Source organism: Trematomus bernacchii, unplaced genomic scaffold (assembly GCF_902827165.1).
Source record: "Trematomus bernacchii unplaced genomic scaffold, fTreBer1.1, whole genome shotgun sequence".
NCBI lineage: Eukaryota > Metazoa > Chordata > Actinopteri > Perciformes > Nototheniidae > Trematomus > Trematomus bernacchii.
The window spans coordinates 344,528-416,616 of NW_022987787.1; the positions used below are offsets into that span (position 1 = coordinate 344,528).

Sequence of the window (72,089 nt, forward strand, 5' to 3'; positions counted from 1 at the left end):
TTGTAATACATGTAACTTGCCTTGAAGAAGAAACAAATCCTAACAAGATTGCTGTGTCTTTTTATTTTCGAGGACGGGGAGGTGATCGGCATCAACACCTTGAAGGTTGCAGCAGGAATCTCGTTTGCCATTCCCTCCGACAGGATCACTCGCTTCCTCAATGAGTCTCTAGAGAAGCACAACAAAGGTGAGCCATGCTAGGATTAAACACCTGTGAGAGTCCTGCTGAAGATGTAGAAACTAACTGGAGTCTCTTACAGATGTGAGGTCAGTAAAGAAGCGGTTCATTGGGATCAGGATGCTGACCATCACACGAGCGTAAGTCTGAACTGACTAATATGATTGTTTAGTTGGCAAATATGGAAAATAAAGAAGGAAGCGAAGGTGTCCCACAGGGATCTATTTTGGGTCCTCTTCTATTCACATTTACTGATTAGAAAACACCCTAAATTGTAACCCTTACAAACTGTATTTATCTGCTAGAAATGTTCTTTTTATTCTAACTGAATTGGCTGCTTGTCAGCTTGAACTTTATTTTTACAGTGTTTGAAAATACTTTCTTTCTGGTAAAACTAAAGTTAGGTTATTTACACATTCTAATAAGATGCTACTATTGGACCAGAAACGTTATCTAACAAGCCAAACTATTAGGTATGTTTCTTCTTACATATGTTCAGGATATGTTCTCAACAACTCTTTCATATAAACACAATATTTAGTGGCTTGTGAGAAAACTGAAGAGTTTCTAAAGAAGGCCTATCTTAGCCTAATACAAGGTTGGTTTCCCCTATTTGGGATAATAATGTTTACCTAGATGGACTTTCTTTAAGAGACTGTATATATGCTTTTTCCAGGTTAATCGAAGAGCTAAAACTGCAGAACCCAGACTTCCCTAATGTCACCAGTGGGATTTATGTCCATGAGGTTGTTCCTCACTCACCTGCAGAGAAGTAGGTCTACATTATTTATGTGTTCCTCAAATAAAAGCAGTGTTACTCATTTCTGAAGTGAAATTAATGCTTTGCCTTTTTACAATACTTTCTTTATCATTGTCCTTGTCTCCAGAGGCGGGATCAAAGATGGTGACATCATTGTGAAGCTGAATGGCAAGCCTCTGATGGCCACAGCTGACCTGCAGGGGGCGCTGCAGGAAGAGACGGCGCTGCTGCTGGAGGTCAGGAGGGACAATGATGACCTGCTCTTTAACATCGAACCTGATGTCATCATGCAGTAGACAACGAAAGCACTGCTCTCTCGCAGAGTTAGAACTACATGTAAGGCCCTATTTTTGCGAATGACATTGGATAGTGGAAGCACTGCAACACTGCAGCTGGACTTCTGTCAAGCAAGTACATCTTTGAATACTGGCTGTGGACTGTACCAAATACAAGGATCCCATGGACGATATGGTGCAATGCTGTTTAGGTATCAAGGATTTACAACTGTGCCTTCCACATGTTTAAACCAGGGTCAACGTGCAACAGGGGCACATATACAGGAATTCATCAACCGGATCCCATATTTTTTTTTCACTTTGATCACCAGTAAACACATTTGCTTTACAAGTACCTCAAAGTATGTTATTATGAGGCTATAACATATGGTGCACATCACAAAAAAGCAACGTTGATGAATGTACTGTGGAATTGAAACATTTCAATTAGATTACAATGATGATAGGGACATTTCTCTTAAGCATTTCCTCGACAAAAGCATTATCCAAGTCCACAAAACTCAGATGAAATCCAACAAAGGTTTAGCCTGCACTTGACCCTTGTGTCCTGGTGTTGTCAGCACTTTTATCCCTTTTATCCCAAGATCATATTCTTAAAAGAAAACCAAAGCGTCAATGTACTGTTTGTGCCTTGTACTACACTGCGCACCATTTAATAAATATATAAAATTAGGGTTAGGCCTTAAGACAAGAGACAGAATGTTCCACTGCGGGTGATGGACAGTCTTTCCTGACCTAAACTAGTGAGTGTTATGTTTAGTTTTTAATACTTGTACTGTATGTCAGTTGTGTGAGTTAAGGACACCGGAGTGTTGCTGAAGGATATTCCTTAACGGTTTGAGTCTGTAAAACCTGCAATTGAAGCGTACTTGCTTTCCGCATGAAAATGGTTCTATTTAAAATAATGAATATAGGTCAGTCAGCTTTTTCCAAAAAGGCAGACCACCTTTTAAAGAGCCTCTAGAATAAACAGAATGAGGTCAACATTCAGCTAACTGAACTTCTGATTGGCCAATCGCAACTTTTGCTTTTATCATGTGGGCATTTGCCAAATTACTTTTGTATTTTTAAGCATTGAGTTTCCAGTGTTTGTTTTGAAATGTTAAACATTGTCATGTTATATTGGTTTATGGTTGGCATATTTCTTTATTGCTGTATGTTGTCTTACCATAAACAAATGTGAAACACGTGTGTTTATTACATTTACATGATGATGGAATGAAGAGCACTAAATGTGAGCAGATTTGTTGTCTCACTACTGCTTCTGCTCTGGTTCCTAACTGTTTGTACTTTTATCCTATCGACAAAAACAAAATGTTTACATGTAAGTTGCCAACAAAGCAATCCTCTGAAACAGCCTTTGGAAGCAGCTTTTTCCACCAAATAAAGTTTGCACACAATCACTGTTTTATTTATGTATGTATTTATAATGGTGTGGAAATGCAAAGTCTTCATCATGCTGTCAACATTTCCCCACCTCAATTTCACATGCAATGACTCGGGGGACATAATTGCGGGAAACATTTATTCAGCACAATCGTACAAACCACCAGTCTGTAAGAAACAAAACTGAGCTCTCCTTATGGCAAGTCATCAACATTCCTGCGTGGAAAAGTCTCCAATACTTAAATGAAGAGGAAAAACTCAGAGGAAACTGTTTTTAGGGTTCAGCAATAGAGTCACAGCAGACAGATGTTTATCGTTCTCAGACATAATCACTCTTTCCTTCCCAGCTCACGACAGGTCAAGAGTTTATTTTTAACTCAGTGGGTAGTCTCCCTCAGGGCCATGGTCAATATTGTGGTTACTCACAAGAAGTAAAAAAAAACCAGATAGGACTTGAGCAGCTCTCAGGGGGTGTCCTTACACAATTTGACTATCAAATATACTGTAGTAACAAATCTGTATATATATACCATGTATACCATTGTTGAGGGAATGATGAGGAAAATACAGAACAAAGTTTTGTTTCCCGCTTTTATTCTTAAACGTGGCCTGGTACTGGTCTGCAGCCGTTTGTGGGAAATATTGCTTTATATAGGCCGGTGTTCAACCCCATTGCTTTTATGATATCAATAAGAAGTATCAAAAGGTGTCAAGTATTAAAAGTGGGATTGAATGCCAAACAAAATAAATGATCCATTTAAAACATTCACAAAGGAAACGCAAAGAAAAACATACATAACAGTTCAAGTAGACAAAGGAAGACCATTCCAAATAACCAACTGCATTTCTTGAGAACTCTTTTTTTCCCTTTCCTTTAGTGTGTCCTGCAGAATGTCTTAAAGCTGGGAGAAATTCACATTATGATTTATTATAGTGGAGCAACACTGATATATATCCTAGACACACATATGTTGTAGAAAACTGGCACCAAGCCACGATACAAGAGCAGCAATATGTCGAGGCAGTGAAGGCTGGATTACCAACAGTGACTTTTCACAGAGTGTTAAGATAAATCTCACTGCTTCGACCAACTTCATCTAGTTTGTCCCATTACATGTTTATATTAAGTGTTGTGTGTGAGCCAAACTTGAGGCCCAGAAACCTCATACTGAGTTTTACAGAGCAAGACAGTTGTGTGTTTGTGTGTGCTGGCAGGCAAGACATTAAGATGTTTCAAAACCACTTGCAAGAGTTGAGACACTTTTAAATCAAGCCAAAGCAAAGAGAAAGGCTTTCCGGAGTCACACTGATCTGAACAGTGGGCAAGTTCTCTGAAGTTTTAGAAAAGGGTCCCTAATTATGGGATTTTCACGTTTCAGTTCTATACCAGTGCGTTGAAGATTTGCATGAATAAGGGTAGCCTGAGCCAATGATTCCAGTTGTTTGTTTACAATAGTGAAAAGCATTGTGGGTGTTGGAGTTGGTTTCTTGTCACCAATTATATGTACAGAATCCCCAAAGTCTGGTTGGGGTAAATGTCAGCCTCTTAAAGTCTAGGCCATGGAACTATGCCGGTGGAAGGTGGAGGTAAAGGGTTAGGAGCAAAATGCTGATCCAAGTGAAACTGCACTCCAGTTCTTATGGTGCGTTCCAGTTGTAATTTGAAGTGGGAGTATCTGAGTTCCCAGTCGGGAATTTCAACTGGAGGTCGGACTTCCTACTTGGAATCTCGGAGGTACTACGCCATCCCGCTTCAGTAATAGACACTTACTGATAATATAACATGTTTAGCTCTTCTGTATTGTTTGTGTCACATTAAACCAACTGTACATGTGGCACTGCTCGTCTTGGATCTGTGGATATCTTGGTACGATGTTTGTATTAACAAAATGCAAAATAAAGTGTGGTTATCAACCGGTATTGCTAACAGTGGCTAACCCGAGGTGACTGCTAAAGATGTAAACAAGAGGAACTAGTTTCCTGCCGAGGTCCAACTTTTTCTGACTTGTGCTACTGGAACGCAGTCAACTCGATGTGACGTCACTCCCAGTTCCCACCTCCGACTTCCAAAGAAAATGGAACGCAGCATTATACCAGACATTTGTGTCGGAGGAAGAAATGAGTCTGAAGGGTAAGCTGTTCACAAGTTGATCAACCTGCAACTGTAAGCATGAGCCCTGAGTAGTGATCGAAATAATAAGTTAATAGGTACAAAAATGATAATACGTTTATATTGTTTCTAGCTTACCCTTTAGAGACCGAGCTCAGACATCCGGAAGAAGCCCAGAGCATTGCCACAACTCCAATAAACAGTTCAATAAACAGTTCAGTTGGTTTCTGATCAAGCTTCTTCATAGACACTCCCAATAGAGATATTCCTGACTTCTAACTTCCATTTCCATTTTTGAACAAACATCCATGCCTTTCTTTGGAAATATCCAGGGAATATCCAACTAGGAGTAAACCCAGAACAGGCAGTAGATATATTTCCCCATCTGGCCCAGGATCTAAGGATACCCCAGAAAAAGCTGGAGGACTTGGCTTGGAAGAGCGACTTTTTGGGCTACCATGCTTAGCTTGTGGCAGAAAGTTTAGACGGACATGTCTTCAAAAATCTATTTCTGTTAAGAGCATCTTTGTTCCTATGAGCCACCGTCCTTAAATTAGAGACCACATTATTCCTTTGGGTCTTAAAACCCAGTTTCAAACATCGACAATAACCTCAGCAACCTCAACGTGGGGAGAGCAGACATGGTAGTACTGAGTGGTTATGTGGTAGGTTCAAACATCATGCATTATGTGGGGTTACAGTGGCTATAAATGTACCATGCCAGAGAAATGAATGAGTGCTGGTCTATGAGACCATGATGACAGGCTTTCTCATTGGCTGCCAGTTGGTCTTGGCCTGCTTTCAAGTGAGATCAGCTTCAAAAACAGCTGATGTTGCACTAAAGATATTCTAATAACTGTTGTTGATACCAATTATTCCACTTTGAAATGTCCAGTTGCAGATATACCAGTGGAAAAAAGTGAAAACTAAAGAACTAAAAGCAGAGAGGGAAAATGTTTGATTGTGGAGTTTTTGTAACGTGACATATCTTAAAATGCAGCTAACCACTCTGACTGAGTTAATGTTAATAAAGACATACCATTGTTCTGCTATCTGGTGTTAAAACTAAGTTGTGTTACATTTTCGGTTTCCGTTGACCCAAGTGTAAAATAACTGGAATCCTTTGTATGACTTATGTTGAAGTACGTTTTGGACAGCTGTTCAACTCCATCCTCAAAGTGCTGGAAACTAAAACGAACCGGTATGTTTAAGGAATATTTTTACAGCATACTTTTTTTTGTATTGCTTCGATACCAACATCTTTAGTGTTGGTGGAGAACATTTTTAGAGCTTTTTTAGAGCTCTCCCTGCTTCTATGTTGTCAGAGCCACAAAACCATCTAGTCGAAATTATTAATGATATTGCTTCCCAATAAAATTAGGGTTACGGTTGTCACGGTACAAAGAGAACTGAAAGTGTGTGCTGGTGAGGAAAATGACTGTGGAGAGACATATTTAGACAACACACTAAATAATCTGATATGAATCACATTGTTGGCTGTGACTCTTACAACAAATCATTAATTGTTCACATGTATTCATGATACTGTTGAGCTGGAAAACACATAAACCTAGATTTTAGGGTAAATAAACATTTTTGGTGAACTTTAATTTCCTTTTTATAAACTGTGTCAAATCCTTGAATGAGTAATCTCTCATTTGGCAATTACCTCCTTCTATTGCCCCATCCTTTATCCTTCTTTCCCAACTATCTTCCCTCCTCTTATTTCAACATCTTCATTTTGCCAACTGTCACAAGCCGACCTGTAATTGAGAGTTTTGGTTTTCCTGCAGACGGCTGATACTATAAATGGTCTTCGTCTTTAAATCTGGTTCTGACTAATGAGTCGGGCTCCGTGAGTTATCTGTGTCTCACAAAACATACTTCTGAGTGGTGGATGATAAGAAATCCACATTGTTAAGAGTCACATTTCATGCATGTATGTAGCTCCTTTTCAGTGAGTTACTTAGGAGTGTAGCTGAACGGCTTAAAAATGACTAAAACAAGTTTTCTGACCAATTAGAGGGGGATAGAGGGGGGAGTGCCTCCTTTAGGATTAGCAGGAGAGATCTGCTTGTTGCATTGGAAGATTCTATGCTTGACAAGTTCAAGTGTCCTTGCATTGAAGAGTTATTTTCTACTTTTGTATTTACTAAGATGTGGGTCTTCCAGCTCTTATCGTCCATCTGAGTTTCATATAGAAGAATGGTGCGTTTATGTGCCGCCACATGTCTCCACAAGTGAACTATTTTTGCATATTTACTTTTTGCCGTTTGCTTTTAACTCGGTTGCATGCAAGCCGACCGCACCAACTCTGCTATACAATATAGCAGAGAGGAACTTCTTCACATCAGAAACTTTGTGGACAATAACAATGGAGATTCGCCATGGCTGCCTTCTGCCGTCCTACCTGAGAGACGCAGGAGGAAGACAAAGCGGGGGTCCCGGGCTGCTGGTCAGACTGAGGAAACGAGAGAATCGACCCCCTCTTCCGAGTATTCTTCTGGCTAATGTTCAATCGATTGAAAATAAGCTAGATGAACTCAGAAGTTGGATTGCTTTTCAACGGGACATTAACCTGTTAACCCTTCTCTTGCGTTAGGTCATACCCCCCTTCCCATGCTATTTTCGGTCAAAATTGACCGGTGTGTTTTGCACAGTGATATCTCTGGAACCCCTTATCCAATTTTGATGGTTGACATCTCATTTGAACAGTCAAAGCAAGTAGAATCAAGGGGTGACAGACAGAATGACACCAGGGCTGAATTTCATATTATTTTTGGCAGTAAGTTCAAAGATAGTGCTTATTTTACATTACTGTATATTATAAAAATGCTTGCCATGTAGGCTGTGTTTACTGGAGATGGAAATACTTTAGTTAGTGTTGTAGCTGAGATTCTTCCCGTTCCAATGATGTATGGGATGTATTGATTTGATACAAGCAAGCCAGTGTTTCATGTCATGGTCCGGACCCACCGTTGGGCCCATCAAGTTCAGCATTCACTGTGATGAATATAAAATAAGACACTGATACTGTTTTTCTCAATGAACATTTATTGAAAGAGAAATATACCATAACAGAACATGTGTGTGTGTGTGTGTGCGTGTGTGTTCATGTGTGTTCACGCACATAGTTGGCAATGCAAAATTGTGGAATGTCACCTCAGGCTCCTCTCCCTCAGGGGCTTCTATCTCAGGGGCCTCTCCCTCAGGGGCCTCTATCTCAGGGGCCTCTCCCTCCTCTCCCTCAGGGGCCTCTCCCTCAGGTGCCTCTTCCTGGTCTGTTGGCTCATAGTCTGGATCGCTGTTGTCTTCCATTTCTGAGACATCTTCCTCTATCTCCTCTTCATCTGGTTCAATCTCCTCTTCATCTGGTTCAAAAAATGTGCCATGTCCCATTCATTTTCTATGGCGGTCAATTCTGACCGAAAACATCATGGGTGTTTCACTGTTGAATAAATCACTCAAAATTCAATGCAAGTGGTGATCATCAAGTGTATATGTTCAGAGGCCTTGTGTGGAGGATAACATAAGGTATTGAGGCAATTGGATGAAAAACACAATATTTATGATTAAAACAAAAGTCATTCGGTCACTTTTGACCAGAAACGCAAGAGAAGGGTTAAGCACCTTCCCCCCGATACCGGGGGGGAAAACGCGTCATCTGCAGGAAACAGTGTCTGAGGGCATCTTAATATTTAATAAACTATGAATGTTTTATATCCATGCAACGGGAAGAAACTCAGCTAAATTATCATTTTTTTTTTTTTTTCAAAAAAAAACGCACAATGCTAACGCTCAGCCTCTGAATTAGCAACGAGCGAAAAATGCTAACGCCTTACTGCACAGAAACCCCGATACCTCTGATGACATGGTGCAAACAGTGGTCGCAGTACTTTATGTTACGTTAGAAAGCTAACTTTTGGTGAATTTAGGAGAAATCTACAGACGCAAATAGACAAACTATAGTAAATAAACACCTAAATGTGTATTTTGTTCATTTTCATGGGACTACGGTGGAGAGAGTCAGCAGCTTCAGGTTCCTCGGTGTCCACATCACTGAGGACCTGACATGGACTCTTCACACAAACACCATCACCAAAACAGCTCGACAGCGGCTCTTCTTCCTCCGCAGGCTGAGGAGGTTCAACATGGACTCCAGGATACTCTGCAACTTCTACAGGTGCACCATAGAGAGTATCCTGACTGGCTGCATCACGGCCTGGTACGGCAGCTGCACCGCCCTCAACCGTAAGGCTTTACAGAGGGTGGTGAAAACTGCACAGCACATCACCAGGATGGAGCTGCCATCCATGGAGGACCTTTACTCCCAGCGGCTCAGGAAGAAAGCCCTCCGGATTATAAAAGACCCCCATCACCCCAGCCACTTATGGCGCATTTCCACTACACAGCCTCGCTCGGCCTCGCTCGTTATGGTTAGGCCTTGTTAGGATTGGCTCACTTTATGGCGCATTTCCATTACAGTTTAGGAACTGGGGTAGTATCTATAGTAACGCAGTGTAGGCGGAGCCGTGACGTCATCTTCAATGAGAACCCCAGAAAAACAACATCAGCCGTTAGCTGTTAGCACTCAAGCTCACAGCGTCTCATATCTGTTCAGAAACTAGACAAAAGTTAAACAAGTACAAACCACAGAGTGTCTGTGTCATGGTGAATACAGTCGCTGGTTTATTTATGTCTGTATAGGCCGTTGTTGTGAGTGTGGACGGTCGGAGCATATATTGCGTTAGCTTAGCCGATCTCCATTTAGACAACGCGCATTTTAAAAGGTTTTTCGCCTGCCGTCTGTCTGCAGACTTGTCAAAGCATTAATTCATGGTTTTTACTAACCGGTATCAGTATGTTGTTACTTCGGCATCATTTTGAAACGTGTATTATAATTAAATCACGGTCAAATATGTTCACCTTGTTGTAGTTGTAGCCCCCTTGCCAGCGATTCTCTCTCTAGTTTAGCATACTCAGTCCGACTCAGCCTGGTTGTTCGTGGCCCGAGAACCACAATTTTATGGGGCCAGAAAAACTGTGAATTAGGACCCGCTAGCCGGTAGGCCTACTAGGCCAAGTGGAAACGCAACCAAAAACGGGCCGCTGACGTCACAGCTCTCTTAAACGGGGCTCCGCGCTGCAGTGGAAACGCGCCAATACTGTTCTGTCTGCTGCCATCTGGCAGGCGTTACCGCAGCATCCGGACTAAAACCACCAGATTCAGAGACAGTTTCATACCACAGGCAGTGGTGACTGGTCATTAGGGGCACAGCCCCACCTAGTGTCAACAGAAAGTATTAAAATAATAATTACAAAAAAATGCAAAAAAATGCAAAGAAAATACATCTTAAAATATATTTTACAATCATGTTTAATCATCTGATTCGTCTGTACATTGCTGTTTTAGTCTGTGTTCTTCTAATTAGTGTCTACAGTGTGCCTATTGAGCCGTTTTGAGCGACGTGGGTCAAGCCCCGATCAAGCCCCTGTCTCTCACTGTCTAATGGCGCATTTCCACTGCAGCGCGTAGCACGTGCCAAACCCGGCCCGATTTTTGTTGCGTTTCCACTAGGGGTAGTTCCAGCTAACGGGTACTGTTTCACAGTTTTTCTGGCTCTCCAAAATCCAGGTTCTTTCCGGGCCAACAACCGGGCTGAATATGTTAAACTAGTGAGAGAATCGCTGGCAACTACAACAAAATGAACATATTTGACCGTGATTTAATTGTAATACACGTTTCAAAATGATGCCGAAGTAACAACATACTGATACCGGTTAGTAAAAGCCATGAATTAATGCTTTGACAAGTCTGCAAACAGACGGCAGGCGAAAAACCTTTTAAAATGCATGTTTTCTGAATGGAGATCGGCTAAGCTAACGTTGTATATGCTCCGACCATCCACACTCACAACAACGGCCTACAGACATAAATAAACCAGCGACTGTACTCACCATGACACAGACAGTCTGTGGTTTGTACTTGTTTAACTTTTGTCTAGTTTCTGAACAGATATGAGGAGCTGTGAGCTCTGAGTGCTAACAGCTAACGGCTGATGTTGGTTTTGTGTTTCGCACTGAAGATGACGTTACGGCTCCGCCTACACTGCGTTTCTATAGTTACTACCCCAGTTCCTAAACTGTAATGGAAACGCAGCATAAAGTGAGCCTGGCCTACCAAGGCCTAACTATACCGTACTAAGCCATGCGAGGCCCTGCAGTGGAAATGCGCCATTAGTGAATGGGTGCTGTAAAAACGACACTGCGCATGCTCAGAGTCTTTTTCTATTCAATGTGTGTGGCAACAAAAATAATCACCATAGGGGCACTGTGCTGACATACCCACCAAACGTCATCTCACATAATTCAGAGCTGATTGGCTGTAAGTACGTGTGCCGCGAAAAGTGTAGTGTGTGAAGAGGAGACGAGAGAGCTGCAGTGACGCGTCCTAAAATCCGGAAGTAAGCTGCGCATGGCTTCCCTCGACAAAAAAGCAATGAGATTTCTCCATAGGATTTTAGAAAATAGCTCGAAATAAGATCTGTGGGAAACGTACCTGTTAGATAAATGCACGTTTTGTTCAGCCGGATAATATCCACATGTCTACCCTACTTTTATAATTTTCGAATCATAAATCTATCGATCATAAATCTATCGATTACATTTATGATTCGACTTTTGAAACTTCAAGAAGATAAGGACGACTTTTACAAAAAAGTAATAGAGATTTTTGTCCAGAAGGATAGGCAAATGGACTTCATCTTCAAGTCAAGGTAAGACCACAATTGTATTGAAAATGGGATCTTACTAAGAGAGAACAATTCAATATTTAAATGATAAAATTACATTTTTTGGGTATCTTTTTGTTGAACTGTCTGTTTAAAATTAATCGAAGCATCAGACAAAAAAAGCTTTTGAAAATAATATTATATTTTGGTTTAGGTCAAAATATAATATTTGTAAACCTGAAGAGTCAGAGCCAGTGCCTCACCAGCCATGAACCTCACTGCAGAAGCTTATATATAAACATCTACGTTTTTTGTGCCCCACCACTTTTGTACATATAAAAACGCCACTGACCACAGGCAATAAGACTGCTAAACACCTGAACTGTTGAAACAACATCCATAACATTCATCTGCTACTTAATAATTATGTATCTATTTCTCTAATATATCATTCAAATAACTTGCATATAGACTCTTATTGCACTATTTCACTTTTTAAACTATTTTTCTTTTTGTATTTACTATTTACTTGCACTATATTTTTCTGTTTATCTGTGTTTTGTGTTGCACTGTTGGAGAAGCCTGTGACCTCAGATTTTCATCGGCATAACTACACTGTAGCTATGTTCGTATGACAAAATAAAGAACCTTGAACCTTGACTATTCAATACATCTGTGTTAAGTTAATAACAAGTTTTACGACAGTCATGACTGATAATTATTCGTATTCCCTGTTAGTAATGCAAGTTCTAAGAACAATGGGATTATTGGGCTGCAAACACCAGTACAGTCCTTTTGAAATCGTGCATTGTACGATTCCCTGGAAACAACAATTACACTGTACAGATCTTAAATGTCCTGAAAGAATGGAATACATATTATTTGTATTAGTAATATAATTTATTCTGCATTATTTTTACAACAAAACACAGTATTGCAAACATTTAAATCATCCTTTACATAAAGAATTGTACATCATCTACAAAAAAACACAATTATTTCATAATTACATAATATTACATCAAGTATGAAATCACACTTAGAATCAGTTTAGAGGTCACTTATTCGTTGTAATAAGAGACACTTTTATAGGATAAGGGTCAGTAAGATTTTTGAATATGATGTTCAGAAATAATCATTTAAAACATAGAAAACATTGAGAATGTAATCAAATGCAATAAAACTCTTGCAGAAATGATATCAAACATAAGGTATTGCAGGGAATATAAGTACAGAATCACATGTTTACCAAATACAATTTCTATACATTTCACACGTGCAAATCTTACTGACACTTAATCGGCACCATAGATTAAAGAAAAAATGCTCTTGTGGTAAAACTTGTACTGAAACTTGGTATGGCCATAACGATGGTTTTGAAATGTACCTAACACACTGGAATATTGTTATTTAAAAATGTTTAACATTGGTTATTCTGTTGTGCCGATGATAGAGTTCACATGTCTGATTCACACTTAAATGTAGAACAAATGATAGGGATGGCAAGTCATTACATTTGTTTGACACACAAATGTAAGCATATATATGTCAATAATATTTTTAATCAATGTATCATTGTTTCCATCAAGTGTTATCTTCAACTGGAACCCAGAAGGATATCTTCTTGCATATCTTTTCCTCAATAATAATTTAAAAAATATACCATTAATAATGTATTAGTAGGAAAATAATGCTGTAAAATACTCTGTATATGAGAATTACGTCAATGAATCATAATTTCATCTTAACTGAGGTGCAGTGTTGCACTGTAGGGTTCTGGCAAAACATTAGTCCACAGGGACATTACATTTCAAAGTGCACAGTTGGAATTATTTTAAGGCACACACACTGTATTTCAGCTTTCGGACACGTTGTGTAGTCGTGATTGTTTCTGGGTTCTAGAGTTTTGGACGGAGGGACCCGACCACCGGCTTGTCGGAGCAGAACTCCTTCCACCATGAAGGCCGCTCCATCACCTGGTTGCCCTGCATCACTGTGGACCACAGGTTCTTGTAGAGCTACGTGAAGGAGAACAAGGAGAAGAGGTCACTGACCGCTCTGATCCACGATCTTTAGTTTGTTGTAACCTTTTATTTTCTTAGACATCATACTGCTAATGCACCGTTCTATTGTGATATCGTAATGTGAGTTTATGTGGTTGGGAATCAAGGATCCTGTAGAGTCCGATACATCCAACACCTCCGACACCTCCAACACCCCTCACTCAAATTGTCTGTCTTTTCATTGGTCTAAAGATCACAAGACCTTTATGGTTCTGTGATCGTAGAAAAAAAGACTGGCTATCCGTGACTGCATCACTGTTTATAGTCTTTTTTAATTTTCTTATCAAATGGTCGGCCTCCATTTTCCATTTTCACATCTATCTGGTTTTTACCAGTTGCTGATTTTTGGAACATGGGCTGTTGTTGTTCTAACGGTGGAACGTTTGGTAACATATCGCCCAACCACAATGACAATACTCAAGTAATTCATGACAATATACTGTATATTATTCTTGTGAATCCTCCATTGACTGTTGAACCTATCCTTTTTGGGTGTTCATTTGATGTTAGCTGCTAATGTTAGCATGCTTTGTCAATTAGCTTACTGTGTTGGGTTACAGTTTGGAAACATTTAGGAAAACAAAGCTTTTCTTCAGGATTTCAAGATCCAGTCTGTTGGAATCACATAAGACCAGTCACAGATGAAAGTATAGCGAGCTAGCTTACTTGCTGTACATTAGCCCAGCACATCAGAACATGCTCAGTGTTTCTCATATAACAGAGGAACATCCTGTTTGTATTGACCTTTTGGTTGGGACTTGGTTAGACATCTTTATACAATTTTTTGATATGGTAGAGTAGCCTTTCTGTATATTCTGAGCTGTCATCAACACTTCCTGTCCAAACAAAAACAATGCAATCAAACTGCCTTTTGGAAACGAACCAACGACAAGAAGAGACAAAGCTGTCATCTTGAGAATAATATAAACATACTGCTGGCCTTCCAAATGTCACAACTTAAACGGATTTGATTAAAAAAAACAGCTCACAACCTCAATATGTATGTGTTACGACCACAGCTGAAGAGGAAGTTTGTTTATGTGGGTTAATGAAGATTCCGGAAAGTTACAGACTTGCTGAGAAACTTGGCAGGGTTAGGTTGTGGTCGAATTGTACTTTGTTTTGAACACTACATTAACCAAAAGGCCACATATGAGCGTTCCTTTCTATAAAGGTAGAGACCTGAACATCAGCAGGAGAGGACTCTTTAAAGTAGAGACACTACATACTGATATACACCTGAACATCAGCAAGAGAGGACTCTTTAAAGTAGAGACACTACATACTGATATACACCTGAACATCAGCAGGAGAGGACTCTTTAAAGTAGAGACACTACATACTGATATACACCTGAACATCAGCAGGAGAGGACTCTTTAAAATAGAGACACTACATACTGATATACACCTGAACATCAGCAGGAGAGGACTCTTTAAAGTAGAGACACTACATACTGATATACACCTGAACATCAGCAGGAGAGGACTCTTTAAAGTAGAGACACTACATACTGATATACACCTGAACATCAGCAGGAGAGGACTCTTTAAAGTAGAGACACTACATACTGATATACACCTGAACATCAGCAGGAGAGGACTCTTTAAAGTAGAGACAACTACATACTGATATACACCTGAACATCAGCAGGAGATGACTCTTTAAAGTAGAGACACTACATACTGATATACACCTGAACATCAGCAGGAGAGGACTCTTTAAAGTAGAGACACTACATACTGATATACACCTGAACATCAGCAGGAGAGGACTCTTTAAAGTAGAGACACTACATACTGATATACACCTGATCATCAGCAGGAGAGGACTCTTTAAAGTAGAGACACTACATACTGATATACACCTGAACATCAGCAGGAGAGGACTCTTTAAAGTAGAGACACTACATACTGATATACACCTGAACATCAGCAGGAGAGGACTCTTTAAAGTAGAGACACTACATACTGATATACACCTGAACATCAGCAGGAGAGGACTCTTTAAAGTAGAGACACTACATACTGATATACACCTGAACATCAGCAGGAGAGGACTCTTTAAAGTAGAGACACTACATACTGATATACACCTGAACATCAGCAGGAGAGGACTCTTTAAAGTAGAGACACTACATACTGATATACACCTGAACATCAGCAGGAGAGGACTCTTTAAAGTAGAGACACTACATACTGATATACACCTGAACATCAGCAGGAGAGGACTCTTTAAAGTAGAGACACTACATACTGATATACACCTGAACATCAGCAGGAGAGGACTCTTTAAAGTAGAGACACTACATACTGATATACACCTGAACATCAGCAGGAGAGGACTCTTTAAAGTAGAGACACTACATACTGATATACACCTGAACATCAGCAGGAGAGGACTCTTTAAAGTAGAGACACTACATACTGATATACACCTGAACATCAGCAGGAGAGGACTCTTTAAAGTAGAGACACTACATACTGATATACACCTGAACATCAGCAGGAGAGGACTCTTTAAAGTAGAGACACTACATACTGATATACACCTGAACATCAGCAGGAGAGGACTCTTTAAAGTAGAGACACTACATACTGATATACACCTGAACATCAGCAGGAGAGGACTCTTTAAAGTAGAGACACTACATACTGATATACACCTGAACATCAGCAGGAGAGGACTCTTTAAAGTAGAGACACTACAGACTGATATACACCTGAACATCAGCAGGAGAGGACTCTTTAAAGTAGAGACACTACATACTGATATACACCTGAACATCAGCAGGAGAGGACTCTTTAAAGTAGAGACACTACATACTGATATACACCTGAACATCAGCAGGAGAGGACTCTTTAAAGTAGAGACACTACATACTGATATACACCTGAACATCAGCAAGAGAGGACTCTTTAAAGTAGAGACACTACATACTGATATACACCTGAACATCAGCAGGAGAGGACTCTTTAAAGTAGAGACACTACATACTGATATACACCTGAACATCAGCAGGAGAGGACTCTTTAAAGTAGAGACACTACATACTGATATACACCTGAACATCAGCAGGAGAGGACTCTTTAAAGTAGAGACACTACATACTGATATACACCTGAACATCAGCAGGAGAGGACTCTTTAAAGTAGAGACACTACATACTGATATACACCTGAACATCAGCAGGAGAGGACTCTTTAAAGTAGAGACACTACATACTGATATACACCTGAACATCAGCAGGAGAGGACTCTTTAAAGTAGAGACACTACATACTGATATACACTGAACATCAGCAGGAGAGGACTCTTTAAAGTAGAGACACTACATACTGATATACACCTGAACATCAGCAGGAGAGGACTCTTTAAAGTAGAGACACTACATACTGATATACACCTGAACATCAGCAGGAGAGGACTCTTTAAAGTAGAGACACTACATACTGATATACACCTGAACATCAGCAGGAGAGGACTCTTTAAAGTAGAGACACTACATACTGATATACACCTGAACATCAGCAGGAGAGGACTCTTTAAAGTAGAGACACTACATACTGATATACACCTGAACATCAGCAGGAGAGGACTCTTTAAAGTAGAGACACTACATACTGATATACACCTGAACATCAGCAGGAGAGGACTCTTTAAAGTAGAGACACTACATACTGATATACACCTGAACATCAGCAGGAGAGGACTCTTTAAAGTAGAGACACTACATACTGATATACACCTGAACATCAGCAGGAGAGGACTCTTTAAAGTAGAGACACTACATACTGATATACACCTGAACATCAGCAGGAGAGGACTCTTTAAGTAGAGACACTACATACTGATATACACCTGAACATCAGCAGGAGAGGACTCTTTAAAGTAGAGACACTACATACTGATATACACCTGAACATCAGCAGGAGAGGACTCTTTAAAGTAGAGACACTACATACTGATATACAGCTGAACATCAGCAGGATGGGACTCTTTAAAGTAGAGACACTACATACTGATATACACCTGAACATCAGCAGGAGAGGACTCTTTAAAGTAGAGACACTACATACTGATATACACCTGAACATCAGCAGGAGTGGACTCTTTAAAGTAGAGACACTACATACTGATATACACTGAACATCAGCAGGAGAGGACTCTTTAAAGTAGAGACACTACATACTGATAGACACCTGAACATCAGCAGGAGAGGACTCTTTAAAGTAGAGACACTACATACTGATATACACCTGAACATCAGCAGGAGAGGACTCTTTAAAGTAGAGACACTACATACTGATATACACCTGAACATCAGCAGGAGAGGACTCTTTAAAGTAGAGACACTACATACTGATATAACACCTGAACATCAGCAGGAGAGGACTCTTTAAAGTAGAGACACTACATACTGATATACACCTGAACATCAGCAGGAGAGGACTCTTTAAAGTAGAGACACTACATACTGATATACACCTGAACATCAGCAGGAGAGGACTCTTTAAAGTAGAGACACTACATACTGATATACACCTGAACATCAGCAGGAGAGGACTCTTTAAAGTAGAGACACTACATACTGATATACACCTGAACATCAGCAGGAGAGGACTCTTTAAAGTAGAGACACTACATACTGATATACACCTGAACATCAGCAGGAGAGGACTCTTTAAAGTAGAGACACTACATACTGATATACACCTGAACATCAGCAGGAGAGGACTCTTTAAAGTAGAGACACTACATACTGATATACACCTGAACATCAGCAGGAGAGGACTCTTTAAAGTAGAGACACTACATACTGATATACACCTGAACATCAGCAGGAGAGGACTCTTTAAAGTAGAGACACTACATACTGATATACACCTGAACATCAGCAGGAGAGGACTCTTTAAAGTAGAGACACTACATACTGATATACACCTGAACATCAGCAGGAGAGGACTCTTTAAAGTAGAGACACTACATACTGATATACAGCTGAACATCAGCAGAGGACTCTTTAAAGTAGAGACACTACATACTGATATACACCTGAACATCAGTAGGAGAGGACTCTTTAAAGTAGAGACACTACATACTGATATACACCTGAACATCAGCAGGAGTGGACTCTTTAAAGTAGAGACACTACATACTGATATACACTTGAACATCAGCAGGAGAGGACTCTTTAAAGTAGAGACACTACATACTGATAGACACCTGAACATCAGCAGGAGAGGACTCTTTAAAGTAGAGACACTACATACTGATATACACCTGAACATCAGCAGGAGAGGACTCTTTAAAGTAGAGACACTACATACTGATATACACCTGAACATCAGCAGGAGAGGACTCTTTAAAGTAGAGACACTACATACTGATATACACCTGAACATCAGCAGGAGAGGACTCTTTAAAGTAGAGACACTACATACTGATATACACCTGAACATCAGCAGGAGAGGACTCTTTAAAGTAGAGACACTACATACTGATATACACCTGAACATCAGCAAGAGAGGACTCTTTAAAGTAGAGACACTACATACTGATATACACCTGAACATCAGCAGGAGAGGACTCTTTAAAGTAGAGACACTACATACTGATATACACCTGAACATCAGCAGGAGAGGACTCTTTAAAGTAGAGACACTACATACTGATATACACCTGAACATGAGCCTTAATGGGCCCCTTTAACACGTTGGGTTGATGTCCTGTTTTTATCCTTTTCTTTGTTTCACTGGAACTTTTTTTTCATTTAATCGTTTATTTGAAGAGGGACAGTGCACATTGATGAACATTTAAAACAAATAATGCTTTAAAAACGTAAACATGCCGGATTTGAGCTTTGAGCTAGTTTCCATCCGTAGTCCCTCAAACTACTTGTTATTGAACTCAGATCCAAAGGAAAAACATTATTTATTTTTGTATTGGCTGACAATAGACTGTCATGGTGATGTATACTAATCCTATTTCACTCAATCCTGCTGTTAAAACAATTCTAATTAATAAAAAATGTCTCCAACACAGCAAGCCCAAACCTTATATTGCCTGGTAATTTATTTTCTATTTAGTTTGGCTCATTATTCCTACGACCTTGTTTTTATCTGATGTATCCATAATTAAGACCCACAGAAAGACTTGAACAGCCAAGACTGAGTAGAAGTTAGCCGTATTAGCATTGTTGTACTATACATGTTATTAAACTTGCAATATCTTGCAGTCAAGGACCAATTTAGCATCTAAAATAAACTGGGTGAACCGTGGGGCTGACACAGAGACACAGAATACACTGCGGGTCCGCATGACGTGCTCTTCTCAGGCAAAACAAACATTAGTTAAGCCTTCTTATGACACAGGAAGTTCTCAGACAGTGCAGAGAGGGTCATTGTCAACAACTGTCAAAGGGGATTTATAACCAAAGAGCACACTGGATGTGTTTTCCTGGAAGAGGGAGAGACAGCAGCCAAAGCTCTGCAGTGTTTTTCCTGAAATCTGACTGAACCTGACTAAAGGTCCCACAGGCAGACTGCATGATGGGAATGGGGAGTGAGAGGGAAACAACTGTGGGGCCCGTTAGTGAGTCACTGACATGGGTGTCGCTGTGTTCACAGCTACCATGCATTTAAATATTTTACAAATCTATGCTTGTACAATTTATTTAATTCATGTATTTAATAATATTAATATCATTTTGAGTGCCCACTGGACTTAGTCATCATTTGTAATCATTTGCCGATAGCTGAAAGTGTATACAGTATGGGGTCTGGAGAGTGCAACTAAATTATTTTATAGATTTAATGTTACATTTAAAATAACTGATAGAAATATTGTTTTAATTTGAACAAAGAATATAAATCGAAGCTAATTCATAATATTTATTTTAGTTATAAATATCTGTTGGTTGTGGCCAATTACAAAACAATTACCGCTAATATTACAAATGCAAAAATATGAAGACAACGGTTAATAAACATTTTAACATAAGTTTCTTTTCTAAAACAAAAATCATTTTTCAAAATGTTTTTTATTAGTTATTAATTTTACTTGCACCGCCTCACTATTTGTTTTTTACAATATATATGTTTTTCTTGAAATCAATGATCTGAAAACAAAATAGAAAGCAAGTTTTAAAAGTGCTTTACATTACTTCTGTAATGTGCCTGCAGTATAGTATCCGGAATTTGTATTATTGAATTATTAAAATATATATACATTATTCCAGTGGCATGCTTTACGCTCCACAGGGTCAAGTTCAAGAAGAAAAATCACATTCAAAGTTTCATAAAAGACTATTTCATATTCAAATGAAATCAATGACACAAATACACTGATACTGTGATTAGAGAATAAAAAAAGGGAAAACTGTTTCCTTTTTTGATTTATTGTATCATTTATTGCCCTAAAGGCTAATCTAGCTGTGACTGATAAAATTGAATAAAAAGAAGCCTGTTAAAAGCATTCAAAATATGATGGTCTGACATGTCTAGAAATATACTAAACATGCTTAAATAAAGTTACACTTAATGTATACTGTATGTATTGGTTTACCTGTCCGTCAGCGTAGCCAATAGGTGAGTTGAGAATGAAATCAGTGGGGGCGAAAACATCCACCAACGATACTGCATCATCCTTCAGCTGCAGGGGACACACAAAGCAGATTAGTCATCATTTAGAATTTACAATAACACTTTAAAATGGTATAAACAGAGAGATTTAACCATGCAGAGGATGTAGTGTTGGTGTACCTGGGAGCAGAGAGTGAGAATGGCCGTTTGGACCAACTCTGCGGGCTTCCTTCCACTCAGATAGTTACCTGTACAGAAACAAAACTATGTTACAGAAACCACAAATATACTATATGCTTTCTACATTGATGTTTGCAGTTTAAAGAGTGCAGTCACACCCTGGTAAAGTATGGCCATGTGGGTGCTGAGACTCCACAGCCCGTACAGAGCACATAGTTTGCTGAGAACAGGTCTGAGATCAGCCGGTGTGTCCTCATCAACGGTCAGGTCATGGAACCTCTGCAGGCAGTTGTGTTCTATGTAGGCCATCGCCAGGGTACGAGAGGAGTACACCTAAACACACACAAGGTGGAACATTAAAACAGTACATTTTAAATACAAAAACAGCAACTACAATGCATGATTGTATAATGTTTATAGCCTCCTATACTTATATTGTATGAGCAGTATGTTGGAATATCTATTATATTTTATTTTGTGCATTTTATATTTTATATTATCATTCTAGTGTGGATATGTATTTACTTGTATTGTTTATTTTATTTATTGTGTCTACTTTACAAATTGGGATTGATAAATTAGTATTGTACTTTTTATTTTTGCTGTACACTCAAGCAAGAAAGATATTAAGCTTAACATTGCCTTCTGCAGGAAATAGGATGAATGCTAAGCTAGCCTTATTAGCACACCAGAGACTCCAGATTTAATTTCGCAAAAGTAAAAATTACTAAAAATCTAGACTTCAAATATAATATTGTGGTATGTTTGGATGTTCATAACATTTTCCTAAACGGGGATTGCAATAGAAGAATTAGGCAGGATTCACAAAAAATGGGATTGTTAAAAAATGTAAATCATTCAATGTAATGCAAATAAATGCACAATTTTCCTGGAGCATGAATAGTGTAAATACAGTAAAAAATAATGTTGTGGTAGGAAATCATTTTTCCGCAGGTTTGGATGAAAATGATTATTAAAGCTTCCGATATCCCAACTATATATTCAGCTTTGCAAACGAGCAAGCTACTAGCTAGCCTGCTCGTTAGCAATGAATGTGAATGACATGATATGAACAAGAAATAAACTATGTTAACAAATCCGTTTAAAATCATTTAAAAATTGGGTTTAATTTGTTTAGTACAAATGTAATCCAACTGAACCTTCTTGGACTAAAAACAATACATGTGCGTTTGTCATATTAATGGCCAAAACAACTCAATTAAAATGAGTAAATCCAGTGATACACACATTTCCCAGAACTACAACACCCATCTGACACTGTAACCTCCAGCATGCATCTGTGGTACAATAACTCAAACCAGATGATGGCAGCCCGGCTCTGTAAAGACGGTCCAAAACTCCACTTAGCTAAACTCCATTTATTGCCGTTTCTAATGAACCTGGAGACACAACACAACGCAGAGCGTCTTCTTCTCTGGAATGAGTTTCTGATAAGACACCACTAATCCTGCTTTGGTTTGGCAAGGGTTTACTTAAGAAGTGGGAGTTATTGGCTCAGAATGTGTAATAATATACCAACATCTCATTAGCTCCAGACAAATATCTTAAGAATCGGCTGTATTTCAGTGCTGGAAGTAGTGTTCAGATCTGCTTTGAGAAGGATTCTTAAAGGTAGGGTAGGTAAGTTTGAGAAACCGGCTCGAGATTGCTAGAATTTGAAAATACACAACCGGAGAAAATCTGCCATTTCCTTAGAGAGCCCCTCCTCCAACACACACGAACGCGCACATGACCAATGAGGGCACGAGATAAGTTTGTGCACAGATGGAAGGCTGACAGGCAGGTAGGCCATCCAGTTATTTTAGCCGGGCCGGCTAAAATGATTGGTCGTGCTTTTTACAGTACTACAGCTTCCACAGATGACATTTTTTTATGGATTTTTTGTCAAAGCACTTCAGATATTCATTGCTATCGGGATGTTAAGAGCATTCCATGGAATATAACAAAAAGTGTATCTCGAGCCGGTTTCTCAAACTTACCTACCCCACCTTTAAGTCAAAGTCTTTAACTATGAACAGGAAAGTGTACTTAGAGTATTACGAGTAACTGTACTCATTGGAAAAAACTTGAAATAAATTAAAAATATTTAAAAGTAAAAGCAGCTAATTTGAGATACTGTGAAATGTTTTTACACACAAAAATGTACTGAAATGATTATCTAAACTGCAGACAAATCTATACAGAAACGTAGTTTAAGTTGTAAAATAAATGTAGTAAAGTAAAAGGTACAATATTTCCCTCTGAATTTCAGCAAAGTAAAAATCTAAATTGCCAAAAAAAGTAGTACAAGAAAATGTGTATGTATGTTGTACTTGAGAAAATGTACTTAGTTACTTTCCACAACTGCTGTTTTTAGCTTGAGTTGTGGGAATAGCTGTGAGTGAGCATAAAGGGTCCTCACAGTGGTGTGTGTGTGTGTGTGTGTGTGTGTGTGTGTGCGTGCGTGTGCGTGTGCGTGTGTGTGTGTGTGTGTGTGTGTGTGTGTGTGTGTGTGTGTGTGTGTGTGTGTGTGCGTGTGTGTGTGTGTGTGTGTGTGTGTTACCTGGCTGTTGTTACGGGCCTCGAAATCATCTTTTCCCATGGCCCTCTGCTGCTCCAGCTTCTTCTGGCTCTCCTCCAACAGGAAACACACCAGCCACTTATAGGCAGCCAATGGCACTGATATTATGAACAAGATAAGAAATCACATTCAGTAAATGAGTAATGCTGATATTAAGAGGCTAAACCTATACTGAGATTTTCTTAAAATAAGATTTTCCAGTGAAGGGAATGATCCCTTCTGAGTACCTGCAGAGTCCATGCACTCCTCCATGGTCCTTGCTGTGAACTTGGTTAGCAGGATGTTTTGGAGATCATCCAGGAAATCCACAGTGTGAAGAGGAGACTCAATACGCACACCATCTGAAAACACACAACAGCGGAAACGTTAGAGATCAATCCTGTGCTCACAATTTATGTTATCATAGTCTGAGTTTGCTAAAGATTTTTTGTATCTCTTATGAATCCATATATTCACGTAGAAATTCAGATTTCAAAAAACACGAAAAAACTGTAATATGTGCACATTTAGGGAAAACTTTGTCAAGAGGGAGAATAAAGCTGTATGTTGAATTAGACTGCTTAATGCATGTCAGGATATGTCGAACACAACAAAACAATTATAAAAATAATAATCTTTACTTTCCTTACAACCCGTAATATGAATTCACAGTGGAATGCCGTACAAAAATAGAAAGCAGACATCTTTCTGATAAAAATGTTCAAAATATATAGCAGTCTAAAGGGCTGAAGAGGCACAAATATATAAAATGTTTTGAAATAAAATGAGTGAATTCCTGCATCAAAACGTCACAATAACTGATGTAAAAGATCATCCGTGATTTGACAAGCCGATAACATGGATTTTGTTGTGAAATCTCGCACTTTACAAACCTTGTGACTGGTCATCAGAGATGGGGTCGTTACTAAAAAAAAGTAATATATTACATATTACATATTACTTTAAAAAAAAAGTAATATATTACACTACTTCGTTACTCTCTACATAAAGTAACTCGTTACTTTACTCGCAGGGCCGGCCCGCCCCTCCCTGCAGGCAGATCACGCAGACTGCTAAAGTTTCAAATGTTCTCTTTAGTTCAGTTTCCATTGTCACATAAGACTGATCCAGATAGCTCTGACCATGGCTGTCCTCTGTCTCCTGCTATCTGTATTTTGCGCAGTATATCTCTGAACGATGCGATGGTGATTCCACTGTGCAAATTCCACTGTCCATCTCTGCTTTGGTTACCGGTCCTCCAAATTCTTGCGGCGGCGCACTCACAACATCCTCACTCTGGGTTCGGGGGTCCTTAGCTATTAGCTTCACCTTAGCATGTGTTCTTTGCAGGTGTTTGTTGAGGTTTGACGTGGTGTTTACAGCAGTGGATAACAGCTTCTGGCCTTTACACAGTTTGCACCTCACCGTCACATTCCTGTCTATTCTTCGGACGAACTCAAAATAATGGGCATACCTCCACCCCTCGAAAGTTATCGCTGACTCTGCCATGTTTATGCAGCACTGCACGCGGAGATGTGGACGTGCAAATCGCGCAGATTACGTACATATAAACCTGCGGCGGAAACCCCTCTTGTCTGTCAGTGTGATTATGACTGATTTTATAAAAGTAACGAAGTAACGCGTGTCGGGGCAATGTTAGTAACTGTAGTGTGATTACTGAATTATAAAAGTAACGCGTTACACTACTCCGTTACCGACAAAAGTAATATTATTACAGTAACGCGTTACTTTGTAACGCGTTACACCCAACTCTGGTGGTCATTAATTGTCGTAAATAGCACATAGCAGTGGCACGCCACCAGCTCCAATAACTGACATGATATCTCGTATTATCCCTCAGTGTACACTGTACTGACCACGCTGTTTGGCATAGAGCCAGCTGAGCAGGTAGTTGCTGGTCTGTTGCAGCAACACGTTGTTGTCTCCTTCGTACGTGCAGTTTGGGTCGTTGTCATTACGCAGATCACCGAGCCGGTTCACTGGAAGAGAGGGAAGGTAGTTAGTTCTCTGAAAGTGTGTGTGTGTGTGTGTGTGTGTGTGTGTGTGTGTGTGAGAATCTGTGTGTGTGAGACTGACTGGCCAGGTATCCATGTCCCCCGCAGGCCTCCCTGCACTCCTGGATCCCCCTGGCAGCGGTCCAGGAGCCCAGGGGTTTACTGGAGCAGCCAATGGCGTGGATCTCCCTGCCCATCTCTGCCTGCAAGAATCACAGCGGGGAAATGTACAGTGTTAGAGCAAAAGTGGCATAGCAGGTAAAAAAAGGCATGCATTAATGAAGAGTAAGCCATTTCAATAAATATAGAGAAGAAAAACACACATTCGTAATAGAATAAAGTAATAAGACAAATAAGTACACAGAAAAAAAGCAGTAGAATTAATTTAAAGAGACATAAGTGGCATACTGTCTGACGGTGTTGAGACATGTATAAAACATTTTGGGACATTTATAAAATAATAAAATAAAATTCACATAAAAGTGATAATTGCACAGTACAGTTGCAAAAAGAAGTGTATGTATATATATCTTTTTTATTGTTATTTTTTTTCCCTGCAACTTACTTGCACTATTACATATATTTCATTTGAAGTAAATGCTGTGTCTCAATTTGCGTACGTTTTGAATGTGTCCCAGTGCTAAGGATGGCAACATGTAGTGCACTGAGTACCCAAATGGTGCTTTCATAATAGCTAAAAAGTTGAGTGTGGAAAACAAATAAAAGTTATAAATATGTTTCAGTATTTAATACGCATACCAGTAAACTGGTGACGAAAATAAGCCATTGTTTATTTTCTGGGGTTAATTGAGCAATCTGTAATGATTTGCTACCCGTTGAGCACTGACGTTCCTAGCTAGAGTTGATCGTCACATTCACTGAGTGCTGTTTACATTTTAATACAACACTAGAAGGGCCAAATGTACACACTGCAGAAGTGTTCAGTGTACGACATGCAGTGTACTAAGGGAAGTGTCTGAATGAGACACAGCAGTATTGTATGTAGCATTGTTGGAAGATGTGGTCCTTAAGATAAGATTTCTATTTCCCAAACTACACTTCTGATATTGTGAATTTTCCAATAAAGCCTTTGAATCTTTAATAATTCTAGATTTGGATATACACCCATGCAGCCCATCTATACTCACTTGTCTGTCATCCTTCAGCCTCATTGCCTGTCCAATCCTGAACTCAACAAAGTTCATGAAGGTGGATTTGGTGAAGTGTTCAAGAGCATACGCTGCTGCCAGGAAGGGGATCAGACGCCATTGCTGAAACAACATACAAATATAAGAAATGTGTGAATACATTTCACACCCAAAAACACCAAGTTTTGTGACTTTTTAAAACTAATTTAATGTTCACAAGGTACTTTGAAGATTACATGTCCACTCCCTCCTTCCTGACCTGTAACTGGTACTCCAGAACAGGGATCTCCTCGGTGTCTTTGGGTCCAAACTGCCTGCGGGTGGCTGAGAAGCGGATGGCGATAGTCAGGGCTAGCTTCAGGTTGACCAGAGCCATCCTGGTGATGGTCACCCTGCCCCCTGACAGGGCCCCCAGAGACTCCCCAAAACGCTTGTTGGGGTCCTGAAGGTGACAAAAGACACAAAGGACAGACATGGGAACGGAATTAAAGATAGAAAAGTAACTATTTACATATATTACACACACTCCAAGGCAAATGATTCACAATGGAAGTAATACGTTTATTTTTAACTATTGCAAAATCATCAGAACCAGGAGTGGAGCACTTCATGTAAAATGAAATACCTGCAGGAACAATTGGTAATAACAGAAGTCTTATTCAGTAAGATGAATGTAGTCCTCAAACCCGGATATTAGTTAGCACTTTAGCTTGTTTAGCTCGTCTTGCAGTCAAAGGTTTATTATCAAAGGTTATTCAGCTTGATGAAATGTACACCAAATATTCAGAGTATAATAAGAAGCTACAAAACACAAGAAATACGTTCCAAGTTATTAAAAGTAACTCCAACGTGTTGGAGTGGTGCAGGAATGAGGCCTACAACATGGAATTTACAGTAGTTAGCATTTTAGCTTGTTTTGCTGAACTCTCATTCAAAGGTTTTCTGAATGTGTTTTTTAGTTAGATGCCTGAATAAGGTCAGTGCTACACACAAGCTTAAGATCGTTTTTGAGCTTTGTTCTATGACATAAAATACATCAGTAAATACCCCACTAGTGAATGTGGAAAGCTTTTTGTCTTAGAAAACGCTGTTTGCTAGCAGGCTGCTAAATGAGACTACTGAACTGCCTCACGCAAAATATTAGCCGCCCTTAGCTTAGTGAGGGGACATGAAGCCATGCAACTGTGATGTTCATAGCTAAACATGTTAAAATGGCGGCTTCTACAGAGGTTAGCTTAGATGCTACAATAGCATCAGTGATATTGGAAATGGAGAATATGTTTTAATTGAAGAAGAGTAAAGAACAACACTGAAGCCTTTTTTTCAAGTCAAATTATGTTATTGCTCATCTACTGACTGGCTTCAGCAAGAGTGTGATTGACAGATGGTTCATCCAATGACCTGCCAAGTGTTGTTTTCATGTTTCTTTATTGGCCGTTTCTAAGATGGTACAGTGGAACAAACAGGTTTTCGCCTAATGAATAAATAATTGAAAAAAGGATTATAAATGTGCATCATAGGTTACCATGGTGATCTAACCTGGTTAAAATTGAGCCCAAAGATAGCTAGCTGACCCTCCAATGGAGCTTCATAGAAAGGCCAACGGACTGTCCTGACTATTTACACCTCTCATGGGTCACCAGAAGAATGTTCCATGTCTGGTTGTCATTACCAGCCATCTTTTCAACACGTTCATATAGATTTGGCCCCTGAGAGCTCATTAAATCACTGCAGCAGTGAAAAGCCGCCATAATGTGAAGAAAGCGTTTGACTGCTTAACAGTCAGAGGTTGCCTACTGCATTTGTTTATCTACATCTGTGCCTGCATGCATAATAAATAAGGAGATTTTGAAAGGGGTGTAATTGAAGCAGCAGGTCCTATGGGATTGCTGAAGGAATAAACATTGAGAATATACAAGGGTGTTAGATTTTTTTACACTGCTTTGAAAAGGTTGAGTTCACCCAAATGACATTAGTTTTAAGAGATGGTTTTATGAGTGCAGGTTTCCATCTCGGATATTGACACAAAGCAAAGTTGAAATAAAGTCTAAAAACCCTGAAAATAGTTTGTAAAGGCTGAACTGCGTTAGTGTTTGGGGTTAAACATAGATCAATGCCTCATTTAGATCAAAGGCATTATTCACCTTGGGCGCATGAATGTGCTCAGAAGGCTTTATAGTAATCTGTTGTAAGATGATGACATTATTTCATGAGAGGGGGACATTTTTGAATGATTGTGGTGCTCAGAAAGCTCATTGACTTTCTAAAATGCATCTTAATGGTTTCTAATGTTGTGGCCAAATTAAACACATTCTTCAAGATGAAATGCATTTATTTGTTTAGCTTTTTGGAATATGTATCATCTCTGGTTGACTTTGTCCACTGATGTTCCTGTTGACTCTTACAATGAACAAGTTGATGATATATGTAATTGTGTTATGTTTTTCTGAAATTCAGGGTCTATCCTCAGGGAAGCACATGATGTTGACAATTGAAAGAAAATTGCTTTGTAAGGCTGTAATGAAGCACAGCAGTGGTGTTAACTAAATGATAATGTCAACATGAACACATGCTCACAAGGACAATGGGAAAAACCATTAGTTTATCGTTTTACTACTGGTGCTGTCCTTCGCTAGGGTTCGATGCTAATGATCATTAGCAGAAAGCAAAAACCTCAGCAAGCTACAAAATCATTTTTATTGAACAAGTAGCTTTAGTTAACTTGAATTGGTGCTTGCAATGCTTCCAGAGAAATCTTACTAACCTTGAATGGCGTAACGTAGCGGCCCTCAGGAGTCACATCTCCAGTCTTATTCAGTAGACTCTCCCGAGGGATCCTCACATTATGAAACATAGCAAACCTGAAGGGAAAAACACAGAAAAGTAGGACATAAGTGGAGTTTATATTGATGTGGCGTTTCATAATAGTACTTTGCTACTCTTAATACCCGCCAAAGAACGCCAAACTTGTGACTTTAGGGACAGAATATGTGTGTTAGCTAAAACATAACACAAAAACACATATCATCAACTTCATAATATTGTAAGAGTCAATAGGAATATCCATGGACAAAGTCACACCAGAGATGTATACATATTCCAAAAAGCTAAAAAAATGAAACATTAAACATTATGGTGAATTTTCACATTACAACACATAATAATTACAAATAAATCAGGTAACTGTACTGACCCAACCATTATCATTTGACCAGCATTTAACTAAAGTAATTGCACTATTTTTCTTCTTTTTTTAATATTGCTGTATTATTATTAATATGTTTATAATTATTAATAGGTGCTTTGTAGAAAAGATATCAATTTACTTTTAGAAGCAAATATATTAACAATCATAAAATCAAAGATCTATCAACTGCTTCCTTGCTAGATAAATCCCAAATAGATTACACTGAATTTTGTATTTTATGGGCAGAAATAAGTACGATATACTTCCATATAAGAAACTTGAACCAAACAATATTTTAATTGGATTATTAACTCACACACGCTGTATATGATAGCCTATTTGGTATATTGGACTCCTTTGTGAAAATCTGTGTAGTGTTTTAGCATAAAATCTTTCCTCTTTTTGTGACATCCTTGTCATGTAAACTGTGACTATAGCTCCATCTAGTTACCTTACCGAGGCACTGCAGAACACGTTGCTGCTTTAAATGAACAGTGGATGCGTCTGAAGTGTGTAAGGTAGGGATACATGATTTTTATTTTTTTTTTTATTTTATTTTTTTAAACCTTTATTTAACCAGATAAAAACATTGAGATAAAATCTCATTTTCAATGCTGACCTGGCCAAGAAGGCAGCAACGTTACACATAACACATAACACAAACATATAAAATACAGAGAACATAACTAAGAAAACAAAAGACGAAAAAGCAGTCACTACATTGTGCACATTAGGACAATAAAAAGTACACTACTTATTACTGCAAGAGCAGCTGGTGGTGAGGACTTCAGACAACTTCAATTTAAAACATGATATAGAGACAAGTGCCCTCAGTTTAAGGCGTGATTGAAGGTCATTCCAAGACCAAGGACCATAATAAGAAAGACTCCTTTTTCCAGCCTCAGTCCGCACAGTAGGAACCTGGACCCGTATCCAGGCACTGGATCTGAGTTTGTAAGAGTCACAAACTGGGGCAAATCTGACACATATGTAGAGTGGAAGCTTACCTAAAATGGCTTTATACATGATACATGATGAAGATTATCACTTGGGTTCATTTACAGGTTTGAACTATTTACGCACGATCGCGGCTGTTAACAGAGCCAAGTAGGGCAAAATACTAATGACTAATCTGCATTAATAAATGAACTGAATAAGGTGTCGGCAAATGAAGTGGAAAAACAAGTTCTCAGTCAAATTGAGCTGGAAACTGGGAAAACAGATAAAGAAAAATAAGAGTGGAATTGAATAGACCCTGCAACATTGATCAACGTTGTACATGTTACAGGATTACATCATCAGGATACATTAAAAAAGATATATAATTGGGATTAATAGCAGGATTACAATGTGACAAATTACATTTCTAAACAAAAATATCAATATATCATAGGCAGACGTGCTGCCTGAATTTCCTTTTTTGTATTCATTTAGGTTACTTTTATTTCTCCTTATTTTAAATGCCTTTTTTTTTTAGATGCTGTAGGCCTGATTTATCAAACAAACTGTGTATGTTTTTATTTTAATCTCTCTTTGATCCTAAATATCTTGGTTCCCTCTTTTCCAAGGTTACGTTGTTTTGTTAAAAAACACTTTAGTAAAACCATGTTATTGATATTTCTTTCCTCTTGGATTTATTCACATTGCATTTGATACTGAGGTAATTTCAAAGCAACCGAAACGTTCAGGTGCATTGATTTTATGTTGTGAGACTAATTACTGATGATGTTTATTTGAGGTTATTGTATTGGAATACATTTTTGAAAGGAACCCTTCCAAACCCTTTTAATCATAAAGAAACAAAGAAGCAGGATATAAAAGGTACTGACCTTGTGGTAAACCTGCGAGAGAGAAAGCGTTTGAGCTACATACTGTTTCAGAAATAATGCTGGATGTGGTTTGGAAGCGGTTAGATGAGTATCTGGGTAGAATTCTCCTGCATGAGCTTTTTTTAAAGCTACAGACTCAGAATCAGCACTTCTCTAACAGGGCTGAAATAGAGGGGTATGAGGCATGGCTACAATGAGTGATCTGTTTGGTATTTTGAGCAAAACACTTCATAGACATGTTTTTTATATATCTGAGACCTATAATATATGCCTAACAATAGTATAATAGGAGACCTTTAAGGTTACATTGTAATTTTATTTTAACATTGTACATTCACCCCTGTCTATAGAAAACAGTAGGCGTGTGCATTGGATTGTAAAGTTTTGTATATTTACAGGGGCTGTTGCAAAAACCAAGTAATTCAGAAACATTCTAAAATGAGGGGGCTTCCAAAAAAAGAAACACCTCACAGATTTGTTGACCTTTATTCGAATTATTATTTATTCCTGGTTCTGCCGCTGTATTTATTGACGCAGTTCACTCTGTCCTCTGACCTTTGTCCAAAGTGAGTTCATCCCTGTGTGCTAGGGGTGATTGGCCTGCTTTGTCCTTCTGTACACTTATCTTTGGCATTTCTCTATCTTTGTTTATGAGACACTTTTGAACTTAACCTTTATATGGCTGCTGTCACCTACCCGTTGTCTAGTCCGTTCTGGCCCAGCTTCTTGCCCATATCTCCAACCATCACGCCGGGCAGAGCGAGCAAGGTCTTGGTATCTCTCACCTGCACAACAATGGTTATAGTCACACTGCAGTGTTAGTACAGTGTGTGACAGTGTGATAATTGATACATCAGAATGTAAATAAATTGTACATTTTCCTCTCTGTGGGACGAACATATTCAAACCCATTTCTCCCACAATGTCGCATGACTGCTTTCACCTCTAACATGTCACTTGAAGGTCCCATGACATGGCCATTTCTACTGATCATAATTCCATTGTTGAGGTCTACTAGAATAGATGTACATTGTTCAATGTTCCAAACTCACATTGGTTTCTCATACAGCATCTCTGTATAGTATGTGTATTCACTCTCTGTCCTAAACGGCTTGTTGGAGCTCCTGCCCCCCCCCCCCTCCCTGTGAGCCCACTGTGCTCTGATTGGTCAGCTCGCCCACTCTGTTCTGATGAGTCCACCACCGTTACAGCAGAACATCAGTGTTTATGTTTTACAATGGCGTTTGTTAGCAACCAGAAAATGACACCAGTAAGGACAAACAGATGAGAATGCTGCGTGGGGTCTGGGTGCCGTGTTGGCGGGACGTTGCGGGGCTCGCTGCTCCGCCCTTTGAGGCTCGAGGAGCGGACAGTGTGAGCTGGGTTACTGGTGTCGTTTCCTGGTTGCTGCGTGGGGTCTGCGAGACAGCGAGACATTGCGGAACTCAGTCTGTGCACACACATACACTCACAACCAGGCTGCTCGCCACACAGTTCGCCACACACTCACAGCCTGAGAAAAGATAAGGCTGAGTGAGAGTGTGTGTGTGTGTGTGTGTGTGTGTGTGTGTGTGTGTGTGTGTGTGTGTGTGTGTGTGTGTGTGTGTGTGTGTGTGTGTGTGTGTGTGTGTGTGTGTGTGTGTGTGTGTGTGTGTGTGTGTGTGAGGACTGAGGAGCTCCACGGATTGGTCCATTTGGTTGTCGTCACGTCACTTAGACCAGGAAGAAAACAATGGAAAAAGAGAAATCTCCAACGAGGCGTTCTGGGGCAGCATAGACAGGTCTTTTCTGTGTTAGAGTTTTGCAGACCGTTTACATTTTTGCGCATTTGCCCCTGTTGGCCACCGTAGAAAGACAATACAGCAAAGACTAAAGGTGAAAACAAGCAAACAACTAAATTAAATTTACCAATTAATAAAAGCATGCAAATCCTAAAAATATACATGTCACACTTCCAAACCTCAAGTAATTTCCCTGCTTGCAATCAAACTACTTCCTAATTGTTAGTGCTGAAATGCCAACAAAAACCAAGTTCATATACAGTATAAAGTATGGTTTAATGCTAAAAACTGATAAAAAGCAAGCACATACTAACCCAAATTACTTATTTTGAGGAAAGATCTTTTAAATATTTGGCTTGTTTTTACATCACTGTTTATATTAGCACTTAATTCAATGGGATTAAATAACTGGCAACCTTCAAGTCACAACCTTCTTTACCCATTAAAGGTCACCTATTGTGCAAAATCAATTTTTCCATGTATTTTATACATAAATGTGTTCAGAACGTTTCAGGAAAAAAGATTCTCTCACTTTTTGTCCTGATCCATTTATATAAAAACCTGTCTGAAAATGAGCTGATCCGATTTTGGCGACTTTGTGATGTCATAACAGTTGTTTGGGTTGTGCAACGAATAGCCAATCACCAACCAAGGTAACCCCCCCCCCCACCATATCACCTGAATCTCCTCCTAGAGCACCATTATGTGTCAAGACAAACACTTTGCAGAGGGGCGTGGCCAGCAGCAGCTCATTAGCATTGAAAGCTACAGACCCAGAATCAGCACTTTTTAAACAGGGCTGAAACAGAGGGGATTATGGGATGCTACAATTCATGATCTGTTTGGTATTTCAGCCAGCAACACATCAGAGACATGTTCTGTTCATATCTGAGACCTCTAATATATTGTTGAAAAATAGTATAATAGGGGACCTTTAAATTCCATTACCCTTTAATACAGTAAAGCATCCAGCTCAGGACATAACAATGGTGGAGATGATGGATGGATAATGTGTAAAGGAAATCCTGAAATCCTAAATTAGAATAGGTTATGTTGGTCATATCAACCATTTTTTTTTATTACAGCTGCGTTACAGATAACAGTATCTGCAGCTGTAACCAGTTCAGGGTTTAAAGGTCGGAGTATTACCTGCACAACGAAGGAGTGCAGCCCTTGGCACACCTGGTCCGGCGTGAACAGCTGGGCGTACACCACAGCGTGCGTTGCCGTCTTGCCAAGATTCCCCACCCAGAACTTGGCAGCTTCAAAGTCTGGAGAGTTGATCACAAACTCCTACAGGGAAGAAAGATAAAGAAGGTTCGAGTGTAACTAGGATTGCAGCCAGAGAGTCAGAAATGCTAAAAAAATAGGTATAGGGCAGGGGTCGGCAACCTTTTTGATATGAAGTGCCATTCTAAAAAAAAAAGTGTATCAGCGTGCCGACGATCGTGAATTATCAACGGGGGGGGGGTTGAAGAGCTCGACGAAAACACTCGTGAAAAGTGATGTTTAAAACTCAGTTAATGGGGCTCATTCAGTGGCGCTTCCACAAACAACAACCAACATAATTGTTACATTCAAATGAAGGAGCCTACATTATTCAAGTTTACATTAACTTTGGATAATAACACGGGAGAAATGAGCGGAAGCGCTCTCTTTTCCTCTCTCCCCCTCTCTCTCTCTCCTGACAGCCTGTCAGTATCTCATGCAGCTCACTGATCCAGTAATGAGTGACAGTGAAGAATAAATATATTTATAACTAGTTCCAAAGGTAGATCAAATAGCTAAGTGTGTTAGGTCTAACTCTTGTGTGTGTTGCTCCGCTCACCGGTCCGTCACAGCGGGTGGAGCTGCAGGAGTTCTGCTTCACACACACGTTGCACCGCTATTTTATTGTCATTTTCGGACACCTTAAAATACTGCCAGACTGGTGAAGCGATTTTGGCGAGCTTGTTTTGCCGCACACAGAGAAAAGTGTCATGTATGTTACGCCTCGCGATCGGCCTTTTTAGAGAGCACCGATCGATCGGCAGAGAGTGAGTATCGGCCGATATCGATCGCCACGCAAAAACTGCGGCATTTGTACAGCTCCTTATGGGTAATGCAATTTGTGAAGTGCTTTCCTCCGTGGTGAAACTATCAGCACTGCACCACGGAGGAAAGCGGCAGAAAGTCGCCTGGAGTTAAAGAGAGTGGGGCTGCGTTGCGTGCATGGCTTCTTTCTGCAGGTAACGGGGAGACGCGCTCTGGCGGCGGTCTCGTTCAGGATCCGAAAATAAAATAAATATTTTGTACACTTATTCCACTTATTCCTAGTGTGCCACTGGTTACGGTGCCAGGGGTTGCCGACCCCTGGTATAGGGAGTCCAAACAAGTTAACAAGAAGGATTAACAAAAGCGTTACATTAAATTAAATATTAATGACAAAAAGAAAAATGTTGAAAGTTGAATGCTGTGTGTTGTTTTTGGAAATGTTTTCAACATAAAACCTTTTGTGGTTTGCTAATTTCTCACAATACATCCCACATACAGGTAAACCAGCATTGTTGGCAGTACAAGCAAAGTAATCTATACACACAAAATTAAACTCTGTTTTTCCTACGTGACTATTAATCCAGGGTTAGTTCCAAGCACGAGGGTTTGAAAGTCAGGATTAGCCCCACCCCCCAGGTAAAGTCGCCAGGACATAAAGGATGTGACGCGTATTTAAGTATAAAATATTGAGATTTTATTTCAGTGTCACAGGATCACCTCAAACTCCGTGTCACATTGTCCACCGTGCAAAATAAACAATAATAGCCTTTATTTGATTTGTTTTTTTAGCCAGATTTGTCTTGTTTGTTTTTGTTTTTCTGTCAGTGTGATAACAGATACACTACTTAATACATGTGTATACCAGCGTGCAGCATTCACCAAGGAAAAGGTTGGCTGAGGTGAGGTCAATAGGTTTCATTGTTTAGCAGTGACTATGCTGATTTATGTCAAACAGTTGCAACCCACAAAATAAAATGAAAAAGGAAGAAGGGAAAGCACCCTTTTATTAAACAACTTGACTTTTGTTTAAGCATTCTGGCTTTTATCCTGTCATATTGCCATGTAAACACACTTTTTTTTTCTTTGTGTGTGGAGCGTTCACTGACCTGAGTGGAGGGGTCATAGGTCGCTGTGGTCCTCATGGCTCTGGTGTTGCTGCCATGGCTCAGCTCCGTCAGTGCAAAGCATCCAAATGTCTAAAAAAAAACAACAGATAGAAGACGTTACAAATCCTGCGTTCATGGTGATGAAGATGAATAAATACAACACAACTGAGTGAAATGTAGTAGCATCATCAAAAATATCATATGAAATCCTAAAAAGAAAATACGCAAACTAAAGTGAGTGAGAGCTAAAGAAAACATTAAGGCACATTATTGTAGACCATCTTAAGGAATAATTCTTCTAGATATCTAACCTTTTGCTCTGTGACGTGTTATCTCCTTTAAGGAAAGGCCTTGGTGCCATATGTGTTGTTGTCACCAGTGTGTGACCGGTCAACTTGACTGGCACGAAGGGTAATTGTTGTGGGAACACTGAGGCACTTCTTTATCGGTGTTTGTGGGCTCTAGGATGTGAAATCCTTGAGGCCATGAGCGTCGGACGCAGGTGACTCAGTGTTTAGTCTACTCCTTCAGAGTTGTTGATTTCTCTCTGTGAACCAGTTAAAAGGTCTAGCATAGAGAGAGGTTCTTCAGAATTGACGTGGCAACTCTACCGTGTAGTCAGAACCTCTGACTCTTTGATTTGTGATGTGAATCCTCCGGCCGAATACTCTGAATAAACCCATCAGTGTTTGACATCAAAGCTCCAACTCTCACCGTATCTCCTTCCTGAGTCGGTGACTCCATGCATTACTACACAGAAGTTTCCTCCACAAATTGGCGTTGTCGGCAGGATACCAACAGATCTTCAGAGACTGGTAAGTGTGATTTCAAATCTACATTTGGACATTGCCTTACCAGAATCTGTGATTGACGGTATCCTAAAATTATCTGTGAAGCTAAGCGGCTGCGTTTCGTTTTGGTTAATGAACATTTGGGGCTAGTAACCCCAGGGGATCATCCAGGGACTCTGTCTTGGCTGGTTCCCTCTGTGTGTGCTGCTCGGGACGTATGTGCCGTGCAGGCATACACGGAGATGTTTAAAAAGACCTTAATGAGGGCAGCAGTAAAGTGGAACTTCTGTGTGAAATCAAAATAGAGATTTGTAATGAACAAATCGCCGAGATTCCGGGGGTTTCAGCGGCCAACACTAGCAGTTAACTAAAGCAGCCAGAGATATTACCCCCAGCGCCTCTAAAAAAAACACGGCTCCAGCTGCGGCTCCGGGGAATGTGTGTAAAATACCTCCCCGTATCTGCATGAGCTGGTGAAGTGAACTCAGAGGGAGAAAATCACAGCTTTTGTCTATAACTTTAACTCACACCACCGCCGTCTCTATTAAAAACGAGACGGTTTAAAAGCACTCTCGTGGCTTGTGGCCGTTTACGATGTGCTGGCAGGTGCGAGGTACGTGCATTACCTGATGCGACAGGCTCCCTACATTGCTGGAGGAGCTGGTGTCGGTCCGGGGTGCATACATAAAATTATAGGCTAATTGATCATGGGTGGGCAGTGGTATGCAAGTGTAGAGCAAAACTGTGTTTCATCGTTGGGATGAACATGATGGGAGGTGTGTAGGCTGGTCGAGTAGGACTACAGTTAACTGTGTGGTTTCGGATAGAAAGGGTAGAGGAAAAAAGTCTATGTGCTCCAGATCGGGGGGGCATAGCACCACTAGAGCAGGGATAGTGGGGTCGCAAGAGGATAAGCTAGTTATTGCTCTTGGACGGTCTTCAGGCACCGATCTAAGGACTTGTATACAAGGGTGGAGGCACGAGTCAAGGTGCCCCACTGGATTCCCATTGGGAGAGATCATATAGTCCCTACCCCCTCTGAAACCTCTTTAATCCGGACTAAATTGAGCTGGATGAACTTTGCTGTCGCACTGGTGTTTGTTACGAGTTCATCATGTTTGTTTGTCTGATTGTTTGTATCAGGGGTCTATATTGGTTTGTCTAACCGCCGTCTTGTGCATGTTTTGTAACAACTAATAATTAATCAGTCCATAGCCAGGGTAAAATAAACTAAGCTTTAGTTAACTCACCAAAAGTAAATGACTTGAGAAAGATAAATAATATATAGTGTTTTGCAAAATTCTGGTAGTATAAATGTGCTGCAAATGAAAATAAATAGCAAAAGAGTGTTTTTATGTCCTGCATCTGAGTGTGCAGAGGAAATGTAAACAAGAAGCACACTGTTCAGGGTGTGCGCTGTAGGTGTAAGAAGAAAATAAGATTATATTACTTTTAAGAATACATTCTTAAATTGTATTGCTGGTATGTTAAGATATGTTTGTGACCTTTTATAAACCCTATGCCCCGTCCTGCACCCTGAGACCCTCAGAGGCATCACTGCTGGTCGTAAAAACCCTGCCTGAGGAGGTCAGGGTGGCAAAATCTGTCTGCTGTTTTAGGTCAATGTTGTATTATTTGTTTCATTTATTCTTAAATCTATGTATTGTATGGTAATAATGAAAAAAACGTAATGTATTGAACACATTCCGAAACAAAGCTGATAAGACAGAACTTGACTCAGACATAATACAAATTATTGTTGAAACATTTTGCGCTGTTGCTGCAAAATGGAAACTTTGTTGATTATCTATTCCAACTGGCCACTGGATTCAGATAATTAATATAAGTTGAAGTTTAATTACAGTTTTAAATATAGTTTAACATTCTTTATTAAACTGCTTCAAATGATTTCTCGTATCAACCAATTGGTCTCCACAGACATTACTAAAATTCTAATAGTTGTTAAACTACTGACAAGTTTTCTGAAACCGAGCTAATGAACAAAAGAGTAAAGGTCGCTGGTTAAGCCAGGATCAATATATTTGTTGACGTTTTCATTACAGTGTGCATAATAAATGTGTTAAATGAATTGAGCAATTATTTAAAAAGTATAATGTTGCAATCTCTTTACAATAAGTAATTACAGTTAACAAAGAAGTAGAGGTTGTTTTCCAAGGGCCTCTCCTTCACAGCCCTACACTTTAAATCATGAGACTTTCAAATCATAACAGACAGAGATCGGTATCACTTTGTGTTGCAAGCCAAATCCATGTAAAGGTTCTACTTGAGCCCAATTTAAATACCATAAAGAAAGTATTGAACCCAGCTCAAGCTAAATGTCAAATGTATTTAATTAATGTACAAGTGTTTTGATTTATTTCAAATGTTCTAATCTCAGCTTCTTTCGAGTTCAGTCTAAGCAACAAATTGTTTCTCATAACATTCTCACTGCTGTCCCAAATGTTTTAACCTTGGGCAGACAAGCTGTTCACACACCCACACACACCCACACACACCCACACACTTTGGATAAGTAGTCACCTTATCCACATTGTAAATTGTTGCCTTCTTTAAAGTTATTAGTAATTTAAGATTAATTATTAAATTAAATGTGGTACATAAGATAAAATAAATAAAATAACTTGACTTGATAATGTTGTTCACAACATTAGACCTGTCCTCTAATCTCTACTAGAATAAGATAAGTGTGCATGTTTGGATGTTTTAACACTCCTGTAATGTACCTCATCTTGATATCCTTTTCATTACAGAGCTGGGAAAATGGTGTATTGATTAGATTCTGATCCGTGCAAGTCCAATTTTGACTGACTTTAGTTCTAATGTTAATGTTAATTTGACTTCAACCCATAAGTAATTATTTAAATTAACTCTAAATGTCACATGATGATGGATTAGTGTTCCATATTTCTTCCACTAATTTGTTTTACAATTAGGCCAAAGGTAAAGAGAGACATTGATGACCTTGTGTCCCTTTTGTTAGTACGTGGTTCCATTTTGTCTATGGCCTTGGACGGCTTCACTAAAAGTCACCCAGTTCTGCCCTGCTGCAGTCCGGCTGAGTGCAGTCACAGAGATGCTATGGCTGCTCTACATGACATTAATGGTCTGGTCTGAATGGACACCATTTCCTGCTCCCAGAGAGAATGACACTCCTCAAACTGAACATTACAGCCGTTGATACTGTCTCACATGGGTCTGCTCCCCCCCACTGAGCCATGAACTGAAAGCATGACATCTGCTATGAACACTTGGAAGCCTCCCTGTCACACCAGCACCAACCCTTGGGTCAGTCAGATGAGACTAACGGCTTCACTTAGGGCATTTGGTTCAGATACATGACTCTCGTTACCGCAGAGTGGGTTGTTTTTAAGGCTATTCATACTGCTATGCAGAGGATGCCTGTAAGTTGGCGAGCTGGTAAAAGCCCCTACTATTGTTTCAAATAGGCCTAATGTCAGGGGTCTCTTAATGTCTAGTTCTACATGTATTCACATTATATAGACAATGTTTCCACCTGGTAAAACTAAAGGCTGCACAAAACTCAGGCTACAATACAACCATTATGTTCTGCTCTAACGATTCAATGTATAGATTCTACATCAAAACAATTAGCTTTTATTGTTTCCAATGATAACGTCACCTTAAGTGGAGGAATGCAAACCTGTTTTCAAATGTAAGGTTTTGATTTTGTTTGACATTTCTCAGTAATGACACCCAATATCATTCATGCTGCCATCAGTAATAACTCAGATGTTAAAGGGATGAAACCTTTCCTCCCAAATCAGATATGCTTTGTTTTTCAACAAATGTATCCATTTCCTGCATAATATATGTTTATCACATGGTTTTTTGTAAGCTGCACACAGGTGATACTGAGTCTTCTCGATTAATAGAGTATAAACTATACCATGTTTAAATAGACTCCTAAGTTATTATTTCATATGTACCATATGTAAGAAAAGGGAGGGAAGAGTCAATTATATTGAGTAATTGATTTTATATTGGGTAATTTATTTCTCAAACCTATGTTTTATGGAAGAGACTAAATATTTCTGATAAACTAATATGTTATCAAAAGGTAAATGGTGAATTAATATACATTTAGAATCATTGAGAAGGGGTTATATCCACAGGGACAAGCTCACCTTTAACTTACAATAACATGTCTCTGCTATGGACTGATGAGTATATGATTCTTGCATGTTCAATGACTAACACAAACCTTCAAAATGATAATGTGCATGTGTCAGGAAGGCTCCCAAATAATTCTGAGGGGCCTATCCTATTTTTGTAATTAAATGATAATGTGCTAATCCATTACTTTGAGTTGTCTTCACTCAGAAAAACATCCCTATCAGGTGTTAACCCAATAACTAGGACAGCTCTCAAGGCCAAGGGTCAGAGAGAGAGGGTCACACTCTCCGGGTGCAGAGAGCACCCCCAGCCACGTGCAAGGAAGCACGAGGTCGTTCGAGATGGGATGCTTCTCTTCACCTTTCTGATAAGAGGGGGTTCTTCTCTTCATCTTTCTGCTCGGTGGGCTCTAGCAGACAACCCTGCAGGACGAGCGAGGGTTTCAGAGGCTTCTATAATACAATGTTCCATGTTTCTTGGAGGAGTTTGATGTCTTCCTAACCTCTCCCATCACGGGGGGGACACCTGGATGCATCAGGAATACGCAGTTGTACTCAAGCAGATAGCAGAAGGAATACCGGCAGATGAGCCTCCGTCTCACTAGGGGATTAACTACAGTGCTCACTGAATGAGCCACACAAAAGCAGAGCAATTGGGGGGTTGAAATATGGCGCTCTGATGAAGAAGAGTTTGAGCCAATCAGCACCTCAGTGCTAATCTACAGTATCAGGATGCCTTTACACACCAGACACTCTGTGTCATAAAGGGAGGAGGAGAACGAGTCAGGAAGCCTGACGGACATGTTCTTCCAGCTCTTGTACAAAGATGAACTTTGAATTGAATGACCAGATGTTTAAAGATGTACAATTAATGATTGTTTTTTATATTTCCAATGACCAGACATGTGTTAAATAGTGGTGATAAATATATTTAGTCAGATCAGATTACATTTTCACACTAAACAAAATTAATAAATAAATATTTTCAGATTATAAGGTATTGAATAATAAGGTATTTCTAATATTATAACAGATAATGTTAATATCCTTAATCATCCAGAAATCAGGCTTAACAACACAACTCTTTAATGTATTACCCATGCACAGACAGACCTAACATGATGTTTCAAGTACTGGATTAATTTCAGTTTTGGCCCAAAACAAATATTTATAATAATTGATATAACAATTATGTAGCATATTTGATCCTCAAATTAGAGAATTATAATTTAAAGAAATTGATATTCTATATTCAACATTAGATAAACACAGAAGAACCCTTTCCAAGTACCATAAGTAGATTTTCAGGTAAGTATGGCTAATAAGAATAATTGATAGACTTAATTTGGTACAGATCAGTTGTAGCATTTACAAATGTATGAATTAAAGTTTTAAGAATGTTTAATCCTTCCTTTCCAGGTTTTTACAAAAGTCTTTGAATATTTGCCTAACTTTTCCTTTTCAGATTTTGAACAATGTACTTGACTAAAATGAATGTATTGATTTTACTAAGTAAGTAAGTGCCTTACTCTTGACTAAAGCGTAATGAAGTAGACGTAAGTAATCCTAAAATTGAGGACACTGCAACTTTGCCGATTACAGATTGATCAAATCACCACTGTGAATTTTATGCCTTAGCTGGATCTCTTATGATCCTAAGTTTTAAATGCTTTTGACTAGTGATTGCCTTAAAGCAAATCTTTAAGCTGTTTCTGGTTTTGATTTTATAGTTTGATAAATGACATTAACTAATGGTTTAAATGATAAAAGATATTAGTTTAAAACAAATATTTTGCTATTATGTATCTGTGTTTTATGTGTGTTCATTATTGTACTTATTGACAAAAGATGCTCCAAACACTGATGAGAGATAATTTTTCCTATTATGATTGCCTGTATCAATCATTGTGATTGAATGTTTCAATCTTATTCTACTTTGTGATGTAATTGAATGTAAGGTGAGACCACACTCGAATCTGAAGACGCCTATTGATTTAAGTATTGACCAGAATTATTAGACTAATGTTTTAAGGTTATCAAAAATGATAAAAAGAGAGGAACTGTTAAGGAATAATTCTTCTAGATATCTAACCTTTTGCTCTGTGACGTGTTATCTCCTTTAAGGAAAGGCCTTGGTGCCATATGTGTTGTTGTCACCAGTGTGTGACCGGTCAACTTGACTGGCACGTAGGGTAATTGTTGTGGGAACACTGAGGCACTTCTTTATCGGTGTTTGTGGGCTCTAGGATGTGAAATCCTTGAGGCCATGAGCGTCGGACGCAGGTGATTCAGTGTTTAGTCTACTCCTTCAGAGATGTTGATTTCTCTCTGTGAACCCGTTAAAAGGTCTAGCATAGAGAGAGGTTCTTCAGAATTGACATGGCAACTCTACCGTGTAGTCAGAACCTCTGACTCTTTGATTTGTGATGTGAATCCTCCGACCGAATACTCTGAATAAACCCATCAGTGTTTGACATCAAAGCTCCAACTCTCACCGTGTCTCCTTCCTGAGTCGGTGACTCCATGCATTACTACACAGAAGTTTCCTCCACAAATACTACATTCTGCTTTTAGACAGCCATGAGTAAAGCACTGGTATGGAGTTAACATGCACAGTATCTGTGTTGAACTCTTACCGTCATGTCTTTTGTGCTTTCAACAAATTTGCTGTGTCTCTTTGATCCTGAGCCAGCAACAGTCATTCCAAACATCTGAAACAAAAATGGTTTTAGCTTCTATTACTTACACAATAATTTAAGATGGAAAGAAAAGGCTACAACAATGCTAGCAGTTACAACATACTGCGCTTTCACACCGCAGTACTTTTCCCACTTTAGTTCCGATATAGTTCCGAAATGTCGCGTTCACACCAAGAAGATCTGGAACTAAAATGAGTTCATCAGAACCTTTTTTACCCCCTTTTTTCCAAAAGATTTTGTGAAGCCGCCATTTTATTATCCTTGCATTAGCATTATTAGCATTAGCATTAGCCCAGCGCACAAACGCAGAGAGACTAACTTATGGCAACACGAAAGAAAACATGGGAGCGGTGGAGATGAGGAGGTGTCGGCGTTCTGGCAATTACTCCCCAACTCCGGGGACTTCCGGCCGGGGACTTCGGGTGGCAGTATACGCCGTGAAGTTGTTTGCGGACTACAAGTAAACCCAAAGCAGAAGAAGAAGAAGAAGTGACGTCAGCGGCTTCATTTGCCTAATCCTCCCAAGCCCCCAGGAAGTGCGCCGGACTCAGATGAAAATATTCGTGCTGGCCAAACGGCGGTACTACACTTTCTTTTGGTTGCCAGGCCCGGAAACACTTTTTCCCATTGACTTACATGGGGAAAGAGTGGTCTGTAAATCGTTGGATAATTTTTTTTAAACTAAATAAACTACCCAGTATGAACACTTGTATAGCCCTTATTAAAAACATTCGTTCCTCAAGTTGTAAAAATGTGCTAATAACGTTATTCTGAGAGTTATTTCCCTCTGCATTATGAACGCGCATCTAACCCACGGGACCGCGCCGCCCGGCACGTTCATGTTACGTGTTCAATACTACATGCGTTTATCTTTACCCATGGATGTACAATAAGAACGGACCCATATCGCCTTACTGCCAGCCCACGGAGCTGTAATAATGGATATATTGCACATGTTTGCTGTAATTCATCATTTGTAAAATATTATACTACATGGGCTGTATGATTAAATCTTGTACCGTAAATGTTGTATTAAATAAAGTTAATATTACCGACGTAGATTAACGTCCCTGTAGCTTCTTATTGCACTAAGAAGCTTATTGCACTGTATATATATATACATACATATATATATATACAGTGCAATAATTCTTTCATGCTAAATGAAGCTCTGTTGCTTGGATATCACTAGATCCTGTTACAGCGTAATATAAAAGTACATAACGATTGATGTGTAAATTAGCATAATTACTAGCTAACCGCTAGCTGCTAACTGCCGCCTCGTTAATATCAAATCTAACAAACCATTACCATGCTGTCATGAACGTGCGGTGCTGCGCAAATTGACGTGCTTGATGTGAACGAGCATTTTGGGGGGCATGGTTAAAGTTGCGCATGCGCTATGAGCGCACATAGGGGTACTTCTCAGGCATGCCGGGTAATCTGTGACGTTTCGCTCTCTCAAAAGTTGGGCCATTTTATCATCATGCGCGAATGAGCAACTCTCATAGGAATGAATGAGGCCCCGCCTCCCACGCTGTATCCAGTTCTTATTATACATCCATGAATCCTCCCCCAGGGACTTATTCCTGTGTGAACGCGATCTGTACTTAGTTCATGAGAACTAAAGAGTTCTCATGAACCTTTGTGGGAAAAGTACTGCGGTGTGAAAGCGCCAAATAAAGTGTGTGACGGATAAAAAAATAATGTAACTATATATAGATTTAAAGAGGCCCTATTATGCTTTTGGGGTTTTCTCTTTCCAGTAGTGTGTTCTATAGGTTTGTGTGCATGTAAATGGTCTGCAAAGGCTAAAATCTCTGTGTTCCCTCCAGAGGCAGTTTCTCTCCCACACACTGCCGATGCACACTCACCCCTTGGTTGAGAAAGTACTTGGCCCCCATGGCCCAGTCATACATGCCCAGACAATCATTGAGAGCCACAGTCTTCCAGGGGTTAGACATCGTCTCTTCTTCTGTCAGGAAGTTGTATCGAAAGAGCTGCTTCACCCTGTAAATGTGTATCTGACGCTTTAGTTTGTATAGATTAGAATATGATGGAGGGTGTTAGTAATAGTAATATGTTGATACCTCAGGAAGGTCAGCTCTCTCATTTTCTCCATAGAGACATCTTCACCAGGAAGGCGTGCAAACAGGGGGTCGTCCTCAAGTGTCTTCCACAAATTGTGCTGCAACACAAAAAAAAGGGTGTAATGCACAGAGGAGCATTTAGATGACATAAAGTACAAAACTTAATTTAAGGTCAAGAAGGAACACCAGATTTTAAGTTAACATGAACAAAAAGTCTTTAAAGTGCTGTGAAAAAGTTAGTAAAAGAAAAAAAGAGTATTTCTTTTTTTATTTGGCTTGTATCAATAGGTATTATCACAGTTTGGGTGGTGGTAAAGTACATGTGCTTTGCAAAAATAAAAGGGCACCCTATAGACTATTATAATAAAGATGACACTTTTAAACACTTCATTTTAAAATAACAGAGGTCGAGAGATGTATGGGGAAAATGGCAGGTGTTGGTTTCAATGCTATTTTGAACAGGTGAAAATGAATCCACGTTGCATAGAGTATCTCTAAGACGATAATAGGGACTGGTACATGCAGATCTTTTCTACAGAGAGATGTAGAAGCTGACAGCTACCTTGAATGCCAAAATCTCCTCTCCCTCCAAGAAGAAGAGCATGTCCTTCCAGTTGAAAGAGGATTTCTTCCTGTACACATCCAGGGGGCCACTGGGGAGGTCAGCCACTTCATGAGCCATCTTGTTGTATTCAGGCTGACAATATCCACTTTAAAAGGGGAAAAAACAAGTAATTGGTTTCTCATCATTGCAATAACTGTTGTTTTTGGCAATGCGGCAATATTCCACCACTACTGTGTCTCTTTGTCGACATTTAGTTTCAAGAACTTCATTAATTTAGCTCATAAGTCACTCGAATGAGCTCTACCTTCACCAGTTGTGATGAAAACACGTGAATAATCATAATAGTAACTCAGTATACAATTCTGAAAAGGGCCAATACGGTATTTTTGGTATTTTAAGTATATTTTTATGCCAATACTCTTTTACTTTTACTAAAATAAGATTTTGAATGCAGGACTTTTTAATTAGAACAAAGTACATATAAAATGTAGTATTGCTACTTTTTCTTAAGAAATACATCTGAGTACTTCTTCCACCACTGGAATCATAGTACACATGTAGTAGGTTCCAGTTAAACTAAACTTAAACAACACATAGATTCAGTGGTGTCAGGTAACTAAGTACATTTACCCAAGTACAATTTTGAGGTACTTTACTTTAGTATTTCAATATTTTTGCTACTTTGTAAAGGTAATAGGTGAATGTTGTAATTTTACTCCACTAAATGTATTTAATACCTTTAGTTACTTTACAGATCTGGATGAATGATGTGAAATCTAATCAAGTGTTAAATCAGACTTTAGTTCTGGAGTAAATTCACAAGCTACCCTGCAGTATACAAAGTCATTCAAACTAGCTGCACCTTTACCAGCTTTGATAACACTTTAATGATCATCATTATAAAACATATCATATATTATTCTGAAATGGACCAATCTGCACCATGACTACATTTACTTTTGGTACTTCAACTATGTTTTGATGATAATACTTTTCTACTTTTACTTGGATAAAATGTACTTTGAACAGATTATTCCTACACTCTGGTACTTCTCCCACCTCTGTAAAACACCATATAGATTCAGTTTTATCTTCCCAGGAAATCAAACCAACCTTTATAGTTGAGCTGCTCAGTTCAAAGTCTCTGGAAGCTGTTTCACTGGACGATAGTAAAAAAGGTGACTGTTATTAAACCCTGCCATTTCCCACTGTCCCAGAATAGCCAACATATTAAAGTATAGGTTGTTACTGTTAAGTTATCTGACAGCCCTGACTCGGTAGTGTTTCTCCACTATTACCTTACACAATGTGTTGTTCCAATGTAGTCACAGCGTTACAGCGGTATACCTGAAGAATTAGTAAATAGTTTACATGTATAATAATTTGTGTGGCTATGTCTTACCTGCAGTTCTGTCAGCTTACCTTGTTAATGTCGCTCACTCGTTTCTTCCACTGTTATACAACTAGTGTGACAGTAGCTGTGTAACCTTTACGCAGCCATGCTAGCATAACAACACCGTTTCCTGAATGTACCCTTCAAAATAAAAGCACCATCTTCACACGGTTATTGAATGTGAACCTTCAGAATAAGAGTACAAACGTGTGTTTGTTATTGTATAAAACAAATGTGCAATAACAACTGTTCTGTACATTTATGCCGTTAAAACTGTGTCTGTATTTCAGCGTGAAAGACCGAGTTGCTAAAACGCTTTAGCCTGAATCGCGTTTCCGGTCCAATTACTTCAGTTTTTCATGGTTTCTCTTTATCATCAATGTTTCATGACAAGGTTTCTTCGTAATATTTGCTACATTATGCCAAACTAAAAATGTAAAAGTTTAAGAACTAATATTTTACTGAAAGAAATAAATGATGGAGCGACTAAGGCAAACCTTGTATGCTGAATCATGCATGTATTCTTAAAGTGAGATCTAAATAACACAATTTTAGTCCAATAAATATAAAATCTTGAAATGACTTTGTTACACAACTAGGACCCACCTCTTTGTATAGAATTGTACTAACTGTTCTATTTCTTTTAGGTATTGTTATGAAAATGTATACAGAAATGTGTCATTTATTTTCTATTGCTTCATGTCACATACTATATAAACAATTCCTACATTACAAATAAATAAACAATCCATACTGTACATTAAAAACAAAACAAAAAATCCATACATTGAAAATAATAAAATAGACAATCCATGCATTACAAAATTATAATAAACAATCCATATATTAAAAATAAAATGAAATAAACATTCCATACATTAAACAAATACAAATAAACTATCCATACATTAAGAGTAGAATTAAATAAACAATCCATACTTTAAAAATAAAACAAACACCCATAAATAAAAGATAAAAAAACAATAATATACATTGAAAAAATAAAATAAACAATCCATACATTAAAGATAAAATAAAGTAAACAATCCATACATACATTAAACAAATAAAAATAATCAATCCATACATTAAGAGTATAAATAAATGAACGGATTGCTCATTTAATTATACTCTTAATTAAATGAGTAAAAATAAATAACGTTAAAAAAATTTGAATAAATAAAACATCCATGCATTAAAAAAAAATTTGAATAAAAAAACAATCTATACTTTAAAAAACATTCAAATAAACAATCCATCCATTAAAAACCTTAAAATTCAAACAATTATTTATTTTTTATGTAAGGATTGTTTTTGTTTAGTTTTTTTAATGTATGGCTTGTTTATTTTTTATTCATTTTTTATTTATGCATTGTTTATTTTAATTTGTTTTAATGTATGATTTTTTTATTTTTTATTTTCAATGTATGGATGTTCATTTAATTTTTTTTCATGGATGGTTTCTTTGAATTTTTTAATATATGGATTGTTTTTTATAAAAAAAATTATGTATGGATATTTTTAATTTCATTTTAATGTATGGATTGTTCATTTTATTTTCGTTTATTTGTAATATATGGATTTTTATTTGTTTTTTTAATGTGTGGATTGTTTATTTTATGAATGCAGGACTTTTACTTGTAACTGAGTATTTCTACACTCTTGTACTTGTACTTTTACTTCTAAGTACCAGATCTGAGTACTTCTTCCACCTCTGGTTAGCCCCAAGAAAAAACTGAAAGCATCAGCATTCTGGGTGGATTACCACGGTGTGCCAGCCCGAGTTGAATGGTTAAGGATGCTTTCACTTCCATTCCCAAATGTTGATTCATAATCTGTCTGTATCTATAAGAGAAACCATCATCCTACAAGATAGTTCAGAGCATGATCAGATGTGACTGTAATCAGATATCTTCTTCTATTTAAAGGCCTTGGATTTGTATTGCTATTATGTACACATTTCCTAAAGCGTCTAATGTAACAATGTAGTTCTGTCGGAAGATCATCATGTTACCTAAACTGCCTTTCCTGTAGTGTGTTAAATAGGTATTGTGCATGTAAAGGTCCCCTAATATACTCTTGTTCAACAGTATATTACAGGTCTCAGATAAATACAAAACATGTCTCTGAAGTGTTTGGCTGAAACACCAAACAGATCATTGCAGCATCCCATAATCCCCTCTGTTTCAGCCCTGTTCCAAAAGTGCTGATTCAGTGTCTGTAGCTTTAAATGCTAATGAGCTGCTGCTGCTGGCCACGCCCCTCTGAGAAGTGATTGGTTAAAAAACCACAATGGTGCTATATAGAGGATATTCAGGTGATAAGGTGGGGGGGTTACCTTGGTTGGTTATTGGCTAATGGTTGCCGAACCCAAAAAACATAGTGACATCACAAAGTGACCAAAATCTGATCAGCTCATTTTCAGACACGTTTTTATATAAATGGATCAGGACAAAAAGAGAGAGAATATTTTTTGCTGGAACTTTCTGAATCTCTTTACACAGAGGGGATTCATATTTATGTATAAAATACATGAAAAGTGGATTTTGCATAAAAGGTGACCTTTAAATGTTTTATTACAGAACTTATACACTGAAACTCAAATATCATTATGCCATGCGTTGGACCAATTGACATGAAATTGTTGAATGAACAAATGCATTTATTAAAATGTAATAATCCAAAAGGTGAATATAGGCAACAATATATTTTTTACATATAAAATGAAATAGAGTGCAGAATATATGAAATGCACACACATTTTCACACAGTATTTACACATTTTTCTCTCAGAAAGACAACATTTCTTCATGAAAACGTATTATTTGTGTATATAATTATATGTAGGCCAATGCTGCCCTCTGCCTGAAAATTAAGAAATATAATACACCTTTTCACTTTTTTTTTATCCTGTAATTTGATTTTAACTTGTCAGATGTAAAAAAGAAAATAATGAAAATACCTCAGTGTACTTTTTGGGTTAACTTGTTCCTGGCTAGACACCTGTAATATTTGTACAAAGGTCACACATTTTACAGCTGCTGCTCATTAGAATCAATCTTACTTTATTGACAATAAAGTGGTCGTTTGGATTGTCTTTTGGATTGTCATTGGGATTGTCGTTGAGATTGACGTTAGGATTGTCATCTGCATTTGCATTGCGATTATTTGGATTGCCAACTATTGGCTGTCCTGGCAGCTCATGATTTCGAATAGTCATTAGATGTTCTCCACAGAGGTTCTTTGCTTTTTCTTTTGCTATTATTCTTAGCTCCTCTTTCAAATGGCTGCTCACCTCCTCTGACAGGACTGATCTGTAGTACGGAGGGTAGCAAAGGTCCCCTCGAGATACAAACAGGGAGGCGACACTTTGGATGTTTGCGCTACAAACATATGAAAAAAAACAAAGAAGACATCTTGACCAAATCTAAAGAAGGAAAACTCCAATGATAACTCCAAACCCCAAGTCCTAGGGAAGAAACAAAGGCAAACTTTAGGACTTATAAAACTAATATTTAATCACATGCACTACTGCTTTGCGGGAGTATCATGTGAGAAGTACCACACAATGGTTCAAACAGAACCTCATTTATGGTTACATTCATGTCCAATTATATTTACACTGCTAGAAGTACGATTGCAGATCGAACTAGAAAATGCATTTCCTGCTGAAAATGCGTGTGAATCCTGTAAGCTGCGCAAATGTGTTGCTGAATTTAGCTGAGAATGCAGAAAAAGCTGAATATTGTAATAGTTGAATGGTGACTGTACTGTAGCTTCTTTTAGCTACAAACTGCTGGACTTAGCGTAAAAAAGCAGAAATGATTTGAATGAAAATGGTTAAAGCTAAAATGCATCGCAGTGACTTTGTTGAAAGCTTGAAAGTGAAACTGGAAGAGTAGGACAAATAGTGATGAAGCTTAATATTTCAAAGAAAAGTTGAAAAGGTATAAACAACTACAGTAAATGTGTATTAAAGCAACCCTCCTGTGATATATATGCACACACAGATGTTTGAGTGAGGGAGGGGTCAGACTGAGTGATGATGAACACTGTGCTTTGTTTCAGGAGGAAAACTCAGTTCTAGTCTCAGATCACTTCCACATGTTCTCCATCAGCTTCGTACGGCACCTTGGACATCATACAAGATCCTTTTTTATTTTTGAATTCAAACCTTTATTAATTATCCAAACATTTCATTTGATCACACATCCCATCAGTAAAGTTTATTCAATGACTATTGTTCAATGATTTCATGACCACTTTCACTTTATCCACACCATGTTTCATCTCAGCTATTTCAAACAGAATAATACATTATTTACTTATTGATTATTATTATGATAATTAATGTTCTATAAAACATCAGAGTACCCCATTTGTATTTGGATAACAACAACAACAACAACTAGTCTGCAAAAACATTACTAATATTATACAATTTAGCAAAGACTCTATTTACAGGAGAATAATAAATGATTTACTTATTGATTATGATCATGACAGGAAGTAATATCATTTTAAATAAACATGTTATGATGAAATAAGTGTTATAACCACCTGGGGAACTCATGTGTAGTTCATTTGGGCAACAATAACATTTAATCTGTCAAAATAATACATGTGATTATAAATGTCTCTATTGTTTTAGAAAGTGGCCAGAATCAAATAAAAGAAGCTCTGCTGCTTTCTCTCTGAAGACTCGTGCATCACAAGAGAAACAACAACATGAATCAAAAGAAATATCCAACACATATTTAGAGCAAAGTTTACATATCAGTTCAGGTGAACAAGGATCCTCCTGAGCAGTGACAGCCTCCATGGCTACACAGACCCAGGAAGGAGCCGGAAGAAAGTCCAACATCTACAGAACAACTCATGAGAAGATGTTCAAGCCCCACCCATCATGTTTGATTGACAGCTGGTCTCTGCACAGTGAAGACATGAACAATCAGCTCTGATGGACACACGGTGAGTTTAAGAAGTAGAAGAGTTCCTCCAATGACTTCAGGCTATTTGAGTTTACAAAACTCAGCAGTGTCTCCATCATCATAATAAAGCCTAACTCCAGCATGTAGCGGCTGAGTGAATGTGGTCTGCACTCTGTGGAGGAGAGTCATGGTTTCAGAGACGCTGTGGAAGGACAGAATACCTGCTCTGTGATCCAGGTACACTCCTACTCTGGAGGACAGAGGACCTGAGACGGGATTGAGGATATTGTTGTAACTAAATGAATAACTGTTTTGGTCACAATATAAGGACCAAGATTTGTCATTGTTTCCAAATACACTTTCCCCCCCTGCTCTACTGATATTCTTGTATGCGACTGCTACACAAACTGCTGCCCCTCTCCACTCCACCTCCCAGTAACAACGTCCAGTCAGACTCTCTCTACTCAGGACCTGAAGATAACTAGTGAATCTCTCTGGGTGACTAGAAGAAGACAAGCAATATACAAATTCCACTAATGTTGCTTTTCTGCTCCCCTCAGATAATACCAGCCATGTGCTTGCTGTGTTTGGATCCAGTTTGATCTTCTGTGAATATTGTAAGAACCCAGCTCTGGTGGTGGGCTCTGCTGCTGACAGTAAAACCTCCACCTCAGTGGATGAGACGTGTGTCCATTCCTCTCTCAGGACGTCCTGTAGTTTGTCTCTGACTGCTGACAGGGCCGCCGTCACGTCCTCAAAGTAGGTCAGAGGACGGATGTTGGTGCTGGATGAGTGTGTAGCTTCACTGAGGGCTGACAGTGAGGGGTAGCTGTGCAGAAACTGGTTGTGATCCTCTGTGTGAGACAGCAGCTTCAGCTCAGCGTCTCTCCTCTTCAGCTCAGAGATCTCCTGCTCCAGCTTCTCCTGAAGCTCTTTGACTCGACTCACTTCTCTCTTCTGCTGGGATCTGACCTGCTGCTTCACATCAGAGCTTCTTTTCTCCATGAGACGGATCAGCTCAGTGAACATCTTCTCACTGTCCTCCACTGCTTTATCAGCAGAGCCATTGACGGCCTCCACCTCCTGCTGAAGCAGCTTCACCTCCTTCTCTCCGTCCTGGATTCTCTGCTGGATGTTTAGTCGACTCCCCTCCAGCTCTCTCTGCCTCTCAGTCCTCTCTGCTGCAGCTAACACTGTGTCGTGGCCTTTGTGTTCGTCCACAGAGCAGAGATAACAGATACACTGCTGATCAGTGCGGCAGAACAGCTTCATCACCTCGTCGTGACGAGAGCAGATGTTCTCCTGGAGCTTCTTGGAGGGCTCCACCAGCTTGTGTTTTTTAAAGACAGGCGATTCATAATGAGGCTGGAGGTGTTGGTCACAGTAAGAGGCCAGACACACGAGGCAGGACTTACAGGCTCTCAGTTTCCTCCCAGTGCAGACATCACAGGCCACATCTTCAGCTCCAGCATAGCAGAGATCAGCAGGAGCAGGTGGGGGTCCAGTCTTCTTCAGCTCCTCCACTAAAGCTGCTAACATGGTGTGTTTCAGCAGGACAGGCCTCGGTGTGAAGCTCTGCCTACACTGAGGGCAGCTGTGGATCTTCTTCTCATCCTCTCCGTCCCAGAAGCCTTTAATACACTTCATGCAGTAGCTGTGTCCACAGGAAGTGGTCACCGGATCCTTCAGTAGATCCAGACAGATGGGACAAGATAACATTTCCCGCTCCAGCTGAACTCCTTTCTGCGCCATTTCACCTCTCAGTAGCAGCGAGTGTGAGTTTCACTTCCTGAGAGCTGGAACTAGTGTGACAGGTTATCTGAACAGCATGTGTGTGTGCAGTGAATGTGGCCTATCAGCTCTTGTGCTTTCCCCACATGTTGGTTACACCCATCCTCCTCAGTGTGGATCTGAAGGAGGGGAGGAACCAGGAAACACAGAGTGGAGCTGGCTGTGTCTGAGAGCAGGAAGGAGAGGGAGGGCTTATCAAACTCTGAGTCATTCCAGGAGGAGCAGCGCTCAGACTCTGACCTACACAGAGCCTAGGTTACAACCTGCTCTTCATTTGGAAAGAGCTTTTAGTTGTAAAATAAGTGGTAAACTTACTAAATCTGAAGGAGGTTACATTCTTATTTCCTCCACGGTAAATAGCCTCAATGTCCTGAGATAGCTGATTGATTTAATAGTTGAATGTACAGTAAGTGCATACAACAGTATTTGTATTAGAAGTAGTAGTAGTTGGAGTAGTAGTAGTAGTAGTAGTAGTAGTAGTAGTAGTAGTAGTTGGAGTAGTAGTAGTAGTAGTAGTAGTAGTAGTAGTAGTAGTAGTAGTAGTAGTAGTAGTAGTAATAGTAGTACTAGTAGTTGAAGTAGTAGTAGTGTGTGTGTGTGTGTGGGGGGGGGGGGGCTTTTATATAGAAAAACATATTTAATAGCTGATTGTCTTGTGACCATTTGAAAGTTGGAATGAAGTCTCTAGCTGAAAGTAAGGAGTAGCATTTGGCGCACGGTGTAGCTTAAAGAGGATTTGAAGGGTTCTCCCATTGAGTTACATGTTAAAAAAAGAGTTTCAAAAGCTGAATATTTTAAAAAGTTTGGAAAAAATCTAATAATTGTTCCCATCATGTGCTGAAAAGGCTGAATATTTTGATATTTGAATGGTTTCTGTAGCTGAAAGTAGGCTGAAGTTATTAGACGGCAAAACATGGGGTGAAATAATAAGAAGACTGAAGAAGAAAGAAACAGAAGAACAATAGTGAAATGCACTCAATGTATTCACATTAAATAGCACATGATACGGAAAGACATCCTCGAGTAAAATACAAATGCTTTAACATGATCATTTTAAGTACATCATTTAAGTAGATGTTTCCTGTCCTCTTTCCACTGAAGATGCAGAATCTGGCCCTTTAAGTTGTGGTTATTTCTTTATAACGAAGATGACGGAACCTGCCTTGTCTTTTGGGGATATCAGATCATTTAAACATTATGTGAGAGTTATTTTTTATTTAGACTAACTATTCATATTGCAAACAGCTTGCACTGGCTCGAAAGCACAAACAGTTCATCATTTTTGAACCCACACATTTAATTTGATGTCTAAAAGTCACAAGAACATTGATTCATTTTATTACAATTATTTTGGTGTTTTTTTAACCAGATATCTTTTATTTTTAGCATGAATATTGGACTTTACCTTGTTATCTTATGACGCTTATTTTTTAAATAAAATAGTCATATTAATAGATTTAAAATATAACAACCTTAGGGAAAAATGTAGATTATTCACATTTATCTTGTTGCTGTGTGTTGTCACTTACACGTGATGCATTCTTGTAATCGGTCTTGATGAGTGTCTCCTCGTAGGTCAGGTTTTTCTTGCAAGGAATTCCAGTCTGGTTGGTGTTGAGGTTTGTCACCAGGGAGAAGTACCAGTCTCCATCACACAGAACCACGGACACCCAAACAGCGGTCAGGTAAACATATTTCACAAGACAAATCAAGATAAAACTCCAGAAACTATTGCAATTAAAATGACAGCTGCACGGACACATCCACTTTTGTTTTTTAGACTCAATTATAGTGACATTCATGGTGAGGGTCAAAGGAGGGGCAGCCATGAACACTATTTCGTGTCTGTGTACACCTGGTCGGCATGAGCAAACACAATCCATATCAAATAAGTACCGCAGAATGAAGAAGAAGGCTATGAGCAGCAACAGACTCCCAGTATTTAATATGACTTTGATAAAGTTCTGAGGAACATCACCGAGGTGCACCATGTTGTCTTAGAGGGCTAGAAAAAGCACTGGCTTTAACTAAAGGATGATGTGCTAGAAGATGGCATGGGGAAATGCTCTGTCCTCCACCAGTCAAGTGAATATATATACAGTATATCAGCCACTAGAACAAACAGGAAGTGGTATGTTCCTCTGCACCTCCCCAAATCAGCATTCACAATTGTTACCACAACGTGCCAGCCCCGACCTAAAAGATAAATGATTAATTTACATTTGCATTATAGATTTTCAAGTGTCTTTTATATTCTGCATTCCTTCATAGTTGTATTATTTGACTTTTTCATTTTTGAGAAGATGCTGGTCCACTTTGATATGATACACCTCCTGAGACCCAGCCCATTGACAAATGTCCACTAGTGGACATTTTGTTAACATCTCCTTTTACTCTTTTGAGCTACTCTATCAATCCCTGATGTACTGTACAGTTAAAATTGCATGCTGGGAAGTTCCTCTCTCTTTTCATCCAAAATGGCTGGCATACCAAAAACAAAATGTTATAGAAGCAGGAAGTGTTATTTTTAACATGAAAATCATATAGTTCTTGTTTATTAACATGTGAGGAACTATATAATTAGTTCTGAAAGCAATTAAATAATTCAAGTTTTGAAATAACAGCTCTTTTATAAATGTCCATAGTGGACATCAGGACCATCTTCATGGACTTAATGACTCAATATTGTTGCAGGAGACGGAACTGAAGTAGACATTTTCTGTACCAGATAGTTAAGGGAGATTCAGATTTTGAGCTCTCAGATGATGAGAGAGATGAGGTTTTCACACCTGGGATAGAAGAGGGTCAAGAAGAAGGGGGAAAAGAAAGTTCAAGGTTCTTTATTGTCAAACTAACATAGCTACAGAGTAATTATGTCGTTGAAAATCTTATGTCACAGGCTTCTCCAACAATGCAACATAATAATACAGATAGTAAAAGTAATACAAAAAGAAAAATAGTTCTAAAATAAAGTGAGTATATGGAATAGTGCAGTACGAGTCTATATACAAGTTATTGGAATGATATATATTAGATAGTAGATATATATTACTAAGTAGCAGATGAATGTTATGAAATTGTTTCAGCAGTTCAATTGTTTAACAGTCTCACTGCCAACTGTCTCCGAATCTTTTTGTTTTTGCCTGGATGCTGCGGTAACGTCTGCCAGACGGCAACAGAAAGAACAGTTTGTGGCTGGGGTGATGGGGGTCTTTGATAATCCGTAGGGATTTCTTCCTGAGCCGCTGGGAGTAAAGGTCCTCCATGGATGGCAGCTCCGTCCTGGTGATGTGCTGTGCAGTTTTCACCACCCTCTGTAAAGCCTTACGATTGATGTCGGTGCAGCTACCGTACCACGCCGTGATGCAGCCAGTCAGGATACTCTCTATGGTGCACCTGTAGAAGTTGCAGAGTATCCTGGAGTCCATGTTGAACCTCCTCAGCCTGCGGAGGAAGAAGAGCCGCTGTCGAGCTTTCTTGGTGATGGTGGTGGTGTGAAGAGTCCATGTCAGGTCCTCAGTGATGTGGACACAGAGGAACCTGAAGCTGCTGACTCTCTCCACTGTAGTCCCATTGATGGCGATGGGGGCGTGTCCCTCTCCCTGCTGCTTCCTGTAATCCACAATCAGCTCCTTTGTTTTGCTGACGTTGAGATGGAGGTTGTTATCCTGGCACCAAGATGTCAGGTTTTCGACCTCCTCTCTGTACGCCGTCTCGTCATCGTCTGTGATCTGGCCGATGACGGTCGTGTCATCAGCAAACTTCACGATGGTGTTGGAGCTGTGTGTGGCCACGCAGTCGTGAGTGAACAGGGAGTAGAGGAGAGGGCTGAGCACGCAGCCTTGAGGGGCTCCGGTGTTGATAATCAGGGTGGAGGATGTGATGTTTCCCACCCGCACTGCCTGGGGTCTGCCCGTCAGGAAGTTCAGGATCCAGTCACAGAGGGCGCTGTTGAGCCCGAGGTCTCTGAGCTTGATGGCCAGCTTGGAGGGCACAATGGTATTGAATGCTGAACTGTAGTCAATGAACAGCATTCTCACATATGTGTTCCTGTTCTTCGGGTCCAGGTGTGAGAGGGCAGTGTGGATGGTGAGGGCTATGGCATCGTCTGTGGACCTGTTTGCTCTGTAGGCAAACTGCAGGGGGTCCAGAGAGTCAGGGAGGGAGGAGCTGATGAATGATTTGACTAACCGCTCAAAGCACTTCATTATGATGGAGGTGAGTGCTACTGGGCGGTAGTCGTTGGGGCTGGTGATTATTGTCTTTTTGGGGACAGGAACGATAGTGGAGTGTTTGAAGCATGTGGGGACTACAGACTGCAGCAGGGACCTGTTGAAGATGTCTGTGAACACCTCTGCCAGCTGAACTGCACACACCCTGAGAACACGGCCAGGGATGCCATCAGGTCCAGGAGCCTTGTGTGGGTTAACCCTTTTAAAGGATTTACACACATCTGCCCTGTTTAAAACAAAAGGGCAGTGTAGCTCCTGGTCCATCTGTACCTCCACAGCCTGGCTGCTCTCAAAGCGTGCAAAAAAAACTGTTCAGCTCATCTGGGAGAGATGCGCACGCAGACACTCCCGCAGCACCCCCCGCTGCTCCTTTGTAGTCTGTCATTGTTCTTAGTCCCGCCCACATGTTCCGGGTGTTACAGCCTTTGAAGTCAGATTCCACCTTCTCTTTGATGTGTTGATAGTATTTTGGCAAGACCTTCTTCATGTTGGCGGTGTTGAAATCTCCGGCCACAACGAACGCCTCATCTGGCCGTGAAGTCTCGGTCTTATCAATAATCCCAAACAGCTGATCGAGTGCCGTGTTGTTGTCGGCGAGCGACTGCGGCGGGATATACACTGCTGTTATCACAACAGATGTGAATTCCCTCAGCAGGTGAAAAGCCCGGCATGAGATCATGAGGTGCTCTAGATGAGCGGAACAGTCCGAAGAAATAACCTTCACATCTGTGCACCAGTTGTTATTAGTCATTACACACACACCTCCTCCCTTACTTTTCCCCGAGTTAGCAGTCCGGTCCTGACGAAAAATAGTGAATCCGTCAGGAACAATGGCGGAGTCCGGGATAGCGGGGTTGAGCAAAGTCTCAGTGAGAATTAACACGTTACACTTCTTAATGTCCCGTTGAAAAGCAATCCGACTTCTGAGTTCATCTAGCTTATTTTCAATGGATTGAACATTAGCCAGAAGAATACTCAGAAGAGGGGGTCGATTCTCTCGTTTCCTCAGTCTGACCAGCAGCCCGGCCCAGCACCCTCGCTTTGTCTTCTTCTTGCGTCTCTCAGGTCTCTCAGGTAGGACAGCAACAGGTAGCCATGGTGAATCTCCATTGTCTGTCGGAGGGTTATTATTGTCCACAAAGTTTTGGGTGTGAAGAAGTTCCTCTCTGCTATATTGTATAGCAGAGTAGGTGCGGTCGGCTTGCATGTTGCGAACCATGTTAAAAGTAAAACGGCAAAAGTAAAATAAATATGCACAAAATACGAAAAGGGGCAAAGTTGGAGAGGAGCCAAAAGACGATGCGGCCATCTTCACCGGCGCATCTCAAGAGTAGCACGTATGTCTTATTGTTGTTTTTATTTTAAGTGGAGCCATGAAAAATGAGAATTTTTCAAGTTTGTTTCTATGAGCATGGTCAACTGGAGACCACATCCATAAAACTAGTCAAGATGACCCTACAGCCTGTGCCGACTGGAGTCCAATGAGGTACCCTGCAATGTGTGTGAAAACAAGAGACTTTACAGCATGTTTTGAAATTGAAGTTGCGTTGGTGTTTGTGTGTTGGTTGTTGACGGCAGTGTGTGCCGCCCCGTGGTAAATGATTGCCCCCCCATTCGATTTGTTCTAGAGCCGACCCTAGTATGAGTGAAAAATGAGACCATGGTGGCGGATGATTTGATCAAGTGGGAGCATGTAGATGGTGAAGATAAGGGGGCCAAGCACAGAGCCTTGAGGTACTCCTTGGTTGACTGGGGCTGATGGGGAACGGCAGTCACTGATGGTCACAAAGTGTTTCCGGTAAGGTAGCACGATGCAATGCTGACCTTTTCTTTAAAAGACAACCCTTTCTTACAATAAAGATAAGATAAGATAAGATGGAAAAAAGTGAGATTCTTCACATTTAGTTTATTATACTGTACATGATGATGAACATTTATACATGAACACATTTGATGATTGTCTCATTGTAGGTCAGCTTTTCCTTGAAAGAAATTCTAGTCTGGGTGGTGTTTTGTCTCTATCTCTATCAAACAGAACCTAAACATCACACAGATATATATATTTCATAAAAAAGTTCCAAATAAAGGGGCAGACGTTATTGCAACAATAGTTACAGCTATGCAAAAATATTTTCTTTTTCATTTTAGACTCAATTCGTGTAGCAATCGTGGTGAGGATCAAGGGTGGGACAGCCGAGAAAACTACACCATGAACTTTTTGTGTTTGTGTGTATTGGTAAAATGATTGTAATCATGGCAGAATCATGAATTGTTAAACATTAAAAACAATAGGCAGTTTTTTAACTGTTCAAATTTGAATATCCTTACAAAAAGAACAAAAAGTCAATCATTCTTTTTATATTTTGAAAAATGCACTTTCACCAACTTTTGAAAAAAAACAACTGATCAATAACACTAGTTGTTGTTTTGTGAAAGGAGGACATTTCCCTTGATGTTATGGCTTCAAAATTATAATAATATATTGTATTTATATATCGTCTTTCAAGGGACCCAAGGCCGTTTTACATGAGTTATGTAACCAAACTTGAATGGCAAAGTTTACTTTCACCTTTCATTCCCACACTTAGATGTCTCTGTATCTTCCACAGACATAATCCTACAAAAACCTGTTGCTTGGAGCAGTTTCCTGTTGTGATTATCTAAATCGTTCAAATTGGCACCATCCCAAAAACCCTCGAGCACTTCCATTCACACCCAATTATTTCTGCTATAGCTGGGGATTTCTATAACCCCACGCCCTTTGTTTTCTGAGAGCATTTTATAGGACTTTGATAACGTTTTGAGTAACTTTATCAAGGTGTACCATACTGCCCAAAAAGACTGAAGAATACTGAGTGTATTTAAGGTTAGGCTTTAATTACAAATATTTGCATGGGAAAATTTCCTGATCTCCACCACTCGAGTGAGAATATGTCAGCCACAAGAACAAACAGGAAGTGTGTTGATCTTCTGCAGCATTTAGTTCAGATTTAGCATTCTGAGTTCTTTACCACAATGTGCCAGCATGACTTGAGTGGTCAATTACACTTCCACTTTCGTTTTCAAACTTTGGTTCCCTGTAGATGAAGTTGCCCAGGTCTTGGAAATATGCTTGTTTTTTTGGTAAACAAGACCTAAAACGTGTAATGTAATGAAACATGTAGAACGGCAATAACAATGACTTTTATAAACAAGTGAATCCATCTGTTTCAGTTCCCTCTTACACAGTAAGCCACACTATTCTGCAGGACACTCAGATGTTGTTCTGTTGGCATACGTGGTATACGATGCTGCACGGCATACCAACTGTAAGAGAGGAGCTTTTTACAATTTCTTTTGTGTAGGCCTTTGTGTTTAAAACAGGACTTCAATAGTTGCATTCAGACTGAGAGCCACGTGAATTTTAGCTTTCAAGCAAATTTCAATAATGAACCTTTTCTTTGTCCTAAAAGGCCAACGTACTCTAGCAGCTGTACAACGTTAGCTGTTAGCTCGCCAGCAACCATGAATGTGTGTGTAATGTAATGTATAGTGTGTGTGTATTGTAATGTGTAATGTGTGTTATTAAAGCTGGTAGAATATGTGTAGCAAAGGTACAGAGACACAATGGTTCCAATGCTAATGACAAAGTAAATTATCCTAAAAAATAAACCGGACTGAGATTCTACAGCCATGCTAGCTGATTTGATCTTTGTGCTCCCATAATGAGACAACACTGATGAAACATTGCGCTATTATAAAATGTATTTAGCATTTGAATTGGCTTATCTCTTTCCCAATTGAAATGTGCATTTAGAATATGTCTCACTAGCAAAAGCACAAACCTCACTGCTAGTTTGAATGTATATTATAAAGGGAATCAAGCCTGCACTTTATCATAGGTGGTGTTAATTTAAGTTTATCGTCTGGATAATAGGATACACATGGTGAAATGTATTCCTAATCAGAATTGTTTTCAGTTAGTTTTGGTCCTCAATACAGAATGAAAAGCTCTGTGAATGTTCTTGTCTAAGGTGTACACATTTGTATGTATCACCGCACACTGCTAGGCAATAGGAATAGTCAGGTGCACATTCACATGACATGATCTTGATGTTTATCATGTATGACGTTATCCCTTTTTAGTTTAGCATGCCAGCATTTGTTTATTAGCACTAAATAAATCAGCCTACATCTGAAGCAGATAATAATTTGCAGGTAAAATTTGGACCTGATGGTAGCGTTGAATAAAAACTTGGGATCAAAACATATGATCACCAAAGTGGTGAACCGATCAGCTATCACACTGACATTGCTGCTCAGTGAGCTGCTAACCCTAACCTAACATGAATCACTTTTTTCATTTATATTGAAACGCATCTCGTTGTCCCATTATGAGCAATTCTTCCTGATTGGGCTGAGCACATTACACATGTGCATATACAGTACAAATGTTCAGAGTTACGTTTATTGTTTAGAAAAATGTATATATTGGTGGGAAAAGGTTTGAATTGTGTAACTGTGTGTGATAATTGCATGATGTTTGCTGTAGAGGACAGGATAGGAACAGTTTTCTCTGTGACTTCAAATTTATTCATATGCTTAGGAGAATATTTTTATAAAAATACATATTCCACTGCACAACAATGCAATTGTTGTGCTACAAAAATACTTTCATATCAAATTATAATAATAAAAACTATGAAAGGCAGCCACAGAATGATTTAATGGAAGTGGGAATAGGACTAAGTAAAGCTATCAGTACCATGATGAAATAAAACTGGATTCAGAAGTTGCAAGTAAGAAGTATTAAAAGTCAAATATATTTTTCACATTCTTTTTTTTTACCGTTGCATCAGTACTCATGTGTTATACTGTAAATATATAATGTATCCACGTATTTCTGGTGTAAAACCCTTCAAGAAATTGTTCAACATTTTTGAGAAAAACTATTTGCTGAAATGTAAAGAGCCAGGCTAGCTATCCCACCCACCCCCAGTATGCTAAGCTAGGCTAAACCTGAGCTCAGTCCCTTTGCTTAATATAAAAAGTTTAATATTTTTGAAAATACAAGGATTTTACATTCTTTCAGTGTTAGAGATGTTCAGATGGATATCAATCTCATGTCTGTGTGTCAAGTACAGAGCTGGAGTGAGGATGTGGTTAGCCTAGCTTAGCATGAAGACTAGAAGGAGCGGAAACAGCTAGCCTGACTTTGTCCACAGTTAAAAAATACTCCTACCAACACCTCTAAGGTTCACTATTTAACATCTTGTATCTTCGACAGACATGCTAAGAAGAAAACTGCTGGGTTTAAATTCAATAATGTGCTGGAATGATCTGTTCAGCAGCAGATTAGCTCTAGGGACAGTGTGCAGACAGAAGTAACTGGGTTATACTCTATTCTTTGCCAGAAAATGTTTCAAGCTAGTAACTTAACCACTAAAACGACAAATCAAATGTTTTTACATTTCGATGTCTAGAAGGATTAAACATGTGTCTAGAAGGATTAAACAAGCCACTGTTAGCGTTAGTATCCCCTTCTTTTCAGTCTTTATTCTAAGCTAGGCTAACCATTTCCTGACTCCGGCTCCATACTCCACACATAAACATAAGATTGATATTAATCTTATCGTGACTCTCTGAATAAAATAGGCATATTTCTCTAAGGCACAGACGTGATACTGATATACATTCTCTGTTAACTCTCGGACAGAAAGCAAATAGGAGTATTTCCTAAAATGTTGAATAATTACTTTAAATGGGAGAAAAATAACATGAAAGAAAACACAGACTCAGCACTTGTCTTTACTTAAAATACAACAAATGGAGAAGTTTGTTCATGTTCCCCCTTCTGGAGGTTCAAAGCATTAGCAATCACTACAAATCAAGCACAGAGATTTAATGTACAGAGATTTGCATCATTGGGTGCATATTAAAATAAAATCTTTGAAGCCTACACATTTCTATCATGACACTGGCTAGTTTAAACTCTAGCAGTGCATCTTATTTATAATTTGCATTGAACAACATTAGTAACTAGTAACTACAGGTTAATGTAGTGGAGTAAAAAGGACAATATTTCCTATGAAATGTAAAAGTATAAGGTCTCACAAAATGGAATTATTCACAAAAAGTACTTCAAAACTAGTATACTAAATGTACATAGTTACCTTTTTTTCTTATCTCTTGTCTTATCTCTCGCTTAACCAACCCAAACCTGCATTACTTCCCACAACACAGCCATTTGAACCATTGATTGTGTTATTCTGTTGTTAAAATAAAGTCTTATTTTCAATGCCACTGTATTGATGTACAAACTGCTCTACATGTCATTTGTCAAATGATTCAGCTTTGGAGAAACATTGTTAAACTGTCAGAAAAAGGCTTATCTCACATGACACTGGATGATTGTTTCTGGACATCAAGATGTTCCACAAGAACAAGAAAGTGTTTTTCACTGAAGTTGATGCTACTTTACAGGAGAAGGGAGCCTATCTATTATTGCCAAAGACAACTAAAGTGCATGCTGCTTTACCCACTAACTCAATGGCTTGTACAATAAGTCATAATACATACATTAATATAACATGTAACCCTATAGTACTTATAGGGCTTGCAGCACAATGTGTTAGCATTTTATTAACTTGTATACAAAGTATACAAGTATCACATTTTTCAAACAAAGTGCTATGAGTAACCAAAATTACTTCCAATAATTCAATTCAGCATCACATTCAACCACTGATGATATCACTTTTTACTTTTGTTTGTGTGCTATAGGCATTACTGTTCAACGTAAGCTCATGTTGTGAATAAAAACGTTTGTTGCTTTTTCTTAAATTTTCATAGGCTAATAGACAAACATGGAAGTTTAGCAGTCATGAAATTTGGCACTTCTTCGAGCTTCCCTCAAGCACACAATGCATCCACATCCAGTGAAGAAATATTATGCATAAAATCCAGTGCATTAACTGAACATATTGTATATTTGTACACTATATTATAAGTAAGCATAGGCATCCAGCACTCTGGAAAACTGGAAACTCATCTGAGACTAACAAGGCTGAAGATACTTTCCCTGATTAATGGGATTTGGGGGCGCTACTGGGTTCTATAACCAACATGTTAACACTTTTTAGCTCACCTTAATTTCCTTATAATCAAATACATCCTCTTTGTTACTATCCATGACATGTACATGCTGGTGTTGTGTGCCTATGCTAGCTGTACGTTAGCATAAACCCTTTATAAATGGTACATTGGTTAATTAAACAGTAGTATGCAGTTTTTCTTGTTGTTGCTTTGGTTATGGGTAATACATTTATTTAGTTATGCTTTATTAAGCAGTACTAAAACGAGTTTACAAAGCTTTTGGATTATGAGGTTGTCAAAAATATTTAGGGATCCTCTAACCATTCAAATGACAGCACAAATAGTTTGTTCAAATGCCAAAGTACAACCATTTTCTGGTGAGGACGTCTATTGACCATGTGTATCATGACCTGTCTGTCAGAGCGTGACAGCTGTAGCAATTACGTTGTTGTTATACAGTTTTAAAAACCTGGATATGTGGCGTTTGTTTCCCATTTCCTATCTATACTGCTAATTTCTTTAAACCAATATCTCTTGATATAGATCCTTTAACCTTTAAGAAGTAGTTATTTTTTTAACCTAAACCACAATATACCAAACCTTAACAGTGGTGGCAGATGAGGACACATTAAAGATATCTGCAGATCTAGGCCACTGCCTTCAAAATGGCTAACACACTAATGTACCCAAAATCTGTACATGTGGAAAAGAAACAACAACCAAAGCCCAGAAGATATGTGGCCAAGCGCTAAAGAGCAATTTAAAAAACATTAAATGCACTGGGAGATGATAACCTGTACTCCAAATGGGTTTTTCACAATCTTGTAACCAAAATGTTGTCCATATTACTGACCCATAAAGCATTTATAAAGCATTTTATACTATTGACCTTCATTAAACTATAAGTTAGAATGTATAAGAAAAAGAAAATAAATGGTATGAAAGAGGTTAATCCAAGTTGGCCTGTGTTAGCTAAATTGAAGGAAAGTGTTAGGCCTGGGTTGAGTGATTGTTTCTTTTTAGTTGGCAGTATGAAGAAGAGTTTTAATCACAGAATTTCATGAAAACCACATTTGTTGGATTGATCTCAATCGGTAGAACTCAATGGCAGAAACGTGTTTTAATATGTGAATGCTTCAGGTTTTACACCTCGGAAGTTCGTAGGAGTCTCTTCACCTTTGGCTCTGATGTTAAATAGTGTTATATAGGCATGTACATTTAGGACTTGCAGATGTAATGACCAATTTGGAACATTAACATGCAATGAAACAAACAAATGTACAGCTTCTGCCAAATTCATTTGCATGCCATTGTCAACTTGTTTGGAAGCCATAATAAAAGCATCCCAAAGATGCTTTTGTTCACATGTGATGATGACTGAGTCAACTTTATAGAATAACTGTAGCTTACATTAGAACTATAGAAACTTTCCTCTTTGTTTGTTTTTAGGAGCACAGTAGCAAAACAGTTTGTAGAATTCAAATTAAAAAAATGACAAAACTCAAATTGGCAGCACAAATTGATTGAAACTGACCAGGCCAATTTATTGACGTTGCCATGACCCTAGCAACTTGAAGGGTAAAAAAATGGTTTGTTTGTACACAAAAATACTTCAAGCATTACAATTCAAACTTTAAGGCCTCAATATGCTTTAAAGAAACGTATTTTCTAAGTGTCTAGAAGCCCGGGGATCACAGGGAATGTAAAACGTTATCTTTACGATTACTAAAAAAGAGAGGCCATGATGGCAGACTTTATAGTGGTCATTTGTAACAGGTATAAAAATGTTCCTCCTACATCCTACTTCCTTTGAAGCATACTAAGGCCTTTAGATAGAAGAAAGTTTTTACATGAGTTTGTTGACTTGTAGCTGGGGAAGAAAACCTACAAAAATGCCCCCTACCCCCCCTTTGAAGCATATAATATCAGGACTCAAGAACGCATAGCATGCTGAAATGGCGCTAAACGTGAAGTGGCGGTAGAGCACATTAAGTGAACATTGAAAATAGAATGTTTTATTTTTTTGAAAAAGTGAGGTGATCAGTGATGAGTTGACAGGTTCTCAGACGACTGCCCGATGCTTATTACCTACAAATGAGGCTTCATAAGCTTTTTGGCCGTTTAAGTGTTAACATTAAGTCTTCATTCTCACAAACTCCAGTGGCTTTCCAGCAAAACGTACCGTATTTACATGTATTACATATTATTATGACAAGACAACAACAAATAAATTAATGAGTATATTTATAATAATCTGTCGAAGGATTACTACTTGCTATATTAGGGTTATGTGGAATTGAACAGAGGGTGTATTTGATTGTGAGGAAAACATCTAGCTAATTCTACAGAGTTTCAAAGATTACACAGCTGGTTCACTTTACTAAGGGTATGAGATGTGTGTGTGTTTGTGTGTTGGGGATGGAGAAGGGCTGCATATGTACATTTCTTCATCACTGCATAAAGGCTTTTCAAATCTTTATCTTCCTAGACATCTTCATACAGAAGCACACAAGGCAGTAGAGGACATGGGTTAAGATGATTGTTATTTCCTTCAAATCAAAAGAAAGATGAACACGCTTTGATTTTGTGTGACAACAAAATGAATGGAACCTACCAAACTGATTTCTCATGATTGTTTTGAGTTGGGGCTGACAACTTGCCAACAAGAAACCTGAGTATTAGGGTCTTGTGGACAAGTGAGGATTACATGGATTTACTTAAAAACTGTTTTGGTTAAGATGGACCTGACCCTGGAAGTCACAAACTGGATTTACCAATCAATTAACATTCTGGCCTTCACCTAATATCATGATGGTGAGTGGTCACTTTGGGTTAAGAGAGAGTTACTACCTTAAGTAAAGATCTCGTCTTGGTGTGTGATGTGATGAAATGATATCAACAGACAAACTGTTGTGTGCCAACTATTATGTGATAACTGACGGACTAACCCTAACCCGGACTGTCATAGTTGAGGCAAATCTCCTAACCCTAACCCTAGACCAGTCGAGCTACTTTCCAACCCTGAATGAACGGCGAAGACCAAAAGGAATGAGATTGCCGATCCAAGCAGCAAGGGTTTTCTGCACTGGGTGTCTGTTCTCACCTTTAAAGAAAAAAGGGTGAGCAACTACACACCTGGAAGACTCTATGAGCCAACCCTTCACCTAAAACAGAATCAGTTGACCTGGTTCACCCTGCCTCAAGAACACCTTTCTTTTAGAGGGTATTCGGGCATGTTCAATTGGGTGGAGACACCAGGTCAGACAAAGGTCATTCTGATTGGAATACAAAGGTCATCGCATCGGGGAATACCTTGGAATCCCCCAGGAATAGCTAGTGGATGCGGCTAATGGAAAGTATAATTGGACTACCATGCTTAGACTGGAACCAGGATGAATACATGGAAATGATCAGCTCACACACTAAATAAACTGAAAACTAACTGGTTCCTACCACTGGGAAACCATCTCTAGCATTTTAAATGAAACTAGTCTAATTGTCTATTCAAAAGGGAATGCTATACATCATTTATAAATATTATAGGGAAATATTTGAGTAATTTCTTTTTTTAGGGAATCCAGAATATGAGCTACCAAATCAGAATGTTAGCAAAGAGTAGGGCCTCTTTTGGCTTGATAATACATGATTATCATATCCGAATCAGAATCATGAGAACGCAGTTTGGGTTAAGACCAAATAAGGTGATCACAAATTAACAGAGATTTTTATAAATAAATTACAAAAAATAGTTTGTGATCACGTGAAAACAATAATCACACCCATGGTCTTCTATCCTTCTATATCCTCACTTCACTCCTGGCAGCAAATGATAGGGCATCGGTATAGATGAGTGGTGACTTTCTTTGGTTACAAACATTACGGTAAAAATATATTATCCCTCCTATTTTGCTATGCTCCCTGGAAAATGTCGAAGATTATGGCCACTCTACTAGGCCTTTGCTAAAATATGAATCTTTAATGGATTTCTCCTTTCTTTCCATACTTTTTGACGATTTGACTCATTATTAGTCTTAGAAAAAGGCCCAGTCATTCTTACACCTATAAAATTGCATACCAGAAGAAGAAAGGGGTCGAAGTCAAGAAAATAGTTGGTCAAGGCAACAGGGAGGTAAAATAGTTGTACAGTATACAAACTGAGATGTTTTCCCAACAAGATTCTTCTCTCTGGCTCAGATTAATGGTCGGGTGTCCCACCCTCTAAATGGGCATTTAAAGGGAGATTTAGAGAGTGTAACAAGTGTGTGTTTTCTGCGCTATGGATGCTTGATGTCATTTTAATGCCAAAGGGGCAATTAAGAAAATGTAAAAAAATGTGTTAAAACATTTAAGGCCTGTTAAGATGCCTTTATAAAGTTTAAAATGTAGTGGCTAATGGCCTACATGTAGGCCAAAGGTTTTGAGTATTGTGTCCTCCAACAAGTTCATTATTTTCTCTATGGCGACACACTGGTATTGTGCTTATACCATGGCCACTCACCAAAAAAACAAGTCTACAGCAATGCTAGCAGCTTTGCAAGGCTGTACAGGCACAGCGATGCTTTGAGCTAAATGCTAATGTTAGCATGCTAATATGCTCCCAATGACAGTTAACATGATCATTTTTAGCAGGTATAATATATAACATGTATCCCATTTCAGTGAGGCATGTTATCATGCTAATTTAGCATTTGCTAATAAATAAAAAATAAGAGCTGAGGCTGATGGGAATGTAATTAGTTTTGTAGGTATTTGAGTTTTAAACAAAATGAAAATGGTGATCTGATTATGGTGCCAGATGAAAAGTCATTCAAAGTTATTACAATCTATCCCGAGGAGACATGCATGTGTGTATTAAAAGTTGGACTAAATTGTCAGCCAATCTGTGTGAAATGCTGAAATATTTCACTGCATAAGTAAAAACCGTATGCCTACTGGTGCCGTTATGAAAAGTCAAGGGATTATAGAATTTGTTAACTCTACCACATTTCAGGGCGATTCATCTAGCAGGCTTATTTGTCAAGATACTTCTGTCTGTAAAAAAGTGATGGACCAACATACAAACCAACATAGCCATGCAGTTAGCATTTCAATAGACACGTGCCAATTGTTCAGAAATGAGTACTGTCCTTGGCCATGGTATAAACCACAATATTCTGTTTATGTCTGGACAATAAACTAGAGATTAGTGTGCTCTAACATGTTTGAAGTTGTCCTTCTGAAGTTGACAGCATTTTTCAAAAGGCGTTTGCCAGCTAAAGATGGTTAAAACATCAGTATATTTCTGTTAATTCAAACAGTTGTTTCCGTTCTCCTCCTCCCTGCATTAGCTGAAGCCAGTAGTAAACTCCACAGTAGTCTGTTAAAAAATTTCAAGCATTAGCATTTTGTTTGGCATTATGCTGGCAATCTACAAAAGTAAGCCT

General features: G+C 39.0%; 4 protein-coding genes across 9 annotated transcripts in view; 1 reads left to right on the top strand and 3 right to left on the bottom strand.

Moving 5' to 3' along the window:
- Positions 1-2,637, top strand: part of htra3b (HtrA serine peptidase 3b) — a 14,736-nt gene extending 12,099 nt beyond the window's left edge. The window contains exons 7-10 of the mRNA XM_034149597.1: positions 73-187; positions 261-318; positions 855-950; positions 1,066-2,637. Of these exons, the coding sequence (XP_034005488.1) occupies positions 73-187; positions 261-318; positions 855-950; positions 1,066-1,234 (438 nt within the window). The 3' untranslated portion in view covers positions 1,235-2,637. The remainder of the gene's footprint in view (positions 1-72; positions 188-260; positions 319-854; positions 951-1,065) is intronic.
- A 9,705-nt stretch (positions 2,638-12,342) lies between these two features.
- acox3 (acyl-CoA oxidase 3, pristanoyl) lies at positions 12,343-48,753 on the bottom strand. 6 transcript variants are annotated; one of them, XM_034149587.1, is made up of 21 exons: positions 48,668-48,753; positions 48,549-48,592; positions 48,359-48,404; positions 47,243-47,390; positions 46,681-46,778; positions 46,465-46,600; positions 44,528-44,602; positions 36,947-37,036; positions 34,956-35,099; positions 32,722-32,810; positions 29,774-29,870; positions 27,269-27,451; positions 27,010-27,132; positions 25,944-26,064; positions 25,724-25,846; positions 24,095-24,208; positions 23,850-23,965; positions 21,445-21,619; positions 21,287-21,354; positions 21,090-21,176; positions 12,343-13,479 (listed from the first exon to the last, which is right to left on the bottom strand). In XM_034149587.1, exons 4-21 carry the CDS (start codon positions 47,360-47,362, stop codon positions 13,360-13,362), a joined length of 2,079 nt encoding a protein of 692 aa, XP_034005478.1. In that variant the 5' UTR covers positions 47,363-47,390; positions 48,359-48,404; positions 48,549-48,592; positions 48,668-48,753; the 3' UTR covers positions 12,343-13,359. The 6 variants fall into 6 exon arrangements, with proteins under 6 accessions (XP_034005478.1, XP_034005477.1, XP_034005479.1 ...); XM_034149586.1 differs by having other exon boundaries at positions 48,544-48,592; XM_034149588.1 differs by lacking the exon at positions 48,549-48,592 and having other exon boundaries at positions 48,648-48,742.
- Positions 48,754-52,796: 4,043 nt separating this feature from the next.
- LOC117497597 (tripartite motif-containing protein 16-like) lies at positions 52,797-55,429 on the bottom strand. Its single transcript, XM_034149580.1, has one exon. It carries the CDS (start codon positions 55,319-55,321, stop codon positions 53,651-53,653), a length of 1,671 nt encoding a protein of 556 aa, XP_034005471.1. The 5' UTR covers positions 55,322-55,429; the 3' UTR covers positions 52,797-53,650.
- Positions 55,430-70,250: 14,821 nt separating this feature from the next.
- The window catches only part of nat16 (N-acetyltransferase 16), a 27,059-nt gene continuing 25,220 nt past the window's right edge, over positions 70,251-72,089 (bottom strand). Inside the window, exon 5 of the mRNA XM_034149560.1 lies at positions 70,251-72,089. This exon is cut by the window's right edge and continues 1,586 nt beyond it. The gene's annotated coding sequence lies outside the window, so the exon portion shown is untranslated.

What these genes read in the sequence shown, in the direction of transcription:
- LOC117497597 (XM_034149580.1), bottom strand. Translation starts at nt 55,321, where the DNA reads ATGGCGCAGAAAGGAGTTCAGCTGGAGCGGGAAATGTTATCTTGTCCC.
- acox3 (XM_034149589.1), bottom strand. Translation starts at nt 47,362, where the DNA reads ATGGCTCATGAAGTGGCTGACCTCCCCAGTGGCCCCCTGGATGTGTAC. An exon ending in AGAGAGCTGACCTTCCTGAG is followed by an intron (nt 46,601 to 46,680) that starts GTATCAACATAT and finishes ACACATTTACAG; the next exon opens with GGTGAAGCAGCTCTTTCGAT. An exon ending in GGGACATGGATACCTGGCCA is followed by an intron (nt 25,847 to 25,943) that starts GTCAGTCTCACA and finishes CCTCTCTTCCAG; the next exon opens with TGAACCGGCTCGGTGATCTG.